General features: G+C 42.7%; 3 protein-coding genes across 4 annotated transcripts; 1 reads left to right on the top strand and 2 right to left on the bottom strand.

Annotated features, from left to right (window-relative positions):
• Positions 1-12557: 12557 nt before the first annotated feature.
• LOC133462899 (kinesin-like protein KIF3B) lies at positions 12558-26069 on the bottom strand. Its single transcript, XM_061744401.1, has 8 exons — positions 24374-26069; positions 24196-24297; positions 23931-24053; positions 23610-23728; positions 22205-22321; positions 17520-17634; positions 16366-16535; positions 12558-14697 (listed from the first exon to the last, which is right to left on the bottom strand). The coding sequence occupies exons 1-8, from the start codon at positions 25769-25771 to the stop codon at positions 14550-14552; spliced, it is 2292 nt and encodes a 763-aa protein (XP_061600385.1). The 5' UTR covers positions 25772-26069; the 3' UTR covers positions 12558-14549.
• Positions 26070-30099: 4030 nt separating this feature from the next.
• hadhab (hydroxyacyl-CoA dehydrogenase trifunctional multienzyme complex subunit alpha b) lies at positions 30100-37917 on the bottom strand. Its single transcript, XM_061744400.1, has 20 exons — positions 37763-37917; positions 36985-37026; positions 36804-36874; positions 36582-36715; positions 36272-36410; positions 36057-36176; positions 34675-34777; positions 34357-34479; positions 34156-34274; positions 33998-34054; positions 33790-33899; positions 33531-33665; positions 33235-33406; positions 33060-33146; positions 32840-32980; positions 32622-32690; positions 32319-32514; positions 32092-32206; positions 31494-31639; positions 30100-30783 (listed from the first exon to the last, which is right to left on the bottom strand). The coding sequence occupies exons 1-20, from the start codon at positions 37827-37829 to the stop codon at positions 30638-30640; spliced, it is 2292 nt and encodes a 763-aa protein (XP_061600384.1). The 5' UTR covers positions 37830-37917; the 3' UTR covers positions 30100-30637.
• A 5609-nt stretch (positions 37918-43526) lies between these two features.
• rps6ka5 (ribosomal protein S6 kinase, polypeptide 5) lies at positions 43527-70534 on the top strand. Of its 2 annotated transcripts, XM_061744108.1 has the most exons (17): positions 43527-43809; positions 49529-49600; positions 50024-50242; positions 50394-50509; positions 50598-50699; positions 51321-51404; positions 51501-51604; positions 51709-51859; positions 51974-52135; positions 53378-53503; positions 54787-54920; positions 56020-56113; positions 56906-57076; positions 57349-57540; positions 60947-61106; positions 62936-63099; positions 64023-70534. In XM_061744108.1, the coding sequence occupies exons 1-17, from the start codon at positions 43740-43742 to the stop codon at positions 64314-64316; spliced, it is 2415 nt and encodes an 804-aa protein (XP_061600092.1). In that variant the 5' UTR covers positions 43527-43739; the 3' UTR covers positions 64317-70534. The 2 variants fall into 2 exon arrangements, with proteins under 2 accessions (XP_061600092.1, XP_061600095.1); XM_061744111.1 differs by lacking the exon at positions 50598-50699.
• The last annotated feature ends 420 nt before the right edge of the window (positions 70535-70954 follow it).

The raw sequence follows: 70954 nt of genomic DNA, 5'->3' as shown, positions 1-70954 counted from the left end.
TCACAAACACCCAAAAAGGCCACTTCAGGTTACGTCCTTCATTCATCGCTCAAAGCCCAGGAGGAGGAAAGTCCCCACACTGCCTTCAGCAGTGGTGAATGAAAGGAGCGATGACCACACCTACTGCAAAAGATCAAATTTGGGTATGACACACAGTTAACAACATATCTCATTTATGTAATGCAAAGATAGATTACACTCTCAGCCTTCAGATTATTAGATACAGCATGAAAACAACAGGGGTGGGTGAATCTATGTGACAGGCAGACATGTTTATTTGTCCCCACAAGGAAATTGATTTGCAGTGGAGAGAACAAAACAAATCATTCTTCATCTATTACTAAAAAAAACTTTATGTATGTTGTTAGTCCTGGCGTGTGACAGATGATTTGTTTCACAGAGTATACAGTTTTGTTTAATTGGAGTGTAGTGTAGCCTTAAACAGGAGATGAAAGTAGTAATAATACTGTTTTGTTATTATTATTGTTATTACCTGTTACAAGGGCACAAATTCGTTCTCACAAGCTGCTTTACTCAGGACTGCCTGGAGAACACCTACTCTTGTATACGCCAGAGGAACCCTGTGCCAACACCAGCAGAGTTCCACTCTGCACTGCGAGCTGTCACTGTGGGACAGTTCCTCTCAACAGGGGACACTGGCAGTTACATAGATGGTGGATCTGACCCTTTGGCGGACTTCCTGGACACAAAGAGCAGCAGCTACAGTCCTCCTGCGGTGCTGCCAGTGGAGCAGCTGGAGGAGCAACCATCAGCACCTGACTTCACCAAAACAGAGTCCTGTCTCCTATACCACCTTGCAGGATACATTATGAAGAGGGTCATTAGCTGTTTGTGAGAATAGCCAGTGTGCACTCCTGGAAAAAGAAAACGCAAATGAGAGAGATGTTCTTCTAAGATTAAAGGAATTCAAAAGGGCTGCACTATACCGGCCATCTGATGAGGTTTTTACTCTCATTCAGAGTGTAGAGCAGCTGTTCCGTGTGAGGACAGGTGATTCCATCATGGAGCCCACCGATGCCATGGCAATGCTCGAAAAAGAGGCCATGGAAATTGACAGCAACCTTCCCTCATGCCATGAGGTGAAGAAAAAAATTCTCACCAGATGCATCTGGCTGAGGTTAAGGATTGCATCCAAGTGCATCCGGGCTGCGAAAAAGGACAGAAAAAGGAAAGGGTACTTTGGCAGCAAGAGTCAGAGTAAGAGTGCAAAAAAACCCTCCCAAAAACTCTAGACCCCTGCCAAACACCTTACTTGTTGTCATGGATGTATTTGGAGTTTCCACCCCTTGTCCATCACCAGCAGCTTCCAGTGGTTCCTTATCCCAGCACCAGCAGCAGTCGCCACAGGCAGCAGCAGGTGGTGCACCACGTGTTCAGCCAAATTCTGCCAAAAACATTATTCGTGTTAGTGGAGCAGGAAAATAAATTATATTTCCATTTGCAGGTCAAGGAGGAGGGAGAGCAGGATTTATAAACTTGTCGCATTTGTTTCATTAAATCTGACAAACCGCGTACCACAAGAGAGGTCTCTGATATGGCGAAACAGGCAAATCTTAAAAGCTTTTTTCTTATGCTGAAACAGCCATCCAAACCATCACTGATCGCTTTGGAAAAGGAATGATCAGTGAGGACGAGTCGGCTCCAGCCACAGCTCCACTCATTGATGCCACAAGTGCGCGCAGAGATGCCGTCGCTGTAATGACAGCGCTCCGCGGTTATGGAGGCTTGAACTTTTCAATGGCCTGTGAAGTTCTAATCAGGGATTTCGGTGAAATCTACCCGAGTGGGCTCAACTGGCCAAGATAGCCTGCGTGATCCCTGTCTCCAGTGTGCCAGCAGAGAGAGGTTGCTCTCTGCAGAACCGCATTAAAACAGCGCAGCGGAGTCGCCTGGGGGAGGACAAAGTAACAAGACTGATGCGCATTGCAAGCTGTGCAGAGACACTTGGAACTTTTGATTTTGATTCTGCAGCTGCTCACTTCAGTGCTGCCAAAATGCGCAAAAAGTAAACTGTTATACACCGGATCTAGGTGAAGGGATTTCCCCTGTTTGTTTTCAGTTTTTATTTCGTTTTATTTTAAACGCGCGGACGGACATTTTTTTATTTCAAGTTGGCAGCATGGCCATGTTAATAAAATGTTCTCTATCGTATCGAGACTATCTCTCCACTCCGTTACATATTCCATATGTACGGGGATTGATCCCCCTGCTGTCAAGGTATGTGGATATTTCTTTATGACACACCGGCTTGCCCGGCCACGCCCTTAGGTTTACCTATAAAGCACCTGTGCTGGCGTGTAATCAGTGATTGTTTGATCTCCACCTGAGTTCAAGGTACAACGTGAAGATGAACGATCTATGTTACAGAGAAGTGTGAGTGTGTGGGTGCAGCGTGAATCCACTTACCCACCGTAGGTGTGGTTGGGCGTCTGTCTGCGGGCAGCCTCCCTGGATTGCTGTTCCCTCCTTCTCCAGAAAACGCACAGAGACGCGGCCGTGATCCCATTCCGACGTATTGCCCATGGTCTCGTGGGTTGACGCGCCCGGTTGGATCCGTGCTGGTATTCCGGTCAGGGCGACCGTGATTCATCCTCCCGACGTATTGCTCATGCTCCGTGAGTTGACGCGTCCGGTTGGACCCGCGCTGATCTCCGGTCCCTTCCGGCGTATGGCCCATGGTCCCGTGAGTTGGCGCGTCCGGTTGGACCCGCGCTGATCTCCGGTCCCTTCCGGTGTATTGCTCATGGTCTCGTGAGTTGACGCGCCCGGTTGGATCCGTGCTGGTTACGGGCCAGTCGTGCGGCACCCGTCTGCCTCCGGTACACGTGAGGAGACGCCGGTGCGAGAGTATAGTCCTTGTTAAGCGCCGGCTGAGTCCGGGTCGGCTGACGGCGGACGTCCCCTCCTCTCTTTTTTGTTATAAGTGCAAGAAAGAGGCGAAAGGAAATAGGCTATCAGGAAAAAAGAAAAAAAAAAAAAAAGGCAAAGCCTCCCATATTGGCGCAGGCTTGTCGTGAGTACCTGAGCCGGTGTAAACAAAAGCAGTGACGCTCCAGGCGCTGTCGGCCCCGCCCCCTGCGAAGGAGCGGAGTGATTGCGCAACCATGGCAGCCCGGCAGGGACAAAGCTCTTGCATGGGCTGTGAGGTTTCCATGCCTCTGGAGGATGGTCACGATGAGTGTATTGAATGTTTGGGACCTCAGCACGCATTTTTGGCCAGAGAAAGCCCACAGTCGTGCATGAATTGTTTTACGTACCAGAGAAGCCTGTTGTAGATATTTCTCCGGGAAGCGGGCGGGTTCCCCTCTTTCTGAGATGCCCAAACGGAAAGTTGGGAAGTCGAAGGCTGAAGCCACACGAGGGCAGGGGGAGTGTTCGAGACCCTGGCAGGGCACTCTGCCTCCCCCTATGCCTACAACGGTAGGCTGGCCTTGCGTTGACCCCCTTCCCTCCCCCCCTCTGGGGTTGGAGGAGGTGGAGGACGAGGTCGACGTGGAGACAGTCTTTTCTGACGACGATGACCTGTCTTGTGGGCAAAGTGGGGTCGGCGCAGAAGATGGAAGCTCTTCGACCCCACATTTCAATGAGGTTATTGGCAGGGCGGCCAGGGCTCTGGGTGTGGCCCCCCTTGACGGCCTTACGGCGCCCACCTCTCGGTTTGAGGAGGTCGGGGAGGTCCGCCCCGTACCGGTACGGGTGCCCCTCCTACCGGACTTCGAGGAACTGGTGTGCGGTCAGTTTGCTTCACCAGCAGCCGCACACAGGTGGTCCGCATCATGTTGCAGGTTTTCGGACATGACTGACAGGGAGCGTGTTGCCCGCGGGCCGCTCCCTCAGATGGATCCGGCTCTCTCTCCTCTCGTTTCTCCCTCCGACTCCATTCTTGGCAAAGCCACCTGTCCCAGCAGGAATTGTAGACTCATGGATGACCTGCTGGGCAAGCTGCACAGAGCTATGGCTACCCAGACCCGTCTGACGAATACAGGCGCTATCATGTCCCTATACCTTCGTGACCTGTCCAAGAAAGTGCAGGAGGGTCCGGGGGGTTCTGATATTGCGGGTGAGCTTCGGACCGCTTCCTCAGTCCTCTCTTCGATCATGAAGGAGCAGGCGGTGGCTACAGGCAGAGCCTTAGCTTCCTTTTGGGTTGCTAGACGCCACTTATGGCTGTCCCAGTCTCAGCTCCAGCAAAGGGATCGGGACTGTTTGGTTAGGTTGCCGGTGGAACCTTCGGCCATGTTTGGTTCGTATGCAGCTCAGCTACTGCAGCAGGCACGGGACAATCGCCGCACCTCACAAGAGGTGTCGGGCTTCTCCAGGCGCTCCAGGGGCTCCAGGCGGCCGAGAACAGCCGTCCGTCCACTAGAGGCCCCGACATGGGGTACAGGGGACCTCAGGCCCCAGCTGGAGGCTTTTCGTCGGCGTAACTCCCGCCATCGGGGGAGGAGGGGCGGACCGGCTCAGGGGTCCTCGAAGGGCCCACCCCCCTCCTGACTATGCCAAGACCCCGGCCTGCCAGCTGCCCATGTCGACGGACCGTTACAGGGAAGCATGGGCGGCTTTGGGGGCGGACCCATGGGTGGTTTCCACCATGACCCATGGCTACCGCTTACAATTTTCACGCAGACCCCCTGCGTGAAAATTGGCGAGGTTGGCCACCTTCACTACTGTGACCAACCCTCAACATGCAAAGGTTCTGCGGGAGGAGTTGTCCTCCCTTCTGGAGAAACACGCCATAAGGGAGGTGAAGTGCGGGGACCACCAGGCTGGGTTTTTCTCCCGCTACTTCTTGGTCCCCAAGCGGGATGGGGGACTTCGCCCGATTCTGGACCTCAGGGTGCTCAACAAATATCTGCGGCCCCTGAGATGCAGGATCTTGACCATCCCCAGGGTGCGGCAGGCCATTACCATGGGGGACTGGTTTGCCACCTTGGACCTCAAAGATGCGTACTTCCAGATACCCATCTGGCCGGGGCACTGGCGGTTTCTGAGGTTTGGCTTCGAGGGCAGACGGTTCGAGTTTCGGGTCCTGCCTTTCGGCATATCCCTGGCTCCCCGGACATTTACCCGATGTATGGATGCGGTCCTCGCGCCCATGAGGCTGCAGGGGCTCCGCATCCTCAATTACCTCGACGATTGGCTGGTCTGTGCGGCCTCGGAGGAGCTCTGCCACCACCATGTGGCCCTACTCCTGGAGCACATTCAGACCCTGGGCCTGCGCTTGAACTACAGGAAGAGCAAGCTCCAGCCTTCTCAGGTGACAACCTTCCTGGGTACGGTTCTGGACTCCAGGAGGGCGGTTATCATGTTGACTCGGGAGAGGCAGCAGGCCTTCTCGGCCTGCCTCAGCCACTTTCAGCTGCGCTCTCGGGTCAGCTGGGGACTCTGCCTCCGTCTCATGGGCCTGATGGCAGCCATGGTGCAGGTTGTCCCTCTTGCCCTCCTGTATATGCGCCCTGTCCAGCGATGCCTGCTGGGCCTGGGCCTGTGCCCACAGATGTCCCGCCGGATCACGGTTGTGGTTTCTCGGAGGCTCCACAGGGCCCTCTCCTGGTGGAGGGATCCGGCCAATCTGGCGAACGGGAGTGCTCTGGGACCGGTGGTGTATCGCCAACTGGTATTCACAGACGCATCCCAAATAGGCTGGGGCGCTGTCCACGAAGGCTGCGGGGTCAACAACCGCTGGAGCGGTCGCTGGATGTCACAGCACATAAACGTCCTGGAGCTGAAAGCTGTCCTCTTGGCACTCAGACAGTTCCTGCCAAGACTGAGGGGTCACCATGTCATTGTCAGGACCGACAGCACAGTAGCGGCGGCCTACATCAACAGACAGGGGGGTCTGTGCTCCCCTGTCATATGCAAGCTGGCAACCACACTGTGGCAGTGGGCTCACCCCCTCTTCTCTTCGCTCAGGGCTGTGCACGTGCCGGGACCGTTGAACACAGCAGCGGACCTCATGTCGAGAGGAGGGCCGACACCGGGGGAGTGGAGACTCCATCCTCAGGTGGTCGAGGAAATCTGGCGTCGTTTCGGCAGGGCGGACGTCGACCTGTTTGCTTCCAGGGAGTTGACGCATTGTCGCCTCTTCTTTTCCCTAAAGAACGACGATCCTCCCCTGGGGTGGGATGCGCTGGCGCACCCGTGGCCTCGGGGCCTCCTCTATGCCTTCCCTCCGTTCACTCTCCTCCAGCCTCTCCTTTACAGGATTCAGGTGGAGGGGGCGAAGCTGATTCTGGTGGCTCCTCTTTGGCCCCACATGCTGTGGTTCTCTGCAATCCCTCCTCTCCTGGACGGCACGCCATGGGTTCTCCCGCTTCGGCGAGACCTGCTGTCCCAAGCGAGCGGAGCCCTGTTCCACCCCTTCCCAGTGGGGCTCAGACTGGTGGCCTGGCCCCTCAGAGGGACGGGCTCCTGGCTTTAGGCTTGCCAGAGTCTGTGGTAAAGACTGTGCAAGCGGCCCGGGCACCTTCCACTAGGGCTGCCTACTCATACCGATGGGGGGTATTTACCACTTGGTGTGGGGTTCACCAGATGGATCCCTATTCGGCCAACGCCCGGGGCATCCTGTCGTTTTTACAGTCTCAATTGGAGGCTGGGAAGTCTGCTTCCACCCTACGAGGTATGGTGGCAGCTGTCAAGGCAGTTTGTGTCGGTGAGCATGCTTTGTCTCCCGATGACTGCTCCCTGATTTCCCAATTCCTTAAGGGTGCCCAGAGGCTTGCGGTTCGTAGGACTGGACCTTCTGTCCCTCCTTGGGACTTGGATATCGTCCTTGGTGCACTTCAGCATTCCGCCTTTGAGCCCCTTGGGGTTGCTGATTTGCAATGGCTCTCGTTTAAGACCGCCTTTCTGCTGGCTGTGACTTCTGCCAGGAGGGTGAGCGAGCTCCATGCACTGTCTGTTCACAGTGACTGCTGCAGGTTCCTGCCGGAGGGCTCGGGGGTTGTCCTCTGCCCCAATCCAGCTTTTCTGCCTAAGGTTCTGTCTGAGTTTCATCTGTCCCAGACAATCGAGCTGCGGTCACTGTCCTCTTCTGAGGTGGGACAGTCGAATGAGCAGCTCCTGCCCGTACTATGCCCTGTCAGGGCCTTGACAGAGTACATACGGCGCACGCAGGCCATCAGGAAGACCGATCAGCTTTTTGTTTGCTTTAACTCGAGCTGTCTTGGCGGGCCCTTATCGAAGTCTCGACTATCCCACTGGATTGTGGACACTATTCAGAAGGCTTATGTGCTCTCGGGTGTGCCTGTCCCGTCCGGGGTTCGGGCGCACTCGACACGTGGCGTGGCCACCTCATGGGCCTTGTGGCGAGGGGCCTCTCCTGCTACCATCTGTGCAGCAGCCACATGGTCATCTCGGTCCACGTTTTCACGGTTTTACCATCTGAATGTTGCAGCCAGCCCCTCCTTTGGTAAGCGGGTGCTGGGTGTGACTCAACGGTAGCCGGCTAACCTTTTGTTTTGGTTTCTTTTGGTCGGATCCTTTGTTGTCTCCTTCGGTCAGCTTGGCGCCTTGCGGGCTGATCTGAGCGGTCGCTCCGTTCTTGACTTTTTGTTTGGGTTCTTTGGTCAGTCTTGCGACTTGCAGACTGTCCTGAGCAGCCCTTCCGCCTCTCAGGCTTGGCCTTTGCGTCTTGCGGGGCCTTGTCCTGACTGGTATGTAGTGTGGAAGAGTAGGAGATGTCACTTTGGTGTACTGGGCAGTGAGTTGCACCGTCTCCTCACGGGGTGTCGTAAAGAGTTCACCGTACATATGGAATATGTAACGGAGTGGAGAGATAGTCTCGATACGATAGAGAACGTTTGGTTACTTTGTAACCTTGGTTCTCTGAGTGAGAGGCTATCTCTCCAGCTCTTCAGGCCGCTCTGAGACATGTTTCGATCAAACTATCACTGATTACACGCCAGCACAGGTGCTTTATAGGTAAACCTAAGGGCGTGGCCGGGCAAGCCGGTGTGTCTTAAAGAAATATCCACATACCTTGACAGCAGGAGGATCAATCCCCGTACATATGGAATATGTAACGGAGTGGAGAGATAGTCTCTCACTCAGAGAACCAAGGTTACAACGTAACCAAACGTTATTTGCCACTCCAGATGTGTTTTTTATTTGTTTACAAATTGTTTTATTTTAGAGTATGTAGGCCTTCCTCTTTATGTTCATTCATCATTCATGTGTCAGAAGAGCGCAAGCTTCTGCAATATTTATTTATTTTAAGTTACGCTCGCGAGTCAATTGACTTATTTTATTTTAAATACCCTGTTTTTCAATAAAAATACTATTAAATGACTTGCATTGATATCGTACTACTGCATATGATTTATTTTTAACCTCAATAAATTCATATAGCCTATGTGACCGGAATTTCAAACATTTGTCCGGTAAATTGAAACCCTGCCGGTCACATTGTCCGGTGCCAATTTTTTCTAGCGGAAACACTGATTCCCATCCCTGATGATGATGATGATGATGATGATGAAGACACAGTGTCTGCCGCCACGGAGAGGAATTCGGAGAGACTCAGTTTACAAAGAGCAAGTGTAGTTTACTAGCTTAAGGTTTCTTGTGGCAATAATTAGTGTGTACAACAGAACATGTGCAGTGCACCAACACAGACAACAGTAGACATGTCACTCTCTTAGGTTTAATCTAAATCAAACTAGTTAGTGATTTACGAATATAACAGTTAAAGGAGCTGTATGTAAGAGCAATAATAAAACGAATCATAAAATGACCCCGATATGTCAACAGACATTTAAAAATCATGTTCATTTCAAATACTTATGTCACTGACAACAGCACTCAAGCCAGGATATTCCAGTTTAAAAAGAGGAGTTGCAGCCCTCAACTGATGTTTATGTTGTCATTTTTTGTTTTGGCCTGAAGCTCCACCCTCCACCTATCTCCCAATCACGAAGTCAGTATTGTTTCGGCATCCGGGTTGCCAGCTCGGCTCTAATTATCGCAGCCATGGCAGCCTACGTTCCTGCTGCATTCTGCAGCCTACCTGGCAACCTCTGGTCGGGGGGAGGAGGGGGAGGGTACACGCGGCTCAACAATATTTTGAAAGTGACTGCAGTACCAGTTTTGGCCATTTCTTACAGACGGCTCCTTTAAGTAAGCAGTGACACACTGTTGGCTGTTTAGGACAAATAAACAAGAAAGGTAAGCACAATAAATGATTCCCTGTGCAGTATTTTTTGGCGAGCCTTTACCAATTTATGGCATGGTATGAGTTGCATATTGGCAAAAAAATTAAAATTAAAATCACGTTGGTGTCCCCCCCAATCCTGACATCGGATCTGCACCCCTGACTACAAAAGACACTCTTAGACAGTCTTAAACAAGGTCACTGTGTCTCAAAATTCTATTCCACACTGCAAGTTGCAACAGGCAGGCTATCATTCTTACAGAAATCATGGGAGACTCAGTTGAAAACAACAATAGACAGTGAGTGATACATGGGAGGACGTTTTACTCTTACCTTCGAAAATATCCATATGTTTATATGGAAATCTTCTGCAGCTCCTACTCATGTCTCCTGGATCAAATCTATTTTACACTGTATAAAACTGGAAAAAATAAGATGCACATTGAATGGGTGTACACAGACAAATTCTAAGCTACATGGGCCCCTTTTTTCTCATATATTAAGAAGCTTGATTTCCCTTCGGTTCCATAGTAATGTTATTTCTCCTAGTGTGCAGATATTTATTTATTTTTTATTAGTATTTTATTTTTTCTTTACATATGTATATGTTTTACTTGTTTTCACTCTGGGTGGATGTGAAGATTAGACAGTCTAGTACCATGATGTGCATCTATATGGCGAATAGTCTGGTTAGGAGGATTCCATTGTATTATCCGGTCGAACTGTAAGTAACTTAGTCAAGGCGTATTGTTGATGTGTTGTTTTTTTTGTGTGCGTTTCTTTTTTTTTAGGACTGTTTTTATTAATGTCCTTTACTTAAGCATTATAATTCATATGTGCATTTATACTGTTAATGTTTGTCGTGCCAAAAATTCAATAAAAAAAGATTAAAAAAAAAAAGAAAATATCCAAATACAACAGACTCAGAGAAATGCAATATAATATTCTAGAAAATGTCTATATATCTCCATATCTGTATAGTAAATATACAGCAGGGGCCTCTCCAAACTGTATAAAATGTAAGACTACAGTACTTCAGGAACAAGATTGCCCTGTTTTTAGGAATGTGAAAAGATTCAACGTTTCTAGCAAACTGTATGTTAGGTTAGTGTGATAATCGAACAATTACAGCCAACCTATGTCTATTGGGATGTACTGTATCCCTGAATCACTAAGACGGCATAAAAACACTTTACAGTTTTTGCTTATGTTGGGCCAAAAGGCTATGATGACTAAGTGGGTGGGAGAAGAACCTCCCTCAACACATTTGTGGAAGTCATGGATAAGACTATATTTCTCTGGAAAGACTTAGATCTGGAATTAGTGGTCAAAGGTGCCTTCAAAATTTGGTGGAGTACTTGGGAACTGCCTGAAATATTGGATTCACTGAGGACCTTGGGAATCATTGCTGTGTATTTCTGGATCTGCTACATATTTCAAATTATTTGTATATATACTGCACTGGACATGTATAATTTAAAAAATGTATAATAAAAAGAATGTTAAAATAAGGGAAATTTTCTGCCGCTGTCCCACCAGTCCAACCCAGGTCCAGTATTACATTTTAAGACAACCACTTACAAACTACAATTATGTGCTCAGAATCTGACGAGCCGACCTTTATTGATACTGAAATGCTGTGGACACTCCTATGTATGTAATTCCTATAATACAGCCTAAATTTAAACACAAAGGTGAATTAAAGCACATGGATTTATTTTAAATATTTTCAGTTTGATTGATTGATCGTTGTGGCAGGGTGGAGGAGCTGCAGCCACTCAGGCTGATTAGGGCACAGGTGGGCCCAATCAGCCTCTCCACTCTGCCAGCCTTCATAAGGCATGGCTGCCCAGCAGCAAGGGCCCTGTGAAGCTGCTGTGAAGGTGCTTGTTCACGTGTTGGCGGTGTTTTGTGAGTAATAAACAGGGTCTGCACGAAACTCCGTGTCTCTCCATCCTTCGGTCGGCCCCGGTAGCACTCGCCCTGCTACACTGGCGCCCAACGTGGGGCGCGAAGGATGGAGGAGAGAGGCATGGAGCGGGCCCTGGACACGCTCGCCCGGGCCATGGCTGGCATGGCGGCCGCCTTCCGGGACCAGGGCGAGCGCTGCAGGCCGCCAAGCGACGGCTCCCGAGGCGGCGGGAGGCGCAGCCGCCTTCCCCGCCAACTCCGCCTCCGCCTTCGCCTCCGTCCCGGGAGCTGTCGCCTGGCGGCCTGCAGCCACTGCCTCACGGCCGGTCGGCTGCAGCGCCACCATCGCTGCCGCCGTGAACCTCAGACGGGGTGCAGGGATGGGTCGCTCCGCGGGTCCCGCCGCCTCGGGAGCCGTCGCTTGGCGGCCCGCAGCTTCTGCCTCCCGGCCTCTCAGCTGCCGCGCCGCCAGCTCCTCCCGCGTTGCTGCGGCGGCCCTCAGACGGGGTGCAGGGGTGGGTCGCCCCGCAGCCACCAGGGCTTCTATGGCGGCCAGCTGCCGCTCGCCCTGGTCCCGGAAGGCGGCCGCCATGCCAGCCATGGCCCGGGCGAGCGTGTCCAGGGCCCGCTCCATGCCTCTCTCCTCCATCCTTCGCGCCCCACGTTGGGCGCCAGTGTAGCAGGGCGAGTGCTACCGGGGCCGACCGAAGGATGGAGAGACACGGAGTTTCGTGCAGACCCTGTTTATTACTCACAAAATCACCACACAGTGCACAAGCATGGCACAGCAGCAGCTTCTCAGTCTCCCACCTCCCCAGCTGCAGTCTCCCAGTCCTTATCAAGGCTGGCAGGGTGGATAGGCTGACGGGACACACCTGTGTCCCGTCAGCCTGAGTGGCTGCAGCTACTCCACCCTGCCACAATCGTCTTCAAGTGAAACATTTTCCTTTTTTTTTTTAAACATTTACATTTTCTTATTTGTCATTTTCATCTATGTGGCTCTGTGCTGCTGACGGACATCGGTCCTTCCCCTGTGAGAGACACTTTTGGAAAGTAAATTTAATATCCCATTTTTGGAGATATTTACACGAAGTCTTCTCTTTTTGGGCAGAAATGCCTTCACTCTTGTTACATCCATCCATCTCTGATTTGTTGTTCAGAGTTTGCTCCCGTTGTCCACAATAACCTCGCAAGAACTGCCACCCAGGCTACAGCAGGTGGCAGTTCTCACGAGGCTAGTGACAATTCAGTTTGGAGAGGCACAATAATGCCTTTTAAAAGTTATTATATTATAAAAGGGGACATTTATGGGAAAATACTAATACAGAAGGATGGCGGGAAAGAGGGGTAAAATACGGTAGTTTCCCGGCCAAAACGGGAGACTTGACAGGTATGTTTCACACACGTATTTTAACAAGCAAGAATCAGACTGTTTTTCATTTTATTTTATTTTATTTATTTTTTTACATGTAAATGAGTGAAATTCTGCACGGTTATGAAAAATAAGGCAGCTAATCAAGGGAACACTGCAAGCTTTCCTCACATTTTTGGCTCACAATTACATTGGCTGGAAATTGAAGCAACAAATTAATAAGCATACAGACTGCACCAGAATGTGTCAGGACCCCGCCCCACTCCCATCAACTTCTGAAAAAAAACGAATCAGTGCCGTTTCTAGCCGTTTATGGGGCACTATGCAAGATCCAGTTAACTCGGTGGTCACCAAGCCCGGTCCTCAAGTTCGACTGTCCCGCATGTTTTGGATGTTTCCCGCCTCAACACACCTGATACTATTTAACTGTCGTCATTAGCCTGTTATCAAGGTCTGGACAGTTCTGTTGTTGACACAGCTCCTTGTATCACGGTGTGCTGAAGCAGGGTAGCATCTAAAACATGCAGGACAGTAGATGTTGAGGACAGGGGTTGGTGACCACTGAGTTAAAGGGCCCCTATATTGTAAAACTACAGTGCAATGAGAGCAACCCCTTACACTTTGAGAATGATAGCAGCTAGATTTGTGAATTGAAAATCTAACTATGCTCATAAAGCAGAGTCACATTCACGCATGACTGGACATGCTTCTGACATGCCTTTGTCATACTTTAAACAACCAATCAAATGTAATCATTTTTGCTACACACACACACACGCCATATACTTTGAAAATGTCCCACCCAAATCTACAGTTCAGCAATGCTTGACATCAACCCGTTTATAGTGAACGGACAGAGAGGCTCAGGACGCTCTCATCATGTACATGTAAGCATACATAACAGTCTCAAGTTGAACTTGCAAAACAAACCTAGCAAGCTTACTGATAGATTTTGCTTTAGCTAGCTGAACTAGCCAACAGCATAAATGTTACAAGGGTGCTCAAAAATTCCCTTTCTCCTCTACAGATCCCCATAAAACCCCTCAAGTTAAGGCCCTTTTATGTTCAACATTTGAAATAGACACACGGAATCCTCTTTGCACTTTGTGTAGGTGCTTACGAATAAAGACAAAACTGAGAAATACCACTACAAGTTATGGGGGCAGTATCGAGTCGATTGTGGAACTAAACACAAGAAAGTAACAAGAAGAAATTGGAGGAGAATTTCACGTGTGGGTTAATATGAAGAGAAAAATTCTCAATTTATATAGTGACTATCATTTAGTGGTCTGTTCGCACCACTGTTTTTATTTACTCCGGCTCTGAATTAGTGCAATTCAACAATCTTCTCAACAGTCGCCATCTTCTTTTGGTACCAGTAGTTAACTCATCACTGCCCCCTGGTGGATGTGTTGCTCCACAACCGTATGGACACGATTAACGTGTGTGGGGAAGTGACAGAAACATTTGGAAACGGTTGTACGAATGTACGAAAATGGAGTATAAACTAGGGTTTAATCTACACCGTTGAAAAATGCTATCTGTCCTGATACCATCCCTGTATCACTGCTGTTAGCATCCCATCAGAGCGAAGGTTGCATTAAACACAAATGGGGTAATAAGGCTTGAGATGAAGATGGGTCATTTTAATTTTCCCCAAATGTATTCTGAGGCAGCTTTGTGGGCCCCCCTCGAGGTTGTGGGGGCCCCGTGCAACTGCATAGGCCACACATAGCAAGAAACGGCTCTGGGAGATGTGTTTTTGTCTACAGGAGAAAACATACATAAATGGTGGCATCTGAAAAATAAATACTTGACAAAATGAAGTGTAAAAAAAAAAAAAAAAATTCCATGTGAAGTCATTATGTTTTTACTGTGCTTTTTGTACATGACAATGCAAAAAAAACAAGTATGTTTGGGCAATGTGAATTTGTGTATTTTTTTCAAAACTGAATGAAGAGATGTTTTCCAACGTGACCAAAATAAATGAAAATAAAATAAGATGGCTATATTCCCTCCGCCCTCGCTTGGTTTAAACTGGTGCCACACTGAACTAAGGCCAGCCTTGCGTAGTTACAGGTGTATTGATACAAATCAGGGGCTGGTCTGCGGAGGACCTCCCAGTGAAAGACAGGCAGCGGAGGATGGTCTCCGTCTCTGAGAGGAGGAGCAACTCTGAGCCGATGACAAAGCAGTGGAGGATGAGGAGGATGGGACGGATGCTGTCTGGGGCATCTGATACCTGCAGGTCCAAGGAAACAAATGTGTTTGTTAAAATCTAACCAACACAAAGGAAGTTTAGCATGTTTTAGTGACCCTCTATTGGAGAGAGAGGTTAGGTAGCTTTTACAGCACCGACCAAGAGCTAGTTTTATTGTATTATTACCAATGTTTTCTGGCAAGATACATAGACAAAATCCCTGAGGTTATAACAGTGAGGAGAACCTGCAACGTGTGATGTTTGGTTGTAAATAGCCATCTATCTTTCTATTAAGAGGGAGGGAAATAACGCAACCGAGCGAAGCAATCCCATCCAGTATCCACGGCAACGGAGCAAACTAAAGGCTATCTTGTGAGAATCATACAGAGGTGTTAATAAGCTTTTCCACAACAGAGCTGATAACAGTAATCTTCACTGATATTGCAGCAGTCCATCTTTTTACCCAACAAAGGAGACGCAGTAGCAGGAGAGGTGAAGTAGGAAGTACAACGCTACCGAGCAGACCGACACCGACCTGACATGCTGTGACATTTCTGTGAAGGTGCACGTCATCCGTTCAACATATAAGACTACACTTTAGTCTGCAACTCTCTTTGGTGCTTAACATATGACGGGAAAGGAGGTGGTTTTGAACGAAAGAAAATACTGATGAAAGTTAAAAGTCAGCGTCCCATCCAGCACTAGCTCCACCCCAAGGTCAAAAAGACAGAACCCCTTTAACCAACATTCAGAGGTGGACAGAGTACTCGACCCCAGTACTTGAGTAAGAGTACAAATACTACTGGTCAAAATTTACTCCGTTACAAGTAAAAGTAGCTCAGTCAAAATATTACTCGAGTAAGAGTAGAAAAGTACTTGCTTTTAAAGGTACTTAAGTATCCAAAAGTAAATGCTTTTAAATTTACTTTAAGTAAAAGTAAGAGTAAGAGTAAGAGTACATTTCTTATTTTCCACATCAGTAAATTACTATATTTTTTCTAAATTAATTTAAGGATCTTTTAACTCTTGTTTCTGAGAATTAACTCTTTGAAACCAGCTGCACTGATGTGCTGCTTTTAGAACCACAATGTTATATAAAACCTGCAGAAACACCAAAAACAAATCAAATGAATGGGATCATAAGAGGACAGCAGATGATGCAGAGTTTATTAACAATCATGAACTGAAACCAAATGAACCTGCACCATCCAACTAAGTCTGGATCCCCCACAAAGACCACTGCTTTACAAAAAACTACATCTCTGCTTTCAATAACTCAATGTTGAAGTCACTTAACTTTACAGGAAGGACATGTACCAGTACAATATAGCAATATAGAGCATAACAAACTGTCTCCCCATGTCTGTCTCTGTGCCTGTCTCCCAATATCCGTCTAAAAATAGGATTTTAGGGAAGAAGAAAAAAGAGCAGACCTGAAAGTAACAAGTACTTTTCAGCTTTCCTAGAAATTTACTCGAGTAAAAGTAAAAATATTTGTCTTGGAAATGTATTCAAGTAAGAGTAATAAGTACCAAAGAAATCTAATACTCAAGTAAAGTACAAATCCTCTGGATATGTACTCAAGTACAGTACTCAAGTAAATGTACTCCGTTACTGTCCACCACTGCCAACATTATCAAACTCATAAAACTCAAAGTAAAAATGGACTGAACAAGAGTTACTTCACCTATAAGAGGGTTATTCTCTTACCAGGATTGGGATTTCTTGACCCGTGACGACCTCTCTCGGACAGGCACACTTATAATGAGATCCTGCATCAGCCTGGGAGAGAAAGCCCTCTCCAGGTGAGCCCCGTTAAGGTTTAAAGTGAACATGGTCGGCGGAGACATGTCTAACTCCAGCAGCATGATATTCTCTCCCTGTGAACATAAATGGCAGTTGTGGGGATGAAAGCAGAATTACAAAACCTGTGTTGTATCATGACACTGATCGTTCATGTGGGAGAGATGTGACAGTTAAATCGGTGAACAGTTTCTATCGCCTGAACCATCTTCACACTGAACATTAGGGGTGGGTATTGGGAAGGACCTCACGATACGATACGCATCACGATACCTGAGCCACGATACGATACACATTGCGATATCCCGATTATGCGATATCCCGATTATTATATTCTACATAGTTCACCGAAAAATTTAAAAATGCATTACACATCTTAAAATCCAAGTTGTATGTACATCAGATGATAGTGATGGATCTTAAAATCCAAGTTGCACGTTCATCAGATTATAGTGACAATTCATGGGCCAAACTGAGTCAAAACAGTGTTTTATTATAACTATACAAGCTAAAGTTACAACATATTTGTATATGTTTTTCATATTATTTACATCATATGAAATTAAGATTAAATTTAGTATGAGGTTGCTTTAATTATGTGGCAAATGATAATAAACACAAGAAAGATGGGTACTAAAACCAAGGACAGGCACAGTGATCAGTCAGTATAGATATAAATCCATAAATAAATAAACCTCTGTCCATTATATTTCATTTTTTAAGGACAGGCAATTGTGTTATATAAAAAATAAATTATAAAATGAAATAAAACGTGAAATAAAACCTGAGGGCCCTCCCAGGGTTGGTAGAGAGTGGCAATGCCCAGGACTGTCACTTAGGTAGGAGCACTGGGTGATATAATGGGAAAAAGATCGGGGATAAAAAAAAAAAAAAAATCGATATTCAAATTTTGAATATCGATATTGAATCGGCTGGAAAAGTATCGCGATATATTGCCATATCGATATTTTTGCCCACCCCTACTGAACATGGATATAAAAATGTGATCAGCAACTCCTTCCTTTGCTGCCAACGGCCCTCATAAATGTACGAGCACTAACCTGGTATCTAAACGGGGCCGCAGTAGCCGTGGCAACGGCAGTCTGTGCATATTGGCTGATTGGCCTCTTGTATCCCGCAGCAGAGAGAGGCCTTCTCCTGACCTGAGTGGGTGCACTGGGAAAGAGGCATGGGTTTAGTTTCACTTAAATACTTGATATGCCACTTCAGATGCAACTCTGCAGAAACACCTCAGGAACAGATATAATCAGCAGAATAGATGAAACAACTTTGCTCCTGCTCTGTTTTACTACTTTACTACTTTTACTACAATTTTCTTAAAAAGGCACAAATCAATCTCCTTTGTTTTTCTGTCCTTTTAAAAAGGCCTCACTCATGAATTGTTGATATTTTTGAGTTTTTAAAATCACATACTGATTTTAAATGAATATTCAACTCTTTAAGATATAAGAATGACCTTTTTACCTCTTCCTTCAAGCTTATAATCAAGGGTTGGACGACTTTTTCTTTCTTTCAAGAGGAATATTAACTTAATTAAAGATACAGTGAAGTACTACATGATGATAAGCGACAAAAATGTATCATAGACGAGAGACCACTGTGGGTTAAAGTGAGGATATTAAACAGATAAAACAATCAATTTGGAGTCTTGTAAGTTAACTATATGCTAAACACATTTTTTTTCTTTACATGACGGTCATACTGAGGTAAAAAAATACAAACATGACAATAATAGTCAACATCATCATATTTTTTTTTAGTGCCCATTCTAACTTCAGAAACTCATTTTGGACAAATATAAAAAAAAGACCAGACACACTACTGAAAGCAAGTGTGACCCAGTAACTGTGAGTGTTGTTTATTCGAGAATTTGGACGAATTAAGAAAATTAAATAATTCACGTTTGTTCCAGAAGAGACAAGAGGTTGTGAAGCATCAGATTCTCGTGAGTGGAGCTTCGTGGATAGGACTTGTTTATCCAACACGCCTGACAGACGCTACGTCAGATGGATCGATGGGAGATTTCGGGGTCGAGGTCAAGCTGTCGAACCTGTGAGGACCCAAGTTTCCCGACTCAGCGGGTGTCAGCAGGATACAAGTTCGAGAGCAGGGATTAAAACTTTAAAGGCCAACAAACTGCTTCCAGTTTACAATAACTGTTGATAGTCTTTCAGCTTGTGACTCCAAAAATGTTGGCATGTGTGGGCATCTGTAGGACTGAAGCTTCTGGTAGACCCAGGATAACCCCACCATGGTTCGGCTCAGGATTGGTTTGAGATCTGAAAGTTTGAGGCTGAGAAGGTGCTGATTTTAGTTAGTTTTTTTTCACCACGTTTGTGCTTGGCATCTGCTCCCCGCTGACAGTTTAAAGGAGCATGAGGCTCCTTTTAAGAAATGAGACTCATTAGCGCCACCCTTCGCCACGACGGCCGTTGGGGGTACTGCAGCCAACAGTGAAGCCGGCACGGGAGAACGGGTAGAACGCGCATGCAGCGTCATTTGACGTCACATCCGCAGGACAGCGCGGGAAATTCGGAGGCCGAATTGCAGCACATTTTGCAGCACACAGCCTGTTCAAGGCAACGGAGAGATACGCTAGAGCAGTGATTCTTAACCATAGGGCCGCGGCCCACACTTGGGCCGCGAGCGCCATCTAGTGGGCCGCCAAAAAAATTCAGTTTTGTACGTGTGGGCCGCGAGGGCCGCGGGACTGCATAGCAACTCCCAACCAAATGAGGAGAAGACACTCAGCTAGCTGTACGTGTAATAGCAAGAGAAATGGTGTGTCTTTACCACAGAGAAAATCCTTCATTTTGCACAGAGTAGGTTTAGATCCGCCAGGATTAGGGATCGATTAATTGGGTCTGCGCCCAGAGCGAGCGAGCGCGGCGTGATCATTTATCCTGGCGCGTCCCCGCGGCCGGGGAGGTCGGCTGAGGCTGCCGCTCGGGCGGTGGGCTCCGTCGTTACTGCTGAAGGATGGTAGATGTAGATGCGTGGGCTGTCGTGTCTGCTGGACTGGACTGTTTGGGCTTTCGAAAAAGCATCGGAAAGTAACTGCTGCAGCGCGACCAGAGAGCTGCGGTGCGGGCTGTGCCCGTCGCAGCTGATCAGGCTCGGATGAACCCGACACACTCCTGACTCCTGAGTCCTGACAACTTATTAATGTAAATAACTTAAAGTAAAATCAAACTAAATTTTGTCCTCGCTGTATTTTTAAATATGCAACCCGGAATGGACAAATTCATCCTGTTCAGTCTTCCCACTGGGACAAAACCAGTGTCTCATACGTTCAGAGACCGTGGCGTTCAAAGTGCGAAAGTGAAACGCCACTGAAACAAAACACAAAGTTTTTCATCAAACATATCCACTCAAGTCCTGGCAGGAGAAATTAGAGCTCAGTTCTCTCACTGAACGACAGAAAGTGGGGGCATAAGATTATAAGAGGGGAAGAAAGAAAAACTGCAAAACTGTTAAATTGTTAAGATGTGTTTATATTAATTTAGTATAAAAATGTGTTGAGACAATTAACAAAGAAAAGGGGAAATTCAAACTGCTGGTAGAGAAATAAAATAAGATAGCATTTGAAAAATAAAATAAAATCTACTTTATTTTTAAGAGAAAAAAATATGTTTAATTCAAGTTAAACATGTTAATTGGCAAATATGTACTTTTTTTAATATAACAGTCAGATGCAGATGTTGATACAACTATGAGGCTACTTGAATATATATATATATATATATATATATATATATATATATATATATATATATATATATATATATATATATATATATATATATATATATATTATGATGTTCTGGACCTTCGCTTGAGTAAATTTTCTCTAAATGGACCTCTTAAAGTTTTAGTTGAATACCCCTGCTATACAGTGTTTATATTTAATGGGCCCCGGGCCACTCTGTACTGAAAAAATTGGGCCCCAAGGTCAGAAAGGTTAAGAACCCCTGCGCTAGAGGGCTCATTCTTTTTGGTTTGGAACGCTTCATCTGACATTATTACTAGAAAACTTAAAACGTATACGAATTTTTTTCATAAATCCTGCCTCAATCCTGCCTCATGCTCCTTTAAGTCGGAGAGGCAGGTTAAGCTGTCACTCCACAGCAACGCTGTACGTTGTGTTAGAACAGGTGGGCTTTCCTGTAAGTCTTTTGTTAGTTTGCATGTCCATGTTTTGCTTTTGCAGAGTAACAACATGCCTGGAGGCCTGAGTGGATATACGGTGGAGGGGGTCCAATGACTGGGGGACATGGGTGTCGAGGCGGATCGGCAGCGTGGTGAGAGAGCACTGGGACTTACGTGTGTGGCTTTAGACTAGATTTTATGAAGAAGTCCCCTTAATTAATAATTTTATGTTCATTTTTCAGGTTTTTATTGTAAAGACATTTTTTATATTTACTGTAAAACTGAGATCTTGCTCCAGTCTCTGTCTTTGGGTCTCATTTCCTGCCTCGACCTTGTTTTTGAACCTCTTTATGGCGAGTGCTTAGACTCTTAACACTTGAACACGATGACTGGTCAGCAGGACGCTCTAACATTACACCCTCCAATCACAGCGGGCATCAATGCGTCTTCACAATATCTGGTACAGGTCAGTTCAATAAACGAGACAGCCCACTACGGTTCGGTTTCCTGTATCTGTGTCACGTGGGTTTCCCCACTGCCCCGCCCCCTTAGGAGACTAACAGCAGGTCCTGAGTCTATTGAGTCCTATGGGAAAAGTGAACGTGAGCACAGATTATTACCAATTCCTTCGCCCCATAGTAACCTAAGTAAATATGGGACCCATTTTTCAAAAGCCACAAACCTTCTGAACATTCTGACACCAAAATGGCAATTTTCAGACCGACAAATAGGAGAAAATGAACTTTGTTTGAGACCTGTCTCTTTCTGAGCAACACACTCTCGCGAGATTTGGCTCTCATAGCTCTCCTCTCTGGTGGTGCTGATCGGTCACTGCAGAACTGCCAAAGTCGTTTTCCCATCGGATAAAATGAAGTTTAAAACTAAAATAAAACTTGCTTCTTTGCTTAATAATACTGTTATTGTTATTATTGAAGTCTTTTTGGAAGGGAAAAAAGAATATTAGACTGATCCGATGATCTTGTACTGGGTTGATATCAGATAAAGTAGAGCAGATAGAAGGCGGCAGATAAAAGGTAGCAGATAAAAAAAAAACGAGCGGCAAAATAAGGCGCAAATATTTAAGTTGTACTGTATCTAGTGTTGTATGTTCCTAAACGATGTGGGGAGAGGGGCGACCACGCCCACTTAGGAGACAGGAAGTGTATACCATTTCATACCATTGGCAGTAATGGTAATGCGCTATCTTCTGTATAGAGGATCTTTGTACAGGTCCCTCTCTTTGGGACCATGTCGTGATGTCGCCACACTTTTGTTATGTACCTCTCGCAGAGTTACAGAGAACATCCAAATATACCTTTGTTTTGGATATCCCTTCACCTAGACATCCTTGTCAAAGCTTCTCAGATCTTCAGATGTCCCCTTGTCCCAACAGTTGTTGTAGAGAACTACAGTTACAAACGTACAACCTCACATCCGTGAGGATTTCCCACATTGCACCTGATCGACATGATGCTAACGGATAGTCAGTGAGGCAACTGCTTCAGCGTTGGTTTTCCCTGAAAACTCACACGACCAACATGATTCACTTATTCAGGAGGGAACTTGGCGTACTGACCTCTCTGACGGGATCACCGGGTGGAGCTTCCACTGATCCTCCTCACTGTCGAAGTGCAGCCTGTTCATGATCTTGTTTTTTTCCTCAGGTGGTATAAAATTCTCAATCAGGAGATACCTGAAAAAAGAGCAGCAGAGAATTTCATTAAAAAGCATGAGAAAGAAAAAATATTTAAAACACATTCATATATTATTTTTATTAAATATGCAATAATATAAAACACTAATAAATGTCAGCAGGCATAGATTTTAAGATGTTACCGTTGAGGTGCACCAATTGCAATTATCTTTAAAGAATGATCAACCAATTACAATAACGCGATCAACAGCTTCATTGTGGTTGTTGCTTCTCCAATGACGGCTTACAGCATAAAAAAAGTTCAACACTGAATTATTTTCAAATCCCTGTTATATTGACTGATCTCTGACAGAAAAAAAGCGAGAATCTGTTTTTCTTAGCGCTATACAGATGATGCATTTACTGAACATTTCCAGTTATTACCTGTTCAAATACTATATATCTCTATTATAGAGATACGAACAGTCGTCCATTAGCTGCTCTGCTGTCCTAAGTCTGTACAATCCAATTACCGATATCACAAACCACTGTCAACAGACGCAAAAGGACAAGACTTCATGTCCTTAGTTTCCAAATAAGTGGATCAGAGCTTCTAGATTTATAACAAAATATGCAAGTCTGCATTTACAGACAGTAATTTACACAAAAATTGATAGCCGACTTGTACAGACTCACAACTGGATGGAGATTCCTGTGCAAATAGCTCATTTGATGCACCTTTTGTCCATGTGAAGAGGTCAAATTGAGTCTTTTATCACACTATTACTGAGGTGGAATGACAGTTTTGAGTTTTGTCAAAATCTTAAAATAGCCATTTAGTTGAACGTCCCCTGTGTGAACTTTAATGGCCTTTCTGCTGCAAAAAAAATGGCTTCAATCCACGTTGTATTGATTTCCCAACAAAATGAATATTTAATAACAGACCTAGATCAATGTCAACTCTATAAGTTTCCTTTTAAAGGATATTTCTCAATGTTTGCCACATTTTATTTCTATAACTGAATGACAATCTACAATGAACAGAAGTTGTTCATGAACAACAGTCTTTATCTTTTTTTAAGAGCTCTATAAATAAAATCTATTATTATTTTTTTAATATTATTATCTGTGACACAGTATCTTCCCATGTCATCGCTGCTCGGATAAAAATCACAGATTTTTGACAATTTCCTGGTTGTTTGCTTGTTTTTTTCTTTTTTTAAAGATAAAATGTGGAAAAATAACAAGAATAAATGCAAGATACTGAAGTTTATCTCTCTCGTCTCCCCCTGCATTCATTTCCTGACTTGAAGACGAAAACAAAAGGACTCATCTGTGGACGACTCACTTGTACTTGAGCTCTCTGGTGAGTTCATTCTGTGTCTCCTCGAGCTCCTGTCTGTTAGTGATGTATTCATCCATTAAGTCCGTCAGCGCTCCCTTCAGCTGCTGTAGTTTACCGTACAGCTACACACCAGGGGTTTAATAAAGACAGGAGAATAATGACGATAAAAGAGATGATCTATGTTTAGACATGCACAAAGGAAGATAATTACGTCATTAATATTCAAACTTTACCAACTGAGATGTCTAGTGTTGCAATTATTCCTCGTTGTAAATAAGACTATTCAACCATAATTGCACCAATGGGACACATTAGTAATCTCACCCTCTTCAGTTTATGCGTCTTGTGTTCCACCTCCTGCTGCAGGGACGTGAACGTCTCTTTAATTTCTAGCGTTTCCTCGTCCTGCAGCATCATCTGCTGCTGAATCTCTCTCTCGCTCCTTATCTGCAAATCCAGGCATCAGGGTGGAATATCAGTAACATACAGTGAATATGTCAAGGCCGCTTTCAGTCCGAGCAACCCACAAAAGGTGACAAAATGACGGTTTAAAGGGATTAAGAACATTCTTGTTATTATATTACATTACCTGCTCTGCAATTTCTTGTCTCTTCATCTCCAACATTTTCTGTTGTTCATTGGTGTGATCAGTTATCGTCTTTCCTCCAACCAGCAATTTGCTCTCCATAGCCTGTGATCAATATATATTATTCATGTGCATTTCTTTTGTCCCTCACATTAAAATACCACCCTTCCCATGACAGTACCTTATATTTCTCTATAATCTTCTCCACAGCATCTTGATCCCACTGAAGGTCCTCCACACTTTTCCTGTTCAGGTGCTTCGGCTCCTCACCCCTCCCCAGGTAGGTCAGGACCTTCGGCCGAACACTCCCCTCATTCAGGCAAGGCTTCCAGTTGTCTTCCTCCTCGGCGGCCTTCCACATTTCCTCATCCCTCTCTCGGAGCATTTCTTCCTCCATGCCAGACATGTTTTTGCTAAATCTTTTGCTATTCCTCTTCCTCCTCCTCTCCTTTGCGAGCATCCCCCGCTCCTCCAGCTGGGCCTTCAAGCGCGCAATCTCCTCCTGAAACTCCCTCAGCAGGGCATCTTTGGGATCCTCATTAATCCGAGGTTTGTTCTTAATCTTCTTGGCCCTGCTGGCGTACCTCAGCGTGACCAGGGACTCCTCAAAGTTCTTGTGCGAGGGCCCAACTGTTGCAATCATGACAGTCTTTGCATTGCCCCCCAGTGAGTCCTGGAGCAGGCGGGTCAGTTTGGAGTCCCTGTACGGGATGTGGGTGCACTTGCCGGCCACCAGAGCCGAGATGACGTTCCCCAGCGCCGAGAGGGACAGGTTGATCTTGGCTGCCTCCTTCAAACGCTTCCCTTTGGCCCCGGTCTTGGTCTGGCGCTCGCTGCCGGCCAGGTCAACCATGTTCAGCTTCCCGACTCGGATGTGGTCCTCGCCGTCCAGGCCCACCTCGCTGCACTCCACGGTGATGACGAAGATGGCATGGGACCGAGAGCTGCGTTCGTTCATGTTGGTGAAGCCCACAGACCTGGACTGGTCGCCCAGGTTCATCACATGCTCAATCTCTGCAGTGTTCTTCGTCACCACTGAAGACAGGTCTTTCACGTACACACCACAGTCCGGGCTCTCTTTAAGCTCCAGCTTCTTGTTGTTATCTTTGCACAGGAGATCCCTGATCTCCTCCTGGTAGATTTCAAGATATGAAGACCTTACCAGGTATTTCTGATTCTGACTCCTGGATATTTGTGTGAAGATGTGCTGAAATGAATTTGGTATAACGCCTTTCCTCTCCGGGTCATTGGGCACCCCCAACATGGTGTGTGTTTTACCCGTCCCAGTTTGTCCATATGCAAATATGGTGCCATTGAAGCCATGGAGCACAGATTCCACCAGAGGTCTCACCGCATCATCGTAAATATCGCCCTGTTTTGAGTTCCAGCCATAAACGGCATCAAAAGTGAAGACTTTCATTGGCTCATCAGGTGGAGCCCTGGGCTTCCTGATGGTGATCTGCCCGAGCCTGTCATCAATCTCAAAGATGTTTTCACACTCTCCCATCTCTTCTCTCCTGCTGAACGGCCGACAGCGGACCACCACCCTCACCGACTCCGACTGTTTGCTTTTAGACATTTTTTTTTTTATTTCCCCACCCTTTTTTGGTTCAAGAATAAAAATCAAAACAATCCTCACAACGTCACACAGGCATCATCATCGGGAGCGGTCGCAGCAGTTTCTGTCCTCCATCCAGGTGCGGCCGCTCCGGGTTCATGTGATGCTGACAGCCGCAGCAGGGAGTCAGACGCGCCTGATCCGAGCCGCTCGCATCCCGCCCAGACTCCGCAGCCTCCCCGCAGCCCTGCGCATCCCTCCAGCAGCCCCGGCGACGTGTCAGCAGACACTGACGGATGCTGGAGCCTGAACACACCCAGCCCACGCTGCGTCCCCCGCGGAACACACCCTGCTCTGCGGACAATGGGAGGCAGTCACGTGACCCGGCCGACCAATGAGCTGCGAGCTGAACTCGGTGATGATGAAACATACTCCCCAATCAGCACCTAAACGCCTGGTAAATAAGTTGAGATAAATAGTAGAAGGAAAAACAGATTGGATCAAATAATTAGAAATCTGTTAAACGCTTTACGGTCTGAATCCTGAATGTACAAAAGGGAAATTACACATTTAAGCCGGTGTGTTTATGTTTTACCATGTATGATGAGTTAAGATAGCACTAATATAAAAGGTGTAATTGTGACACATCAGCTGGTAAAGAGGTAATATGAACAAAATGATGGACAACTGTTATAAACAGTTAAATAAGTGAGCGTGTATCTACTTCATCGAGGCCATCGGCCTTGTTGGATTCTGAAGATCAATCTTCCAACTTCAAACTCATTTATTTATTTATTTATTATTTATTGCATCCCCATTAGTCCTCATAAATATGAAGACTATTCTTCCTGGGGTCCACATTAAATCAAACAATTAATCAACAATACAGCATTTATACAAAGAATTACATGGATCAATTAACCTGAAAATATTAACATGAATTTCTCAGTGCATATGAACATTAAATAATACTACTAATAATAATATGAACATTGAATAATACAATGCAAATTAATGTAAATTACAGAGTAGAATGTAATGTACCGAGTACAATGTAAATTAATAAGTAACCTGATTGATATAAATATTAACATGAATGGATTCCCTTAACGTAGTTTTCTAATAGACTATTGTAACATAATATTATGTCGAAACACAGCTTCTCTCAGTTTAATTTTGAAACTAGCCATTCCTGTGGTTGAAATCAAGTGTGGGGGAGACTGTTCCAGTGAGCTACAGCCCTGTACATAACAGACCTTTTGAGTGCGTTGGTTCTCGGTAAAGGCAAGGTGAAGTTGTTTGCTGAGGCCTGTCTAGTTCTAACTCATAAATTCTGGCAGCCAAATATAACACAATATTAACCCCCGCTCTTCTTTTTTTTTTCTTTTTTTTTTTTTTTTTAAAGTTGACACATCCACACATCAAAAATACAAAAATGAACATTTCAACCAGGTCTTCATACAGGTTCCACTTGTCCTTCCTCAATCCAGATGTTCCCTGGTGTTCAACAAAAGTTCTTTATGGGTTGACTTGTTGCTAAACCACAGACTGTGACAAGAACTGGACAGATCCTCCAGGATGCCACCCGGAGAGTGTTCTTGAAGCCGCTTTTTCCTGGTTTTGAGCTTCGACATAGAACCGGGCTTTGCCCATGTTCACCCGTGATGTTAATTAATGCAACTCCATATTCATTCTGATCAAATCTGTTCAAACTTCCATTCCATCCATTATCTATATACCCACTTTATACTACGGGCAATTCAGAATCATCAATTAGCCACCGTGCTGCCCTCTGTTCAAACTTCCTTGTTTCAAATCACCAAGACGTCATCCGAAACAAGTGAGTTGAAACCAGGCCTTGTGGAGCCCCAAAGGGACCAGCAGCAGCTCATCCTGCCCTCCCCTCAAATTTTTGGCCCTTCCAGGCCAACCCACAGTCAGTCACAGTGGTCAGTTAGTAGGATTAATGGTACAATAAAACATATTCTGTTATAAATATAAATGTATACGCTCTATTTGGTCTTTTGACGCAGATAAACAGCTTTACTTCTATGTTGGTTTCAGCCCAGAAGCTATAAGGTTGGTAACTGACACCAGCTCATTTCTGCCAAAGGGCAGAGAAACCACATTTTCTAATAAACATCCTACATTTGGCTAATGACGCACCCCAAAAAGAAAAGAAAGCCACAATGTTCACAATGCATTTTGAATCACCTATGAGTTCTGCACTGTGAAATCATACTGTTCATCTAAGTTGTTTTTCTTTCTGTCACTCTAGTACCGGATCCTCATAGTTTAATGTGTGGCACATTTCCCCTGCTTACATTGTAGAAACAACAAGAGCAGATTGCGGGTATATATTATTTACCAGCAGACAGCTAAGCCTGTGGCCATGCAACAGCAAAATAAAAGCGGCATGCACAAGCGGGAAGAACAAAACCAGCAGAAACAGAAACAATAATATGCATGTGTCTGAACGCTCAGACGGTGCATTTAGAAAAATATAGTATTAATATTTTAATACATTTCATTAGGAAAGAAGGAACTTGCTGCATGTAGGACATTACAATTTTAAAGGAAAGTGAGTCATCTTCACAAACAGCGAGTGCAGATTCTAGTGAGAGGAGTCAGACGGTTTGAGAGAGGAGTGAAAGAAGCCATCGGCCGTATATTAAACGTGAGCCAAGGCTGTGGCCTGCAGGATTCAGGATTTGTGCTGCAAACCTGTCACACAAATCAGTTGGAGCTCAAGGAGCCTTTTGGATGAGTCATAAACATCCAGAGGATGGGTCAATTCCCCTCCTCTATAAACACTTGGCAGTATGCAAAATAATCAGCAAACAAGTGTACGACAGTGGAGTGCTGGGAACATTAATATTGATGTGGTTTTTAAAGCCAACAACATTCAAGGCATCGGATGGGCCACAATCATCAGAAAATCAATCTCATAATGGGAGATGATGATGACGGAGAAAGAAAACATCAGCTTGGTTTGTAGATTTTCACATGCTCCAAAGCAGAAGAAATACAATAGCTAGAGATCACGGTTATAGGTATCCTAACACTATAAAGCTCTATGAGGTGACCCGGTGACCCCATACAGCTCACAAATGACCAAAACCTCCCTGGACCAACAAAGTCAAGACAGCCTTTTCGGAGTCTCTTGATTGGTTGCCTTTGAGCGTCAGGGAAAGTTGCTTCACAGGTACATTTTCACAGTTGAAATGTGTGATTTCTGTCATCAGAGGAAACCAGTACGGATTTAAACATGATCAGGTGATTTTTACACAAGCAGAAACACATTTTAACAGAGGTTAGGGTGTGAAATGATGCAAATCTGAAGCAAAAAAACTCACAGTTCAGTTTAACAAACGTATGACGACTTTGTTGTCGCTAGGAGACGTGGCTGGGGAGAGGGAGCTGTTTGGATCCCTGTTTAGACTGTTCTGATTAAACCACAGAAGATGGATGGATGGATGGTGAAAGATGTAATCAACAGGTGAGTTTCTGTGTCCCTTGCAGATGTCCAGCGACTGGTAAGACGGTCAGTGAGGAAGGAGCTCCAGTCTGGATCAGCAGGCCTCACAGCCTGCTCAAATGGGGGAGGAGCCAACAGGAACTGTGTGAGCGGCTTAATACCCGTAAAAGTTTTGCTGCATGTGGCTTCTTTGACAATCAAAGGTGATGGGAGAGAAACCTCATGCTTCTTCGTGTTAGAACCTGTTCAGATATACAGAAGGTCCAACCAAATGGAGACAGAAACTGATGTAGAGGAACTTGGTGGACTCAAATGCAGGTTCAAAATACTAATTTACAACCAAATAGTGACTTGAGAGGCGTCTTTACAACATGTGGCTTTGTTTAGGATTTCAACACCGGATCAAATGTGAACAAAAACAAGCCTGACACACGTCATCACTAGTATCCAGGGACTGGCTTCGTCACCCGTGATCCGTCACAGAGGCATCGCAGGTCCTTCCTCCCCGCTGCCATCAGACTCCACAACCAGGCTTTCTCACAGTAAGATATGCAATATCTTTATACCTCATACACACCCTACCTTTTTTTTTGCACTCCTTTTATTTTCATTCCAATGTATATACTGTTTATATTCGTAATTATATACTGTATTTTTTTTACCCTTTCTCTGCCCGTGTGTTGAGTGTACTGGTACTGCAAAGATAATTTCCCCATTGAGGGAGGAATAAAGGACAATCTAATCTATTAGCTTTATTAGCTCTGATAAAACTCGTGGAGCACAGCTCCACATCTGTAACCGGTAGAAACTCTCCTCCAAACCAACAGATGAACAAAACTAAACAAAAAAATAAATTAAAACACAGAATGGATTTGATAATAAATGTTTTATTGTAGCTTTCACATTTACATCATTCTCCATACCGATCAAGAAAGCCTTTAATGTACAAAAAACAAAAAAGACATTCGATGAGCTATACCCCTGGACATTCAGCGGTATATAAGAATTAAGTTGGAACTGTATAATTCTTTTGCATCAATGTCTTTACAGATGCAATGTGTAAATAATTAGTTTGGACATTCCCCGTAATCTATACATCAAGTGAATATTTTTGTAAAAAAGAAAACATAAGAAAATGCACTTTTACAGCCAGTTGTCTGTTTATGAGGCACACCCGGGTAAAGTGAAGGGAGTCTGCTGCTGAACCACTTCTGATACGTCGGTATTACAACTGTCATTAAAGTAGGACTCCTCTTTTCAAAGAGGATTCATTTAGTTTGGGTGCACCCAATAAACATAATCAAAAGTGCATCTTCAGCACATTTGTCTTCACACTTGATATTAATGTTAGGCACATTTTTAGTGGTTGACTGGAGTTTTATTCTGAGCTACTGCCACTCGCAGCCCGACTACTTGTGAAACCTCTTCTTGGAGTCCTTGGCGTGATCCAGCAGGAGTTGGCACGGCGTGAACTGATTCCCGTAGACTTCTTCGTACCGCCTCATCTTCTCGACCAGCTTGTCGGCGCCAAAGGTGTCCACGAACCGGAAGGGACCTGGAAGCAGTCAGGGCGTGGAGTTAGAAATACCAGCAGGACAAGTTACAGGCAACAATGACAGGAATATGGGACAAAGGCGGTGTTCAAATGTGTGAGGAGATACGGTCAAGATAGGAAAAACAAAAAAACGAGCGTTGCTAAGGATCAATTAATCAGATACATTTGACTATCAGCATGCGTATACTACAGGTCTTATCCAACGTGCAACTCTTCAGCACTGCTCTCATTTTAAAATACGTCATGATACTCAGAAGCTTGGAATATAAAAAGGGTGCACCTTTTTCCACAGGGCTGTAATCTGCAAACAACAGTAGACTAAAATCTTTTTGCGTAACAAGCTCAACCGCGACGCTGTCATACTTTTTTGTTACTTCTGTTCTTTCCTGTTACAAAGAAATGGAAAAGTCCAAAACCGTTACTGGGGCTCAGATGCCAGCGTCACATCAGCGCTCGATGACGAGCGCTCGTCAGATCAGCCAATCAACGTCTCTGTGCTCGCTGCACAAGCGTACCGTGAGCTTTGACCCTGGCAATTTGATTGGCTGATGCTGGCGGTGAAGCAACCCTGTCTTTCAGTTCACCAACGCTTGCCGTCGCCTCCAGCACATATGCAAAGCCCACGGTTCAGGTTGTGTTCTTTCCACCAGTGAAGCGCCACAGACACCGAAACAAGCGGCTCAGCTGCCCACGAAGCAGGTTGAACTGACCTCCGAGGCAGGGAGGGAATCCCAGCCCAAACACAGCACCGATGTCTCCTTCCAGTGGGTTGTTCAGGATGCCCTCTTGCAAACACAGAACCGCCTCGTTGACAAACCGGGATATGAGCCTGTACTGCACATCAGAGTCCGATGAACTGTTGAAGAGCACAGACGCAGTCAGCACGGTATCTCCACAAACTAGCAATGTAACTGGAGACATAACAGTATTTGAATTAGCTTTTATCCTTCATAGTGCAGAAGTCATGGCTCTGTGGATGTAGATGCACGGACAACACCAGCGTGAAGTTTGATTGACATATGGAGAACAAACGTTCACAATCTCATCCACCTGGAGGCTTTAGCCACATTAGCTTCGTGCCAACACTTCAGCTTGAGACCAACATTTTTCAGTTGTTCTGCTAATGTTTGGCAAGTCGCTGAGACAGATGTGCTCTCATCACAGAGTGTTAATAGCTTCAGGAAAAGCTGAAGGACTAATGAATGTTATGGGATGTTAATTCTGTTGCACAAGTGCAACAAAACATGAATTCTGAGCCGGCGCTCAGTTGCTGTATTCTTGTATCTGAGGTGTCCAACGTCGACTTACACAGCAGGATTTGGTGTCATCTTGAACTTCTCAAGGACATCTCCGATATCTGGGTTGACCTCTCTGGCTTTGCTTCCGGCCTGGTAGACGTAGCAACCCTTTCCTGATTTACGCCCTTTATTTAAAAAACAAGTTATTAGCTAGCTACATTTCTTTCATGTAAATCAAAATTTAGGAACAAAGTTCCTCTGAAATGGCACATGATCCTCAAACACGAGTGTCTGTACCTTTAAATCCCATATTCACCATGGTCTTCAAAACCTCCACATTTCCACCTCCGAAGCGGGAACCGAAAGCTTTGCCGAGGTCCTCTGCCACGTGGGCCGCAACATCGATACCGACTTCATCAGCCAACGTGGCTGCGCCCACGGGGAACCCAAAGCTGGTGGTAAGGGCATCCAACTTCTTGGGGTCAATCCCTTCCTGCACGTATTCAACGATACATCGGTTATCCCAACAGAATCGACGCTGACGCCGAGCATCGCGCCCAACCCACACGGCATTCAAGAAACACAGCATTTATCACTAACCTGAAGTACTCGTACTGCTTCAGCCAACATGGGAGCCAGACACCTCGTCGTATAGAAGCCAGGTCCATCCTACAAAGAGTTTAGAGTCATATTTCTATCAATGAGCACTACAGTTATTAATATGCGTTATATATTCACCCTAAAACTCTGCACAACCTTGCTGGTGCTCATTTTTATTACATAAGGAAGAAAGAATCAGACGAGGCAATAAGTCTCACCCCGACAACAATGATGACTTTGCCCTGCTTCAGGCCAACGGCCACCGCAGCGGCTGTAGTCTCCTTTGAAGTCTTATCGGTGGTAATAATCTCCAGAAGCTGCATCTTGTCCACTGGGGAGAAGTAGTGCATTCCAACCACCTGTAGACAGAAGAGGCATCGATTAGGAAGGTTTGGGTTAAATAAGCAGCACGACTTCAACATTCTCCAAGTTTTAAACCTTGTCTGGTCTTTTGCTGGCAGCAGCGATGTCCTTGATGGGCAGGGCAGATGTGTTGCTGGCAAATATGCAGTGAGGGGGGACAACCTGCAAGCAAACATTTGTCACATCTGGATTTAATCCAATAGATACAAACCAAAGAAGTTAAATTGAGCGACGTTGAAATCCCACTTACAGCCTCCACCTCCTTCAGAACTTTATGCTTGATGTTGATGTCTTCAAACACTGCTTCAATCACCATGTCGGCCTTCTCAAAGCCCTTGTAATCCACCTGCCCCGTCAGGTTGGATAGTATGGAATCTCTCTGAAAGGATGTGATGTTCTTCTTTTTGGTCTTGTCGTTAAGCCTAGATCAAAATAAAAGTCAAAGTAACAACGTGAACAGGTACTCTCAAATATCAGGTGGTCTCAAAGTTGGAGGCTGCTTTGTGTTGGCTCCCAGGATACCATCCGATGGGAAAATCCACCCACCCTTTGAAAACCTGCTGCTCTCCTCTGGCCAGCCCATCCACAGTGGTGTCCTTGAGGACGGTATGAAAACCTTTGTCTACGGTCACCTGGGCGACTCCTGCTCCCATCAGACCTGCTCCCAAGATGGCAACAGTTCTGTAAACAGCAAAGACAGACAAGTCACCCATGGATCAAATCAGACGCAGCGCTGTCTTCACCCAGAAGGATCTGACTGATCAGTGAGGAAATGCATGCCGAGGAGGGTACAATCATTACTCACTTCACTTCTCTCGCAGGAGTTCCGAAGCGATTCTTCTTGCACGCAACTTGGCCATGGTATAGACCGATCAGGGCTGCCGATTCGGTGGTTTTTGCCAACTGACCGAAATTCTGTGATTAAAAAAAAATTAAATAAAAGTCAGAAAGTTTGTTCAGTTTTCCAGCATTGATCCCCAACTGTCCCAATGATGGAAGCAAACCAGCTATACCTGAGACTCTGCCAAGTATCCAGCATCAGACCCTTGTTCAACTCCAGTTTTCACACACTGAAGGGAGAGAAACAAAAAAAAAGATTAACAAAAACAAAGAGTCACATCTATCAGCTCATTAAAGTTGTAAGCTATGGGAAGACGGGGTCTTCACTTACGTCGATGATTTTCAGGGGTGCTGGATAAAGTCCTTTGCTCTGCTTCATAACTTTATCGTGCACCGTTTTGTAAATTTGATTCCGCACAAACGGAAAGCTCATCACATAGTCTGTAATTTCTGTGGAGGTGGGAAATAGATTTGAGCCATAATGGAGAAAAGAAGAGTAAATAACCTGCCACGTTAAGGCAATACGACTTACTCTGTGTCATGTTTTTCTGTTTTCGAAGAGAAATCTTCTTGTTGACGATCCCTCTGGCATATTCAACAGCCACCTCCTCCAAGTACTCCATTGTCCTTTCCTCTGGACTCTTTAGCCCAGGTCCTGAAATATTACATTAATTAATTAATTCAATTACATTTTTATTTATATAGCATCTATTACAACACAAGTCGTTTCCAGGCGCTTTCCAGAGACCCAGAACATGATATTTAATAAACAACTAAACCAGTAATACCGTAAAGAATTATTAAAAGCAGTGAAATGGTGTTACATGTGTAGCTCAAGTTAACGTTTCACCTAGTGGGTCTACGAGTTGGTCAACAAGCCCCATCTTCTTGGCTTTATCGGCTCTGATGTTTCTTCCTGTCAGCATCATGTCAAACGCATTGGGGAGACCAACCTGCAGGTGTGACAAACAGACAAATGCAAACTGATCAATGCTGTTGTTGACTTTTTAAAATAATGATCAACTAAATCCCCTTTGGAGGCGTTGCCACAGGGGATCATAATCCGCACGTCAGTTTTGGCCCACTTGTACGCCGGATGCTCTTCCTTTCACAACCCCACAAGCATGGGGAGACACTTTTTTTTATTAATAATTATTATTATAAAAATCTTTTATAATCCAAGTAATCAACTGAACAATGTAATAGTCTTAGTATTTTTTTATTATTTTACTTTTTAAAGAAGTGTATCTGCAGCACGCTTTTAATACTTGAAAAACTAATCAGCTAGTAATAAAACAACTGACTAATAAAAAGTTCAAGAATCCGAAATATTGCAGTGTAAATCCCCCATGATGCATCACATTTTACTCAGCTAGGGGAAAAATAAAAAATAAATATGTTTTATAGCACAGCAAACATTGAAATAGAGCTGCATATCTTTACTTGCATCAAAAGATTAAAATAAATTGACTAATTTTAAAATGTGTACAGCTAAACATGACCCACAATAAACAACCACCACAGGTTGAATGACGGTGTGCAATGGCCAGCCTTGATAAAGATTAATTTGGCCTTCATTGTGCACCACATTAACCACGATGAAGACAGAATCACTAACTCAAAACAGAGCTGATGAAAAATAAGTGCTTTTCTATTAGTGCGGGTCAGTGGATCTTAGCCTGATATTTCACTATTGACGACAAAGAAAACTGCTAATATACAATGAATTAATACAATTTTAGCCTTCTATCATTACCCCTCCCCCTATGGAAACCCATCTTATTTGATGGTCTTGTTAACGAGATCACAGTATAGTTGAATAACTAAATGTTATTACTTATAACTGCATTTGATGCTGACAAAGAAGGACAAACAACAGGAAGTTTTAGTTTTTTTTTAAATGAAAAAAAAAAAGATCCCTTGTTTTTAGATTTTTGAGATCATAAACTTATGTTTCAGATGAGCCATAACATTAGATTTGGACACTGTGCACTAATGTCATTTTTATACCATCTCTAAGGTGGAGAAGTCCCTTTGAAGAACAGGGTTCAAAAGTAAACATGATAGAAAATGTGATATTATTATTATTATTATTATTTTTTAAGATCCCAAAGTTGCACAATGACTTCTTAAACCATATAATAAAACCATATTTCACTTATAAAAAGTGAAATAAAGCAACCAAGGAATCACATTTGGAACAATTTTAGGGCATATAATTTCAACACAAACCATTTTGGGGAGTCTCTGCGTACCACCAGCTCCAGGTAAAAGACCCAGCATTACTTCAGGAGTACCGAGAACTGTCTTTTTGCTCTTGGTAGCAACTCTGTACTGACAGGAAATGGCAAACTAAAAGACAAAAAAGTAAAATGAAAAAAATTAAACATGTTACAGAAGAATGAATTATCCATATCAGTTTGTTTCAGAAAAAGTATTTGATTTACCTCCAACCCCCCTCCTAAGCAAGAACCATTGATGGCTGCAACAACAGGCTTTGGAGACTTTTCAATCTGCTCAAATATCTTCTGCCCCGCCTGAGAAAGTTTAGTAACTTCTTCCACACTCCCGCAAGCTGCAATCATACTGTTTCAGATGGAGAGTGTTTTGATTAGACTTTACAACTTTCAAAACATCACAAACCATTTCACACTTGCACATACCCAAGTCAGTAACATAATAGTAAATGGTTAATGACACTTTAAAAACAACAGAGAGAGCTGAATTTCACTCAAGTCTCATGGAAGTTTTGCTTACTTAATATCAGCCCCTGCAATGAAGCACCCCGGTTTTGTGGAGATGAGGACGGCACTTTTAATGTCCTCGTTGTTCAACACCTCATTCATCACCTCCGTCATTTCTTGTTGCATTTGCACTGACAGCGTGTTCACCTGGAGGGAGGCAGTACAGTTCAGCTTACATTTCTTTTGCATGGCCCAGAAGAGTGCAGTTTTGATTTGCTTTGCAATGGCCTCACACCTTGGAGTTTGGGTCATTAATTCGAACAACGCCAACATCGCCCTTGACTTCATAGTTCACATGTGTCCGGGCTAAAAATAGAGAAAGAAGAGTGAAATCATGTCAATGGGACGGTGTCACCCATTTTTTTTTCTATATATACACATCTCTCATATACTATATGTGGGGAATTTGACTTTACCCATCAAGGCAGGAGCTACTGACAAGCAGCGGAAACTATGCTCTGAGAAGGGGGAAAAAAAGAAAGAGAGAAAGGCACATTATTACAGTTTTATATGATACAGGCTACAGTGAACTCAACCTGCTTCTCATTGTTAAGCTGAATTATTCGTAAAAGGTTAAAAACTTTATATGAAACGTTTGCAAACGTTCTCTTGACATGAACAATTAAACATATCAGGTGTATAGGAGTTGTCACGTGACTGCCTGACCTCGGCTGTGCTGCTCTGGAAAATGACCCTTCACCTACATTCTCCTGACAGCCATCACAATGCCACAGGAATGGCAGAGGACTTTTAAACAATCCCCTATTTACCAGTCCAAACACATAATTCAGCCTTTCGAGTTAGAATCGGAACTTTACGCGTATTACTCATCGGGTTTTATCTGCATCACATCCCCGCTAAAGCCTGAATTATGGTTCCGCGTTGAATCGACGCAGAGCTACGCCGTAGGGTACGGCGTAGTCTCTGCGTCGGTGTAACGCGGGACCATAAATCAGCCTTGACTTCACTGATTCCTTAGCATGGAGCTAGTTAGCACACGTAGCCAGGGGGCGTATCGGTTAACTCTACGTAAAAACAAAGTTAACAACAAATACCCGATGGGGAATGTGGTTTTAACTGAGACTGTTGCAATACCAAACCCACCGTGTGGTAGTTTTGGGGCTATAGTTGGTCTAACTACGACTAACTACGACCGTAGCCTGACACTGCACCGACACTCTCCCTCAGTCCTACCTGACACCAGGGCGTACCGCCGGGCCGCCCGTCTGGACAGGACTCCAAGGGCTAGTAAGGCAGCCATGTGAGCAGCGGAGGTCAGTGTGTGCCGGGGAGCGGAGTGGGGCTGACTGTCTGGGACACCGTCAAAGTGACAGTGACGGACAGGAGAGCAGCTTCCGCAGTGTAGCGGTCACACGACACGCTGATTGGCTGTCAGGACACAAGCTCGCATCTGATTGGACGATTCCGAGCCACATCACGGCAGATTTAAGGATATTGACTTGTTTGTCTTAATTTGTATTATATCCAGCAGATGTTAAAAGTGTTCACATTCATTACTCAGGTAGAAGTATAGATACTAGAGTTTAAAAATACTCCTGTAGAAGTTGAAGTATCAACTCAGGTTTTTTACTCGAGTAAAAGTATAAAAGTACTGGTTTCAAAACTACTTAAGTATAAAAGTAAAAGTAATGTAAGGGGGAAAAAAGGCATTAAGGACAAAAGCCATAGAAAATGAATGCATCTTAGTATAATGCAAATATATTAAAGAACCATATATGTGTACTATTGAGCATTAACATGTGTTTCAGAGAGCAGGAGATATGATGACTTGTTGCCTATAAGTATTGTAATGGTGCAAAAAATTCAAACTTCAGAGGCATGTTATCATTTATCCTAACCTTTATTGGAATGTACATCCAAGTTTAGTTGCAGGAATCTGAGGGAACGGATGTAAGAACAAAACTGGACAAGAACATCTGAAACAACCACAACCAAATTCATAGTTTTTTTTTAAAGGGCGAAATGAAATAGAGTAACGAGGCTGTTTTTAAAATGTAAGGAGTAAAAAGTACAGATAATTGCGTGAAAATGTAAGGAGTAAAAGTAAAAAGTCGTCTGAAAAATAATTACTCCAGTGAAGTATAGATAACCAAAATTTCTACTTTTCTACTAAAAAGAATAAGTATAAAACTAGGGTGAAAATATCTGGAAAAAAAAGTCCATAAATAAATAGAAAAGAGTTGCTCATAGCCTTCTGATCTGCATCTTATTGATGAGGGTTAGTAGGTAACGAAGTATTTGTACTTTGTTACTTGACACCTCTGCTTAATTTGTATTATATCTTACAATTTAAAAAAAATCTATTGGGTGTTTTGAAAAGATTGTGTATTCTACATTTTGAAATATTTTTTGTTCACAATAATATACATATCTTAATAGCATCAAATTAAAAAAATGCTGAAGAAAATATAAGATAGAATCAGGGGCGCCTCCACAAATGTTTCCTAGGGGGGGCCAGATGGGGCCACTTAAATTCTTGGGGTGGACAACAAAACTAAAAGCCATCATTACAGGAGTTTATTATACTGTTGTAATATACAGGCTCAGAAATACTTAGGTTTATTGTTTTACATGTAATGTTACTAATGGTCTAATGTGCATAGATTAATAGTACTACTGTGAGTGATGGCAGATCAAGAGTGGCTTCCTGGGCCTGGCTGGCTGTGCATTTGGCCCATTTGGCCCAGTCACATAGAATCTATGTGACTGGCAAGTGTTTTTTTTTTGTTTTTTTTAATGAGACAAGTGGGGTGGCCAGTGGGGCGGCCAGTGGGGCGGCCAGCAAATTTGTAGAGGGAGCCGTGGCCACCCCTGGCCACCCCCTGGTGGCGCCACTGGATAGAATTACAATAAATGTTTAATATATTCATCAGCTACTTTTTCTGGTACAACTGTTTAATTGCTTTTTAACACAAAAAGCTAATCAGCCAAACACATGGCAGTAACTCAATGCATCAAGTTGTCATGGATGTGATATGTAACTATAGAGACCACATTTTATCCTTGAAAAAGGCTGTAAATGTGTTTATTTCTGTTTTAAAGTTGAATATTTTAACATGGGGTCATGGAAATGGACTGGCTTTTGGAGCCAACCTCAAATCTGCTACTCATGGTGTTGCTTCAATCTGGAAGTTAGGAAGAATGTACATGATTAGGATTACTTGCTGAAGTTCAAACCGAGCATCAGATAAGTCAAGTGAGGGTATCGATGCTTATTACTCATTAAACTAATGAAAGCTTTCACAAGCAAGTGAATTAAAGAACTGTCAATAAATCAAATACATAGAGGAATAGAGGAATAGAGGAATAGATTATTGATCACTTTTGAAGAGCTCACATTTCACTGGAAACTGCACCACAACAAAGAAAATATAATTTTAATTCATATTTCGATCTATTGATTATTTTATTGATTAATTTTTATGTCTTATAGTTATTTATCATTCACTCAACTGAAAGAAGCATTTTACAAGCAGGTCTACCGAAGAACAACATCTTCAAAAAAACAAAAGCAAAACAAAAAACAAATAAGAGAACATATTAAAAGATTGTTTGTTTATTGATTTTATACATTTGTGATAAATAAATAAAACAAAAGTTTTTCTTCTTTGCTCTTCTTCTCCTATGGATTGAGGAAACAGTCTGGAAAAATGAGAATCAAACGGAATATATCGGTGATGACTCTCCTCAAAGGCTTGAATCCAGGCATTTGATTCTTTATTCTTGAATATGTTTGATCTTTCACTCAGAAGATCTGTGATTTATTTTTAAAGTTTTAATAGAAACATTTTTTGACATTATTAGTAAACGCTTTTCCACCTGTTCCAGAAGCTCTTATGAAGTTACAGTATCAACATTTGACCACAAGGTGGCAGCATGACTCAGTTTATTTGCTCAGTTTTACTTGTCTTGTCTAGGTATTTTGATTTCAACTAACACTAAAGCTTTGGAAATCAATTATTAGATTGCAATACCTTTAACTAAAGGTCAACGATTACTTCTACTTTATAGATCAACACATAAGAGGGGGATTCCACAAATATACGAGCAGCTAGTACGTCATATCGCTCACATCAGCAATTTTCACCAGTCAGTGAAGTAGCTTTGCTTATTCTACACTTCACTTTATGGGGTGACTAGTGACTTTTGTTGAAATTCAAATTAAATTTTCTTATTCAGCTGGATTTCCACAATACTAAGTACAAGTATTCCAAATTAAGTTACAGTTACATTTCATTAATTTCTTTTTTTATCTTTGTAGCTTAAAGCTGGCATTTACACATTTTTCATAACATGTTTTTTCCATATCTTATATATTTTATTTTATTTTATATTTCTTTTTCTCTAGTGTGTTTTCTTTCTTGGTGAGCTGACATAAGGAGTGTATTTCCCTGGGGCGGGATAATTAAACCTTCTGAATCTTTATATTTAGCTCCCATTGTGTGATTTAAGATTTTAAGTGAGTCAAAGTAAGTGTTTTTCTTTTTTCCCCTCACTGCTGAAAAATATCCATTGCAGAAATTGTGTTTATCACACACAGGAATTACAACCCCTGTACAATTAAACAATCTACATTATGCTGATAGTTGTAGACAATGAGACAATAGTTAATCGAATCCGTCTGGGTATGATTAATATTGTCTTGCAGACGAACAATAAATAATGAAGATTATAATGTTTAGTTTTTATTTAAATACTCCTAGAGAGCTATTCATTTCACTCTTTCATTGCAGGCTGAGGAACTAGCTTTTTTCTTCTTGTTTTTAGCCAACTAACAGGAACTGGTCACTTTCATGATATAGTGCCTTTATTGCTTAATAATCACAATGTTTGGTGTGGTGTAACAATGGAGAGGACCTGAAAACGTATTATGAAAGTTAATGACGTGAGTTTAGCCAAGCTTCCTCCCAGCCAACATTTGTATCTGTATTATCCAACATTATTTGCTGGAGTGAAAAGTGGTGTAAATAAAAGTAACAGACAAGGGATTACGAGAGTAAAACAACAACGTATTTCTTATCATTTTAGGTGAATATTCCTTAAAAAAAATAATGAAGAAAAGTCAGGATCTACCTACACAAGTTTTTATCAATCAATCAATCATTTATTTTAACTCACGACCATGATCACATGGTATGGAGCACAAAAACACAAACATTTGTACATTTGTAGCAAGTGGCAGGCTGTACATGTTCAACTAAAATACTCAATTTGGCAAAGAAAAAAAAATCATTTAAACAGAGGAAGGACATTCTTCAAAAAGGTGCCTAATTTATAAGTAACATTTAACTTATTAGGTTTGTATAATACTTTTTTTTAAGTATTTTTGTCTGAGATTTATTATATTTACATTTTTACATTCAAACAAAATATGAAACTTATCTCCAATACGGTTGGCGTTACAGAGGTTACAGAATTTCTGACTTCTATCCAGACCTTTATACCTTCCAGTGACTTTGGTTATTATGCTGTTATTCATCCTAAGACTACAAATGGCCTGTCTATACTTTTGATTTTGACATAATAAATACTGTTCTAGGTTAAACTCTTGCTTAATCTCTACATACATATCACATGATGTCATCCTATAGAGTTCACTTCGCCATTTTTGCAGGAATTGATCTTTCAACCTTTGCTCAACAATTAGTTTCAACCATTCAATGTTATTACATGTTTGAGAGAGCCGAGGTAAGATAAACCAGTCACCCAGTATCCGCTTTACTAGCAGAATCCATGGTGACTGAAATACATCTGCTTTGTACAGTCTAATTAAACAATCATACATTATTCTACTTAATTTAGAGAGTCCTTACAAACATCAGGAAACTGGACCATATTACACCGGTCATGAAATCACTACACTGGCTTCCAGTGAGTCAAAGGATAGAGTTTAAAATCTTACTGCTGGTCTACAAAGCACTGAATGGTCTTGGACCAAAATACATGCTTGATCTGTTAGTTCCTATGAAGCTCCCAGACCCCTGAGGTTCATCTGGTTTGTTGTGGTTCCAGAACCAGAACCAAGCAAGGTGAGGCAGCGTTCAGTTATTCTGCTCCTCACCGGTGGAACAAACTTCCTGTAGACCTGAGGTCTGCTCCAACTGTCAACTCCTTTAAATCAGGCCTAAAAACAATACTGTTTACTGAAGCGTACTCTTAAATTAAATACTTACCTGCTGTACTCTACTGCCCTTATTTTTAACAGCTTGTGCTTTTTATTTTACTTCTTTTCTTATCATCTTATTCATAATTTTATTCAATCTTATTTGTTATTTACTGTCTAATCATGTCTTGCCGCTTTTAGTGTCAATGTAAAGCACTTGGAATTACCTTGTGTTGAATTGTGCTATATAAATAAACTTGCCTTGCCTTGCCTATAAGCACCTTGTAAGTTCTTATAATGTACAGTGATATGTGTTTATAAATGTACAGTGTGCACAGTATCTAATTTATAAAAGAAAAAAAAGTCAAATTAAAATATTTAGCTTTAAATAACTGCAATTTAACATAACTTTAAGGATGTTTATAGAATATTACTACAGAGTTGCTGTTAAGCAGCTCAATTGTGTTATTAACATTGACAGCTCGGGGGATGCATGCTTCAGTGACTTGCATTGCCTTGCCTTGCCTTAATTTACTTTCTTTACCTTCTACCAGCCTCCCCCAAAAACCAATTACTCTCTTTTTGACACCCGGTTCAAATGCTAAGCCGCTGCTTTTTGACCGCAACTTTTTCCCCTGTATATTTTACAGCACGACTTCGCGTTCAGAATTACGAGGTGGTCCTGAAGGCAACATCAGTCCTTATGAGGGAGGCGGGATTTAGTGTTGCTACCACTCAGGGAACCAATCAGAAGCCAGGATTCTCCATAGCAACACCAATCAGCGGAGAGGTGCTGCCTGGTTGCGAAGGTAGTGGTAGTGGCTGAGACAGAGCAAGACGGAGCAAGTGCTTCCCCTGCTTCAGTAACAACGCTGTTCTCACTGATCTGTCAAGTTTACCCCCCAACTAGTGGGCGTTTTAGTCCGTAATTGTTATTTTATTTTATTTTTTGGCACGGTGGAAGTGCACGCTGACATGAAGGGTTAACCTAATCTCTTCCAGAAAGGCATATTTGAACATAACAGGGGCCAGGGCAAGACATAAACGATGCCATCCCCGATGGAGGGATCTTCCAGGGAAGGTGACCTGTTTACTGTGAAACACGAGCTGAAAAACGGTAAGGCTGCTGTGCAAAAACACACACACACTCGACGCAGTTTTATCTCACACCTTTGGTCTCATGTTTCCCGCTAGCAGCAGGAGTCCTGTGCTCGGAGCACCAACTAATGTTCATATTTATGTTACTCACAAGCAGCAGAGGCGGTCTAACGCTGTCATTATGATGTTATAATGTATAATGTTACTACGAGCTGAAGCAAATGAAGGTTATTGAAACGCCTTACTAAAAATAGTCAACTGCTAGTGTTACTTATTCAACTAATAACATTAGCTTAAACTGGTTACTTGACAGCGTGTTTAAATCAGACCACCCATTACGATTTAACTAACTTTATTCGCTGTCTGAACCTTGGAATTGAACTTGTCTTGTTACATTTTTCTGCAGTTTCCTGGATTTATTAGCAGAGGCAGCTAACTTGTCTGTAGTTAGCTTGGTTTTACTCACGTCTTAGGTCTTTAAAGCAAATGTAGCCTTACAATCTTGTGTTTTATGTGACAGTTTAAAGGCAAATACATAAATGAATACATGTCCCCTTTGTCGTGCATTGTCAGCTTTAGCCGGGGTCATCCTCGGTCTTGGTATGGTTTTATTGAATATGTTTACAAAGCAGCTGTTTGCTCTGGAGGACATGTACACATCCCATCCTGCAGCCTGAAAACACTCACCCCCTCCTCTTATCAGCTGTTTTAAAGTCTCCCGTCAGACAATTAACGCCACAGGTCGATCCAAGCACTCAAAATACAGATTAAAATCCCAAATCCATCACCACGCTGAACTCTGCCCTGAGGTCACACACTTTAATCTATACATGTCAAAACTTTTGCACCATCTTTCATGTAAATTATGTCACACTCAAATGTGTATAGAAGTGCAAATTGCATTTAACTTTTTTCTTTTAAAGCATACATTTGATTGTGTTTCATTTTTAATGATATGGCTGCACAATACTGAAAACAACAAAGTTCACAATATCATTTGCTTTAATTTAACAAATACTTTTGGACAAGGAGTCAGGGTCTGATTGTAGGTAATGTAGACCCATGACAGCAAAGAACCCATTCAGACACATTTCTGTTACAGCAGAAGTCTTCACATGCATTTTCCTCACTTCTCTCTTTGCCTTCTGTTGTCACGACGCTCTCTGTGTAATTTAGCCTCATAACTTGAATAGTGAGGTTCTGAATCTTTTTGCCCAAATATATGACCAACATTAAGTGTCAATACTAAAAAATGACAGCCTAACATTTATTGCAGTAACTTTTTTTTGTGTGCTTTCGATACTGATATTGTGCATGCTGATATAATGATTATACATTTTTGATAACGTGTGCAGCCTTAGTTCATGACTGATTTACTTTATGTATCCATTAGTCTTAGGCACACATAGTTTTGGTGTTTTAACAAAGTTGAAATGACAATCCACTTTTATTTTTCTAGTGTCTTTAAGATTCCCAATTATCACAGAAAATTCGGTGATAATCGTTGAAGACTGATTGATCAGTTGGCCACTCATTTTTATAGTTCTCCGGATACCCAGCATCACAAATACTCACTTATTCTGCCAAAAGTAAGAATATTAGGGTGTGTGAGTATTTACCAACTGATATCACATAATTTGTGTGAACAGACTCCCAATTCTGCTTTGCTGCTCCAAAAGCCAACACAGGAAGTTATGCAATACTACCTTGCAGCTTTCTGTTTTATGATTTTTATTTTTTTCGTAGTACACCAGGTAAAATTATAAAAAAGCAACAAACTTATGTATAATTAGGGGCGTGGTCTTTCAATTGTCAGCCTGTGCAGCCTGTGGCTAGGTGGCATCACTTTTACTACTTGAGTCTTAGCATTGTACTGACTTCTGAGTTGTGAATGTAGACCTAATAGAGCATCATCGTTCATCGTTCATGTCTTAGAATACATTTTGGGGGCTTTTTTTTCAAATCCGACCCAGACCACTTTCATATCTGGTTCTAAAGCGGATAAATATCTGATCTGTGTCAAAGCAACCGCAGTCAGGATGGTTGTGTCGCATTTCATCCAACTTGGACGTCACAGAAGATGAGTGTTTTGTCTTGAAAGTCTAGAGGAGAGGCGCTGACAGATGTATTCAAAAGTCTTCCTCGACATCCTGAAATTATGTATGAACTGTGTGTCAGGGAAGACCCTCAATTCGCGATCCCACTACTCCTGGTCCAGACTCCACATCCACACGTACTTCTGTACGGATGTAGAAGCCACTGCTGCACAAAAGGCCACCGTTAATATTTATGCTCTCCTTTTTCTCAATCTCCATCTTTCCTTCTTCTGTTGGACATAATTGCAAGTACGTCCAAATTGCAAGACAAACGTGTGAAGCGTCCATACTTATTCTGTAAACGCTACACACACACCACATAACATTTTTGCCACCAAAATGACATTTGAAATGTGAGCTCCCTTTTCAAATGTTCGTAGACAGCTTATCAGCTCAGACGTGGATCATTTTAAAGAGCAAGGAGCCATGGCGGATTATTTGATAACAATGAATGTAAAGTAATATTAAGGTGTTCCAGCTGGTTTCCTCTGTCTGTTTGTTCCATCCCTTTTCACCATGGCGCTGTGCTGTACGAAGAAAAATAGCCTTCAAAAGCACTCGTCATAAAACCTATGGGTGATGTCACATCGGGTTTTTCCAGTTCTTCTTATACCGTCCATGTGAAACAACCTCAGGAAGCATTTAAGGAGCCATCAGGTGAAAGGGCACAAGAAGGAGAAGACAGATGAACCTTAGCACCAAAAAAAGCTGGAAAAGAAAGACAAATGTGTAGAGTTCTTTGTCCTGGATGACCAGCCCATTGGGGCTGTTGGAGCTGCAGCATAGCTGAATGAAGAGCTGCCGTCACAGAGTAGTGAGTGATGCTCTTGTGACGATCATCAAAAATAGTATCAGAACATTTCTATGAAGTATTATTAATTTCTTTAAGTAATAATCCTCTGCCATAGAAAAACAACAGTCATAGCGGTTGACCTCAAGATGACACTAATAAGAATAAAAACAAGCAATGCTCAGATCAAAATTACTTTGAGAACTTAGCACAGATTTAGCTCTTTTTAAGGCGACTGTCTCAGACAGATGTTGACATCAATTAGGATTACAGTTTATTTAGATTTAACAGACCAACAGCAACAAACAAGTACCTGAAACTTTTGCATGGCTCTGTATATCAGAGTTTGATTTGTTGGCAGTGGACTGAATTGTCTTATTTATACAATGACACTAAACTCAAACTTGAATCATGATTTTTTTTTTTTTTTTATACCATTGTTCAACCTGTTAAGCAGGACTTTTGAGACTTACGAGTTTCTTCTGCAAGAGTGTCTTTGACAAGGCGGGAAGCCAAATCTGTATAGCAACAATACACACACACACACACACACACACACACACACACACACACACACACACACACACACACACACACACACACACACACACACACACACACACACACACACTGATGTGTAGCAGAGCATGATCAGCAATAGTGGTTGTGCGGTTGTGTAAAGCATGCTTAACCTGGGGCGTGCCATATGTTTGTGTGTGTGTGTGTGTGTGTGTGTGTGTGTGTGTGTGTGTGTGTGTGTGTGGGGGGGGGTTGCATAAAAGATGATGTTTGCACATCTTTTATTTCAGATCTCCTGTATGACTGAAATAATTAGCATTACCATTGATTTTATTTGGTTTGTTTATGAGTGTCAAAGTGCTCAGATGTCTGATAGGATGTCGGTGGTTGACGACCAGCCCCTTCTTTATTGTGGGGGGGGGGGTTACTTTACATTGAACGTTTTAGAAGCGGTGGTGTAAAGTAGACTGATTCAGTGACCCTTCAGTTACAACTGTTTTATAATAACAGTGTTGCTGTTCATGCTGCAACATGACTGTGCTTCACCCCGATTTACTGCCCTGCCCTAAAAATGCAGTCTGGCGAGTTGTCAGTGGGGCCTCTTCTTTTCTTTTTTGTTGTATTCAGTTTTCCTCAGCAGTAACTGTAAAAGCTTAAGCTTTCTTCATACTTGCTCACACGCTGTACCTCTGTGGAGACGACAAATGTAAATAAACATCCCACCCTCCTCTGCAAATGAACTCAGTCAGATGAGGGAAAACTTCTTAGTAAACCTGTTTCCTCAATCTTATTGTTTATCATTATTATAATGATGGTTTCAGTCTGAAAAAGAGTACATATCCATTTTTTTCTAACAGGCATTGGTGTGTTGAAATTAATTCATCACATGTTGGGAATTTCAGGTTGATCCGGCAGGAAACGAGTCAAATACACAACTTGAAAAACAAAACAAGAAAACTTCTCTTAAAGAACCTTTTCCACCTTTAAACCGAAGTGGTTCCTCTTGTCTAGCAGTAAAGTATCATCTGCTTGGACACCTCTGTTGTTCTATTAATAAACACCAAAATCAAACTTGGCCTTGGCAGAGTGAGCTTGACAAGGGGGTGTTATGCAACCAGAATTCTTGACCTCAAATTTGAAGGACAGCTTTGTTGTTTTGAAACTATCCGGTATGATTTTTGCACTTGAATTGCTTCATAGCTGCAGCTCTTCTTCTTGTGTGTAACAGTGGAAAAGATGAAATCAGCTGCATTAATTGCTCAGAGTGTGAGACAGAAGGAATGCGTTCACTGCAGCAGACATGCATTTGTAAAAGCATGCTCAGTCATCTGCACTGGGAGGCTCTGACGGGACAGGACGTGTGGAGGAACGAGGCTGTATGCTGACTGGGGATGTTTTATGGAAGATAATGACCTTTTGCTGGTTATTAGTGCATTTGCCTGCATTTGCATCCTAAGTTGTCTTGCAGGGAGAGGGTGAAGAAGATCAACTCAGTTTCAACCGCAAATACACATCTAATTTTTAAAGATTCATTTATTTAGATTGACCATTAATGTCTGTTTTCTGTTGTTTTTTGTTATTTGCTGCTTTCATTTGACAGATTATTTCCACATCACTATATACTCATCTAATCTACTTTGTCTCATTTTTTAAAATTATGATTTATTTAGTTTTAAAGAACTTTGCAGGTTTTAACGTGGCTTTTATCAAAGCAACTTTAACAAGTGACAGCAGTACAGAAGTGAAAAAGTGAGTTAACTGTCAGTAGTTTAACAACTTGGCTTTATAAATAGTATTGAGAGGATGGATAACAATTATATTACTCAAATATTTATTTATAAGTCATGTGGTTAACTAACCGTCATGTAGTTGTTGTTTAGAATAAAGTGATATTATGGAGAACTATAGAAAATATAGAAAAGTAATTTTTTGTAAATATCTGTTCGTCCATCATCAGATGGGAAATAGTCTCCAGTCCACCACAATGAGTCCTGAAGTCTTTTAAATTTCTAACTGCATCTACAACGTTTACTTTAAATGTTTAATTTTTGAGTGCTTCATTTTTTTTCCAAGGTTTTGGTGTTATTCAAAAGTTTTTTTCTTAAATAGGGTTAGTCAAACAACTACAAGCAGACGGATAGCAGCTTATCAGTCTTGGAGAAGAAAGATTTTTGTTGACTTAGAACAAAAATGTATTTGATCATGTACCAAAAAATATTTAATATCATTTAATTTAGTCAGGGAATTAGTAAGTTTTTTTTTTAATTCAACCTTATTTTGGAATGTGAACCACTTAATAACAGGCATGTTTTCTGTTTCTGCTTTTACTTCAGCCAACCTGACAGGCCACGTGGAGAAAGTGGGAATTGAAAACTTTGAGCTCCTAAAGGTGCTGGGCACCGGAGGTGAGTACCGTTGCCGTAGCGTCTAACCTTTCTAACCACGCAGAGATTGCATCGCACCGGAGAGTCCCTTCTCATGAAGCCGTTGACAGCGCTTGCACGCTGGCCAGACAGAGGAGGAGTGGCTCCCTCCCAGCATGTGCTTTCACATGCCGGGGCTGTTGAGTCAGAGGTAACAATAGTGACAGCGTGAAGTGCAGCATGATTTCCTCTGCTGTCAACGAAGAGCTTCAATAGCTGTATTACACCGTGCACACAAAATTCAGAGCCTCTGACTGGAAACACAAAATGAGAAAATAGTTAACCCAGCAGTCTGCAGTGCACATCTGGTAATGCATGTTTTTTGGGGAACGATAACCACGTGGTACCAGTCATTTCTGCTGAAGCTTATGTACTGAAATGTCCCGTCTGTCTTTTAACCATCAGCTTACGGCAAGGTGTTCCTTGTGAGGAAGATAAGTGGCCACGATGCCGGGAAGCTGTATGCCATGAAGGTCTTGAAGAAGGCCACGATCGTACAGAAGGCAAAGACAGCCGAACACACGCGGACGGAGCGGCAGGTGCTGGAGCACATCCGGCAGTCTCCGTTCCTCGTGACGCTTCACTACGCCTTCCAGACGGATACCAAGCTGCACCTCATTCTCGGTTAGGGAACGTGGTCGTGATCTCACTTTCTATGTTGTGTTGCATAAAACAGATTTAAAGCTGATGATTATTTTTGGAGTTAAAAGTATTTTCCCTATTCTTGGTGGAAGGTCAACCCGGAACATGATATTCAGGCTCTCTTCCGTTGTAGATTACGTAAACGGCGGAGAGCTCTTCACACACCTGGTGCAGAGGGTGCGGTTTAAGGAGCAAGAAGTCGCCCTCTACAGTGGGGAGATTGTTTTGGCGCTAGAACATCTCCACAAGGTAACCCCCGGATGACGTGTCTGCAGAGCTCCGTGGCTGGTTGCACTGTGCCTCACGATTAACCCGTGTCTTCACTGCTCTGCTGCAGCTTGGGATTGTCTATCGGGATCTAAAACTTGAGAATATTCTTATGGATTCTAATGGTCACGTGGTTCTGACAGACTTTGGCCTCAGTAAAGAATTTGATCAGGTACGGTTGGTCCCATTGATTTGTTTTTGTTTTTTTTGTACCCATCGGTTCTGTATCCTCCTTAGGAAGCTGGTGGAAACATTTACTTTCCAAATAAAGGCAGGACTTTTGCAGTGAACTGTGGGTTTTCATACATCTGCACACTTTGATTTCCATCAGGCTTCTCAGATTTGTTCTGAGCTCTCTGTGCTAGTTTAGTGAGAACCTCGCTCAGACGAGGACAATACCACATACTTTTTTAAAATATTTATATAAATTGTGATGTTAATGTTGTCAGGCAGCTGTCAATCACCTCAGTCCAAGAGGCTTCTTTAATCTTAAAAAGAAGAGCTGAAGACAGCTGACAAGATGACTGACAATTCAAAAAACTGTATTAAACACTTCATTTTCTTGTTTTCTTTCTTCTTTTTTTCTAGCAGTGCAGTTGTGTTTTGAGATCAGAAAAGGAAGACCTCCCTGTGTTCATGCATTTACCTGTGTGTGTGTGTGTGTGTGTGTGTGTGTGTGTGTGTGTGTGTGTGTGTGTGTGTGTGTGTGTGTGTGTGTGTGTGTGTGTGTGTGTGTGTGTGTGTGTGTGTGTGTGTGTGTGTGTGTGTGTGTTTGTGTTTTTGTGTTAAACAGGTTGAAAGGGCGTTCTCCGTCTGTGGCACGATTGAATATATGGCTCCAGAAATAGTTGAGGGGGGAGAGTCTGGACACAACAAGGTAAATGGTGTTAATGTTAATGTTTAACCCCTTATCTTTCAAACTAAGCATGTGTGCGAACATTCCTGCACAATTTGACTTCTTCATCCATTCCAGTCAGTGGACTGGTGGAGTCTAGGTGTGTTGATGTATGAGCTTCTGACCGGCGGGTCGCCCTTCACTGTCGATGGAGACGAGAACTCGCACACGGACATTGCCAAGTATGGACTCCTCCAGCCTGTCATCAAATGAGATCCAGGTTTCCGGTTATAATCTCCCACAGTTCCAGTTGTAATACCGAGCGTATCTGTGTCGCACATCGCAGGAGGATTGTCAAAAAGGATCCACCGTTCCCCAAAGACATGGGACCGCTGGCCAAAGACGTAATCCAGCGACTACTCGTCAAAGATCCAAAGAAGAGGTTAGGCTCAGGTCCTAGTGGAGCTGAGAATGTGAAGAAACACCCTTTTTACCAGGTGGATCTCACAGCTTGACATGAATATTTCTCAGTATTTATTTAAATGTAGAGGGTCTGTGTAAAGTAAGCGACAAAGGGAACCTAAATAGCTTTCTTTTTTAACTGACTGCAGAAAATCAACTGGGAGGACTTGGCAGCGAAAAAGGTCCCTGCGCCGTTCAAGCCAGTGATTCGTGATGAGCTCGACGTCAGCAACTTCGCAGATGAGTTCACAGAGATGGACCCCACCTACTCCCCTGCAGCTTTGCCTCAGAACTGTGACCGCATCTTCCAGGTGGGTGGGCGGGGTGAGGTGGGAGACGATCGGACAGTGCTTTGTTGTGACTCATAGCTTTGTTGTTTCCACACAAGAATCCTCCTCGTCCCTTTCAGGTCCCGGCTCAGGGGGCGTTCATGTCTGCGTCTCTTTCTTGTGCCTCTGTTTGCCTGGGCTTTAGTTTCAGGCAGTGTGAAATGTTGACACGGATGACAAATTGCATTATACATTATCTCCTTTTTGTCTGCGACTATATTTGTCATACTCCACTGCAATTGGAGTAATCAAGTGAAGTTTTGAATGTCCTCAAAAGGTTGCTGTAAGTCAACATGAGTCTGTCTGTGTGCATTGGTATTCAGATTGACTAAAGGGGCTTTTATTGGAGTAATTGCTGCCATATGCAGCTCTTATTGAAGTAACAGATGTGAATGACTATTTTTGATGTAGCTTTGAACCATAATATGGCCCACAACTTCATGCCAGCTGATAGCTGTCTGATGTATTGCATGAGATTTCAACTCTGATTGCCTTCTGGATCCTTGAGCTCGGTAGATCAATAGATCCATTAACGGGCTTCTCTCGTGGAATAAAAGGTTACACTTTGAGAGCATCACCACGTCTATCTCGGTTACGCCTTCAGTCTTTGATTGCCAACTTCATCTGGCTTTTTTTTCCCCCCTCTCAGCTGCCACTCACATAGTCTGAAATCTTGCGGTCTTTATAATTTGCAAGCCTTGCAATCTCTGCGATAACGACGGCAGTTTAAACCGTGCACTTGCTCTCCCGTGGAGCCTCACAAAACAAAATTAAAATTGCATTAAGAGCGCCAAGATGTAATTTCACAGCAGGGCAATCAAATATTCAAGCCCGGCAATTTGGGGGAATTTCATTCATTCATCATCCATGCTTCCGTCCATCCATCCAGGGCTGTCACTACATACCACACAGCTGTGTGTGTCGGTGTAAAAAGAGAGGGAGATTAATGCCAGCTCCAAGCTCTGGGCTTCCCACAGCTGGATGGAAGGGGGCAGAGCTCCAGGATGACAGGTTAGACAATAGCAACAGCTGGGTGGCCGCCGTCACTCGCAAGTGTGTGGAAGATGCTTTATTGTGGTGCTGACAGGACGACTTGACGTGGTTACGTTTGATGAAAACTGCTTCAGAGGAACTTTGCTTTCCCTCACTCGACATAGCTCATCCCACGTTCTGTGTCTTAGTCAAATGTAAACACTGAGTGCTCTGGTGTTCTTGTGTGCGCAGGGATACTCTTTCATGGCCCCCTCCATCCTTTTCAAGAGGAATGTTGTGATGGACGACCACGTCCAGCTGTGTGGGGGCTCTGAGAGGCCCGGCTCTGCCGCGGTGGCCCGCAGCGCCATGATGAAGGTAAGATGAATGGACTTGGACCTCACAGCACAAACACACTTAAGCTAATGGCTGCTGTCAAAGACGAATGGGAGGTTTTTTTTTTGTGTTCCTTTTCTCAACTTTCAGCTGGAACTCATTTTTTCTAACTCTGCTTGTTTTACTGCACTTCAGTTTTCAGGCAGGAGCCTCTTTAATGGTGTTTGCTCATGAATTTGCTCGTGTTTTGAGCTCTTATCAAGATCCCGGGCACCTGCTCTTATCTATTGATCTAAATGAGATTAAATTCAGCAGTTTTAGAGAATAATCTTCTTACAAAGTTGTTGCATTTCAGTTTATTTCAGAAATTAAGTATTTTTACCTGCATGCAAACTTGGTAGCAGTGCACTTGTATACAGTTTAATGAGGTTGTATCTGAACTAGGGCTGGGCGATATGGACCAAAAGTCATATCTCGATAATTTCTAGCTGAATGGCGATACTCGATATATATCGATATTTTTTCAGTTAGTTTTCAGTATAATATCAGTTTTAATACAATGCCTCATGCCAAATGTCACACAGGTACCTTTATTAACAGAGGTCTGCACAATATCAAAATGTATAAAACAATTGAAATAAAAATAAACTGCATATATAGAATAAAAATGCTTCTTGAATAAAGTAAAACAAATATCCCTTTCCTGCATAACAATTAAATTAAAATACACTGTGCAATTAATGCAATGTAGACAGTAGCAGGCAGACTTTTCAACTGAGGTTGACAGTTGTGCAAATAACAAAACATTTGTGCAAATCTCAAATAAAACATTCAAGTCAAAAAACATTCAAGACAAAATAAGCTATATCAAAATTATAAAAAAAAGAAAAACATTTTTTTTTAAATCGATATAAACGATATTGTCTCGTACCATATTGCGTTTGAAAATATATCGATATATATTAAAATCTCGATATATCGCCCAGCCCTAATCTGAACAGTGCAGCAATACTTGAATACTCTGATAAAATCATAAACCCTCCAGTGCTGTTGGTTATCTTACTATCTACATGCTTTTTTTCCACATGTTGCATAACCGTTTTACATTCATGGATGCAGTATTTTGTGAGAAGTAATTTAATTGCATTGTGTGTTTTAATGTCAGCTACTAAAAGTACAGAAAAAGTATTTAAAGGAAAAAGTAAATGCAGCCATAGGGTTGAGATCATATTCAAATGAATGGCAGCTTCCTTAAATTGTATTTTAATGAGGGTTTTCCGTTAGAGTTCACATGTGACTGGATGATCTGCTGTTCCTGTGTGCAGGACTCACCTTTCTACATGAGTTATGAGATTGATCTGAAGGACAGTGCTCTGGGAGAAGGTAGTTTCTCCATCTGTAGACGCTGCACACACAAGAAGACCGGACAGCGGTACGCAGTCAAGATCGTCAGCAAGAGGTACAAGCTCAGTGACTCATGTTACATTTAAAGATGGTTGGGATACGTCAGGCACACCCCCCCCCCCCCCCCTCAAATGTGGGGCTTCGCCAGCCCATTCTGATCAAGGTCTCATGAAACTACATTATATATTTTTAGCCAGTTACAGCAGGCAGATCAGTGCACAATCACAACCTGAGAGTTTTACTTGTTGGGTTAAACTGTTGACACGTTGAGAACGAGAGAGATCACATCTCTCCCATCACACTCTCTCTGCGCTTGCTACCTGTTCAGTTTAGAATCAATTACAAAATTCACCTAATGACATAGAAACACCTGAATCCCCATTGTTCCCTTTCAACGTGTAGGAACACTTTGGCATCTCGACTTTTAGGAACCAGGTTCTGGTCATGTAACCTCTCAGCTCTTAAGGCAACATTTAAAATCTTTAAAGGCTTATTTTATTCTGCTAAGCACTTTGAGTGGCTGCTGTGTTTGAAAGGTGCCATATAGGAGAAGTTGAAGCGGACAATTTCAGAACCATTCAGCAACTTTTATTAAGCAGCAAAGAAAGTAGGAAGTATTCAAAGAAAGGAAGTCATAATTACTTTCTGTGCCTCTTCTCGTACGGATGTGGAACTATAATAATGTTATTACGGTCACTTTCTAAATGAATTTGCAGCAAATGTGACGATCCTGTCAAACACATTATGCACCTTTCTGGACAGGACAAGTCTTAATGAAATGTTGCTCTTAATGAACAGATATTGGTCAACACTGTCTTTAATACACGTGTTGATAGCCTCCTTGAGTGATTGCTCCTGCCACATTGACCCATAATCGACTTTATAGGATGTATTCTTTATTTATATTGGTGGTTTAGTTTTATCAAGCAAATCTAGATTTACACACAATAATGGTCAAGTCAGGAAACCAGAGCTCATTCAGCAAAGTGGCCTCACACTACTGTACAACAAATTGATAAGTAATTACACTGTTAGTCTACTTACATGTAAGTCAGACAGTTGTGTGATGCCAAAGTACCAACTGAAACCTGGCAAAGAAGTGCACCGACCATCCCACAATGTTCTTTTACTGTAACTGCTTATGTTTGCTGTAGGATGGAGGCCCAGACTCAGCGAGAAATAGCGGCCCTGAAGCTCTGTGACGGCCATCCCAACATCGTCAAGCTGCACGAAATTTACCACGATCAGGTAAAGCCGGTCCTGGACGTAGACCGTGTTTGCTGTGCTTTGCCGGTGGAGCCCGTGGCTACCGCGGCCTTGTTAAATCCCAGAACTGGAACAGGGCAGATTAATGGGGATGCTGGGAGCCCTCCGGGCCTTAATCTATCTCTTCACATATTGTGACATAAATATCTGTGTGTGCTTGATTTTTTTCTTTTTCCTTTTTTTAAGCTGTAGTTGTACAAACAGCCTTTTTTGTAGAACTGAATAGAAACGAGCTGGATTCACTCGCGTCGCTAATGAAGCTGCATACTCCAACCGGGAGTTCATACGCCCTGAACGCAGCCCGCCTCTGTTATTAGAAAGGTGTTTCCGTGTGTTTGACTGCATGCAGGTTCATTAGCTGGAGTCCTTCATGCCCAGGAGCACCACTTTAGTCCTGATGAGCTCAGTGGGGTTATTACTGTACCTCATAGGCCTGTGACCCAGATCAAAGCAGCGTTGCCTCGCTCCGTCTCAACTGAGCCTCGTCTTTGTTCCCCAGATCCAGCGCTAATGAGAACCTCTACCCCGCTGTCCAGGCATATTATTCTCTTCCCACTTTATTTGGATCCTTTTCATTTCATTGAATATTCTCACGGTTTGATCTTGCCATCAGGAGTTCGAGGATGGTCTTTTTTTTTTTTTTTTTTAACGTGTTTAATTTGCAGCAGAAATTAGAAAAATGTCCATTTCACACGCCAGTATTCAGCTGGTCTCCAAGCTGTGAATATGTAAGTGCCGAATATGTAAGTTATGTTGCGTTTGTGTTTGCTGCAGCTCCACACATACCTGGTTCTGGAGCTGCTCGGCGGAGGAGAGTTGCTGGAAAGAATCCGCAGGAAGCAGCACTTCAGTGAAACGGAGGCCAGCCGTATCATGCGCAAGCTGGTGTCCGCCGTGAGTCACATGCATGACGTCGGAGTGGTGCACAGGGACCTCAAACCGGAGGTATTGGACACCAACTCAAACATTCATTTTGTGTCTCTGTGGTGAATACAGACCGACAGGATCATAGGCTTTTGAGACAGAATCACTGTGTTTGTCTGAACTACATATGACTCTGCAATCTTCGTCAGCACAGGAGTCAAATTATTCAACCTTAACACCGGTCAGAAGGACCTGGCCGGTCTCGATGTACAATTTCATGAGCTCTTGTTGCTGAGCAAAACAGAGAAAAAAGAAAAAAAAGATTGCCGTCTGTGTCTTGAATTGCTTTGTAGAACCTGCTCTTCACCGACGAGGGCGAGAACTCCGAGATAAAAATCATAGACTTCGGCTTCGCTCGCCTCAAACCACCAGACAATCAGCTGCTGAAGACCCCCTGCTTCACGCTGCAATACGCCGCTCCAGAGATACTCAAATACGACGGCTACGACGAGTCCTGCGACCTGTGGAGTCTGGGGGTCATTCTGGTGAGCAGTTCTGCAGTTAAAACGCCACACTGGTCATTTACTGGATATGAGATCACTTAACAAGCAACAGCCAAGGCGAAGAAACATCAGCAGGCTATTATCTTACCTTTTAAAATGTTTTATTGTAAATAAAGGACACAATAATCCCACATTTTTTCCTTTTAAAAAAGAAATGTAAAGCATTGATGGGACAACAAACGTTTTTGGGCTAAAACAATAAGCCTTAAACAAATTACAGACAAAATCTTGATTCGTTGAAACAAACAGTATTATATGTGATTTTTGATTTTAGTGACGTTTTCCATCCGTAAAGCCGAAGGATGAGTTGAGATGAGCTGGAAGGTTAATTTAGTGGCAACTTTAATGGATTACTTCGTATATAGTTTTGGCTATCAAGTTAAAAGGGCTTCATTTGAATAAAGTCAATGATATTTTAGTTTTAAGTACTGACGTGGTGATTATTTGCATTCAGCAACATGACTGAATAATCTCCAATAGCAGGGAGCGATTTATGCATTTCTGAGTGAAATTCTTATTTGAATATTAATGTTGCAAGAATGAAAGAATCGGTTTGCTCGTTGTTGGGTTAATTCGCTGCTCAGACTGTCGGTGTCCGGCCCAGATGATCAGGTCTGGCCACAAATACATGGGTCGTTGTTAGGAGGACATCAGGCTAGGGCTGTTCGATTTTGCCCAAAAATAAAATCTCGATTTTTTTCTCTCAAAATCCGATTTTCGATTACGATTATTTTGTGAATTGACAAAAGGCAAAGAAATGATTTCAAATATGCAGTTTTTTTATTGAACATTTGCCCCATTGGGCTTTAAGTGCAAACTTTGCTCTTATTAAACCAAAAATGAATGAATAAAGTGCAAAGCTCTGAGTTGAAAAAAAGTTTAAAAAAATATAATAAAATATAAAGTTTTATCTCTGGAAAAAGAAATCAGCAAATCAGCACTTGCAAACATACAGTAAGTTATATTTCCAATTAAATAAAACAAGACATTTTCTAATTAAACTAAATTGGGTCTTTGCATGCTAAATAATAATGCAACCCATGAAGGAGGTAGAGGTGTGTAATGTCAGTCATTACATTTGCTATTCACACTTGCAAGTTTTTTGCAAGGAACACGAGCCGGTCTACCGCATCTGGCTTGAGGGATGCCCGGTGGCATGTTACAACGCCCCCTCCTACACTAAAGAGCCTCTCCGATGGGGCACTTGTCGCAGGTATTGAGAGGTATTTCCATCAATCATTAATATGGTATCAATCATCAATATGTGTGCAGACAAGGTTTAAAAAAAAAAAAGTGAAAAATCGATTTTACGATGTTCACGTTTTAACATCGTTCTAATTACAAAATCGCGATTACGATTTAAAATCGATTAATCGAACAGCCCTACATCAGGCTTTCAATTTTGTTATCAATTTCTCCTTTTTTCATGCCTTATGCAAACCGTCAACGGCTCTCTCTCACTGAATGTCAACCGTATTAAACGCTTCAGTTGATTTCAGCTGTTAAAGAGATACGCCTTCATTTAAAACTGAGTAATGACAAGCTGGCAAATTTGATATTCCTTCTCTCTCACATTTATTCTTAGAATGGAAGTTTTTTTGTTTTCACAGCCATTACTTTCCATCTAGCACTTTTCTCTTCACACTCCCCGGTGCCGCTCACGTGCACACGTTGGCTCTCACGCACCTCTACTGTTCAGTCTCAGTCGTGTGCGCTATACTTGTTAGATCATGTATGCACACCTCTCTAAAAGAGAACCAAGCCCTGAATATTTGGGATCTGCTGCTGGAGCTCCAGAGCTCGTAACCTGGGTTTTCCAGGCCAACGCTGGTAAAGCTTCTCTATGTAGGAGTGAATATCTGCATAGCTGTGGTCCCGGCCCGGCCGAGCAAGCGCTGAAAACCAACATTAAAATTCCTAGCTCCAGTTGTCAGTGCAGCCTTTTATTCTTGTTTTTCTTATCCAGAGTAATTCAATCTTTTCCTTTTGTTTTTGTCTGACTGCAAATAGTTGCTAATATTCCAGAAGATCACATGACCCCTGCACTCCTCTCTCTGTCCCATTAATCTGAACAATATCCCGGGTTCTATTAGTTCCAAATCATGTAGTATTTGCATTACTTTCATTAAAGAGAAGGTTATCTGGAGTTTTTCTGTGTGCTTTCAACATCAGTGAGAATTTAGTATAAGTGGTGATAAAAAAAGAAGATGTAAATTAAAACTATGAGAACATAATAGCCCCGTTGTTCAGCCCCAACTTAAGAGCATCCCTCTCTGCTGCTGCAGAGACTCGGGGAGTATTGGCCTACTTTACCCCGTCACGATTCCTTGTGCTTCTAAAAAGTGACCTGATTATGCAGTATCATAATTGATATTATTATTTTCAAACTCCACAGCTTCGGGCTCAAGTTGAAGCTGTCCTCTATTTTCAAATGGCTGGTAACTGATTAGATGAATATTTAATCTGATTTCTTTGATACAGTTTATGGTTTTAAACTTGCTGCAGGCCAGTGTGATGAAACAATCGTTCAGCGTTTTCAAGGTTTCAGTGTGCTCGTCCATGCATACGTGTGTGAGCACATTATTCCCTTGCTTTTTGACAATATTAGCACCATTTTCTTCATCCCTCGGCAGCCTGCAGTGAGCTGACACAGTTAAAACGTTCACCACAGCCAAACCGGCTCTGGCTGTGCTCTCGTATGATGTTGCTTTCCGCTAACGGAAATGTCATCCTCGCTCAGGCTTTTCCTGCAGGGAGAAGGTGAATTAAAAAGGAGAGGTATTGAGGTTAAAGGGAGGCTACATAAGTACTTAGTCAGTCATCCATACACAGCGAGGGCTTTATATGCAAGTGCTGTTTTGCACCATTGCTGCTCTCCTCCCCCTGGGAGGGATAGGGTAGTAGTGCTTCATGAAGCTTTGATGAAATGGTTACCGACATGCTATGTGCACAATACCCTGAAAGCAAAGTGAGCTAAGACAGACAGAGAGAGTGAGCGAGGGAAAGAGAGAGGGGAACAACAGCTCTGTTATTGCCGAAAGCGCCGCCCCCCCTCCACGGCTGTTAATGAAAAATCTGCAGGCGCTTGTAAGCAGGCCAAGGTGAGAGCATCCTGTTCATTCAGCTGAACACTTTTAGTGCTGGTACGACCGCGGTCAGCGGCCGTGCACCAACATGACGATGGAAAAATGCAGACAGTCGTGATCGGTGTCTGCTAACGATCCTGGCTCACTGTCGGACGCATGTTTTAGCCAAAACAAGCACGTACAGTAACTGTTTCTGTGCCAGCAACATGCAAAGTGTTACAAGTGTTTTTGACACAGCAGATAATGAAGTCTGGAAGCCATATCAAGGTTGTTTTTATAACGTACTTTGTGTTCTTTCCCAGTACACCATGCTGTCTGGACAGGTGCCTTTTCAGTGTCAGGAGAAGAGCCTGAGCCACACCAGCGCCGAGGAGATCATGAAGAAAATCAAGCAGGGAGACTTCTCTTTTGTAGGAGAAGCCTGGAGAAATGTGTCCAAGCAGGCTAAAGACCTGATTCAAGGTGAGGATGCCTCGGCTTTGGCTCGTCTCGGCGGGTTTGCAGCTTGCAGTCTTTAGTTGCTTCCAAAGTTAAGGTTGTTCATCCAACCATTGAAGTTGATTGTTTTATTCCTTTCTCCCTGGCAGCACGCCGCACAGAACAGGCTCGTCTCGTCACACACTAACCAGTCGAGAAATTCACAGTTGTCGGACACGCCCCGCTTTCTCTTCCTGTTTTAACTCCTGTAATATAACCCCCTACATCGATTTTTATATTGAGATGCAGACAAAAAGGGGAGGCTCTTTAAGTTTGGCTGCATCAATATGTTGCCATGGTGACCCTGGTGGCCTAACTTGTTGTGTCTCATGCAATATATCTATATTATTAGTTTTATGTAGTCGGCGCAGTAGCTGCTAGGCCGATTAATGTCCTGCGGCGACAGAAAGTAACCTCCATGTGGCGACTGCCAGGTCTTAAATACTCAGTGGGGTCATTCATGCCCATGGGAACCTTGTATTCTATAACAGGTGTGTGACAGTCCATCCTTACATTTATTTATTTATTTTTTTTCAATCTGGACTTTGCCTCAAATAGGTTTTTAAAAATGTCTGCTGCTTTATTCTTTAACTTAATAAAACAGCAAAAAACAAACATGCAGACAAATAAATACCTTAACAATCAGACTGAACAAAACACTTTAAAGTCCTATTGAACTGAGCAGCATCGTAATGATGGAGGCTGCGTAATGTGCTTGCGTAGCGGTTCATACATCTGTCAGCGATCTCGCAACGCTGACTGTTTACATTGGCAGCTATTCCGTGCTCATGTTTTATAAAACCAGAACGGAAAACAGCTAAAATTAGCTGCAGGGTTAGTTATTCTATTAAATTAAAAACCTAAGCATTATTAACTTTTTGCCAACGGAAGACAGATTAAAGTTTCTTTTCTTTTCTCTGCCCCGTCTTTATCCATCCTGCATTGGGAGTTCATCTGTTTCGATCCAGCATCTATAAAAGGCTTTATTTTTCTTTGAGGAAATGTTGTGCAACTGTTGTCATCCAGACAGATTCAAAGGTAACTCTGGTTTTATATCACTGAGCTTATGTAACTAGTTCCAGCTACTTGGGTAGTTCCAGTGATGAAGCTGTCGTCGTCTCCGCCGCAGCTCTTGCACCTCACTTATCCGTCACGTCTCCTGGATCGCCGTTGATCGCCGCCTCTGCATTATATTTTCATAGATGCAATAAACCCGCTAGTTTAAAGCCACTTAAACTGCAGATTAAATCGATTTCATGCTCTTTTAAAATGATTCAGACTAACAGAGCAAATGCTGCTAGAGCTGCAAAAACATCCCTCTAAAATGTTTTGGTCCAGAAACGCTAGATCGACGTCAGTCCCTACTTGGGAATCACCGGTGGACTCTGTGCTCGAAGTGCACGTGTCTTTCAGAATATATGGCAAGAATATTGTTTTATTCTTCTATTTTTTTTGTGCGATCATTGGGAGCCAAAAATAAAATCCGGATTAGAATTAAATTAATTGCACAGCCCCTTGGACACTTGCAGCGTTGTGGCTTATCTTTCCCATTGAGCCCAACCCTAATCCGCACCCCACTTTATCATCTATATTACTTTAAACAGGGCCATCGTTTTATTGTTGATAAAATCTTAAACTATAAGTCATTAAATGTAGAATAATGTTACCCTGATACTGTCCAAGCGCGTGAGTCGAGGTGAACAGAAGGCTTATGCAGCTGCACGGAGAGGAAGTCACTCCCGTTCTCTGCTCACCTTTCCTCTAATTTACTGAGAGCGCTTAACATGAATGAACCTGTTTGTTCTTCCTGTCAGAGCTGCTGACGGTGGACCCGGACAAGAGGATTAAGATGTGTGGTCTCCGTTACAACGCCTGGCTGCAGGATGACAGCCAGCTGTCCTCCAACCCACTCATGACCCCGGACATCCTCGGATCCTCCACTGCCTCCGTCCACACTTGTGTCAAAGCTACCTTTAATGTAAGAAACAAGAGACCACTGCACTGTCTGTCCAAAGTAGGCCAGAATAATTAGCTCTCTTGCAATATTTGTCTAGTATTGATTGATAATCTGCTCCTGCACTAATTGATTACCTGATTAAAAATGTGTCAAGTCACTGCTGATGTTATACGTAACTGGCTTGTTGATTTTGAATGAAAGAAATTAGCAATTTGATGTGTTTTTTAGCTATTTATAGTAGGGCTGGGCGATATGGACCAAAAGTCATATCTCGATATTTTCTAGCTAAATGGCGATACTCGATATATATCGATATTTTTTCTGTGCCATAATTGGGGTTTCCCCCAAAGCATTATAGCATAGCATCTCTATTAGCTTCATTTTTTTCAGTTTTAATACAAAGCCTCGTGCAAAATGTCACACAGGTACCTTTATTAACAGAGGTCTGCACAATATCAAAATGTATAAAACAAATGAAATAAAAATAAACTGCCTGCATATATAGAATAAAAACGCTTCTTGAATAAAATAAAACAGATATCCCTTTCCTGCATAACAATTAAATTAAAATACACTGTGCAATTAATACAATGTAGACAGTAACAGGCAGACTTTTCCACTGAGGTTGACAGTTGTGCAAATAACAAAACATTTGTGCAAATCTCAAATAAAACATTCAAGTCAATTTGTCACAAAATAAGCTATATCAAAATCATAAAAAAAAAAAATTTAAATCGATATAGACGATATTGTCTCGTACCATATCGCGTTTGAAAATATATCGACATATATTAAAATGTTGATATATCTCCCAGCCCTAATTTATAGCATGAATCCCCAAAATGACTCAATGATGAGTCTATCTATGTGATGACAAGATGTTTTAATTCACAGAAGTATGTGTAAGTGGCTCTTCCCTCTTTTTTCCTCCCTTTTTGTCCCAGGCATTTAACAAATGTAAGCGGGAAGGTTTTCGGCTTCAAACGGTGGACAAGGCACCGCTAGCCAAAAGAAGGAAAATGAAAAAGACGAGCACCAGCACAGAGACCCGCAGCAGTTCCAGCGAGAGCACCCACTCCTCGTCCTCCTCCTCCCAGTCTCAGGAGAAGACCTTTCCGGAGGGCGAGGCCAATCCCCCGCCCCCCAACAGCACCCCCGTCAGCACACCGGTGGCCCTGGGGACGGACTCCGGCCGGCAGCCAGAACCTCCGGCCTTCCACTTTTCAGAAGGACAGTGAAGGCGGCGAGAGAGGAATCCAAACTGGCTCCGGCCGGCGTAGAGACGGCAGCCGTCTTCTTTCCTGTCCCTGGCAGCGCTCTGCCTCCGGCTCCATTGCATGGACGTCTGCATGTCTCCAAAACCAAGCATGCAGCAAGGAGCCGCAACGGTCACTTCAGTATCAGTAATCATCACTAGCAATAGCCTATCCTTTTCTTTCTCTCTGACTCTCACACACTGTGTCAATCAGGGACTGGACCAGGAAGACGTCGCCATCGTTGGGAGTGAAAAGGGCTGCTCTACTGTCCCCGGTCCAGGCAGGCGACGGAGAGGCCCCTGTCTCGTCACAACGTCTCCGTCCTCTCCGTTTGCTGTCTTCGGCCGCGTCCACAGGGCTTTTAAAGGGAAACGTGTTTACACCATGGAGGTTTTATATTTTTCATCAAAGGAAATTAAGAAATGCAACGGAACCCGGGTTCACTTCTCCTTTCCGAGAAGTCTCTGAGAGATGGGGCTGGTTATTTATATATGAATTTTACAGACTGAAATTAATTTATGATAAGCTACATTGTTAACTTATTTATGGTTCTAAACAATCTGAGATGAAAAAAGTGGAAACAGTGAATCTTAAAAAAGAAAGAGCATATTTTTTGTGTAGGTTTGATTCCCTACAAATCAAGAGAGTGTTTTTACGTAGTCTCTGTTCTGTCCCGCTTCTTTATATTTGTCAGACGTTAATGGGAAGTTGTAGGTTATTGACACAATTATGTAGACATTGTAAGAGTATCATAGACAAAAAAAAGAGATTAAAATCATTAACTAAGGGTTAATGGTTTGTCAAATTCATAAAGTCAAAGTCAAGTCTTTTGAATTTTTAATGTTTATGTATAATGGTAAATATTAGGAATTGAATTCCAGCCCTGTGGTCTGTGTTTAAAAAACAAAACAAACAAAGACGTACATGTCCGTATGGATTAGATATGTTGGTGTAGTACATTCTGCCAAATCCGTGGTTTTATTGTAGTACAGGAAGTACTGGTGCCTGCAGAGATGGTACTGGGATGGGGTTGTTATCTCTGTCGGAGGATACTGCTGTGGGATTCTGCGTGGCGAGTCCTCGCGGCTCTGTCTCCGGGTTTCATATCTAGTCCAGCAGTGGATTATCTTTGTGTTAAAGGCAGGACACGCTGTCAACGGCCTTTGCCGCTGAGGTTGCGGTGCAGTGTGGGGGAAAAGGGCAAACCGGCTCAAATTGAGCCCATCTAGGGCGCCAGTTGCTAGGCGACCAAAAAGCTTTCCAGGAAGTGGGTAGCAGATATTTACTAGTGTTTCAAGTCGTTGAGACTTCTGCTTGTCACAGAAGTATAAGGGAGACGAGGTTGTGTGGATGGACGATGTCCTCAAACACAGTGGGCAGTTTGGAGCGTTTTAGGCTCCTCCAGGGGTTCCAGATGTCACTTCAGGCTGATCGGGAGCAGTTTGGCCATCTGCTGGGGTCAGAAGCGTTGATTTAAGGTTGCTGGGGCAGATCATCACTTCAAAAGAAAAAAAAGAAATATCCAGATGTTAAAGTCAAGTTGTTGCAGAGTTCTTTCCACACCAGATATTTCCTCTTTATGTCACAGTATGTCTTCAATCTCACATTGTAGAGCACAGAAAGTGGTAACATCACCCAAACCAGCTTCCATTTCACCACTTTCATCTCTCTTTTGCTCACATTACCTGTAATTGAACGCGTCGAGGTGTGATCCCAGCACGACACCGTTGAATGGCTTCTAAAGTGGAGCAAAGCGCCTGCCGTTTTTTATCTGAAAGACCCATTCAAGTTTAAGTCGGGGGGCTTGAACGTGGTCCTGCGACCGCTCTCGGACGGTGTCAGGAATATGAGGTCGTGCCGGAAATGTTGGTTATTATAAAGGACAAGAATCTGCTCCATGGTGCTGTAAAATGGATTTAATTGTTAATTGTTTTAGATGTTTCCTTCGCTTTGCGATCTTACTGGTCTGCACCTGCACTGAAGCTGAATTTGACCCAGTCAGTATTGGACCAATATAAAGTCAAATAATCAATAGTTGTACTTAACAAAAATAAAAAACAAAAATTCCCTCTTGTAAAATAGTTTTGGTACCCCTCTTATTCACAACTGTTTCCCCGGAATAAAACACACCAAACCGAGCAGGGGGCGGGCTTTAAGCCTTTACTTCCTGGAGCGACTATTCAAAACAAGTAATGAATTGGATTAACTTGTGATCCTACTTCTCTCCACAGCATTTTTGCACGTCTTATGTTGATATTAGTTTGTTTTATCTCTGCTTGGATGTATTCCTACCCACTGGTACTCTGTTGGTGCTGCCCGCTGGAAATCACGGTCAAATCCGCTTTAAATAGAAGAGGAAAAGACTTGAGATGGCAGGATGAGTAGTCTTCTCCACAAAATGCGCACAGTTAACTTTTTGGAGGGATGCACTGGAGCTCCTCCCTGTTGATCGTTTACCTAAGATTCCTCTCCCTGCGTGGGTTGAGAGTGATGCAGACTGGTACCATACTGGACCTCGTGGTCTCATTCTCATTCCAAACGATTGGATTTGGCAGAATGTCTGAAAACGGAAGATCAAGGTTTGCATTGATGTGAAGTTGAGCTTTCTTTGATCCAAGATGCACATGGTCTTTTTTTTTTTTTTTAAGGGATGGTTTTTGTGCCAAAATGGAAAGTGACTCAAGAAATATCCAGGTTTCCATCTATGAGGGGAACAAAAGACGGAAAGGAAAGGAAAAAGTCCCGTGTTTCACTATCTGAAGTCTTAAAACTTTTCCTGAAACATTCTGAGTGACGAACCTCAAGCAGACTTTAGCTTTGACGCCTCCCTCGTTCTATTTACGGAGCTGCACCGCATGACTGAGATGTAGGTCTTTTTATTTTAATGTGTGAGAGCTAAAAATGTGTGTCAGATATCTGGTTCGCGTTAGGTCCCCAAGTGCGCAATGTGAACTCAAACCTTTGTTTTTCTTGTTTTTATGAGCTTTAATGTAGACTCTTACTTGAGTTAAAGTGACTTAGTTTACTTGCAAACGGGGAAGGTATTTGAAGTTTAACTGTTTTGAATTGAGATAGATTTAACGAAATCCTTTTTTTTTTCTTTTACAACAGCACAAATATTGTAAAATCTTACTGTTACGATACTGGTACTGGTAATTTTTTTATTTTCATGTGTCTCGGTCTGTTTCCATGCTGATATATAGTTTCATGGTTCATGTAAGTCCAGTAGTTCTTGTGAGGAGAACGTGAAACAGCTCGACCATCTTCTTCCATTTCAGTGCATCTGAATCAGAACCAAAGCATTAACTTTAAAGTAGCTGCTTTAAGCTGCATGAACTGACTCCTTTCATGCAAATATGCAAAGAACTGCTCCATTTATCAAAGTTTCAGTCCGTGCCATAGTCTTACAGAAGATGACAGCTCTGATTATTTTATTACAGCCCAGACATTTATGTTTCCTTCCTCCCCGAGATTCTTCATAGTATCTGTGTCGTCCACATCCACCACATTATCACACTTTAAAACTATGCACCTCTTTCTCCTTGCGTTGTATCTTTTTGGCATTTAAACAAAATAGATTCAAACATGGAGTTTCAAAGGACGTAACATGATGTTCAAATACTCCACTGTGTTTTTACTTTTATTGTGTTTGCTGTAAAAGGAATAGCGAAGTAGGATTCAATTGGCCTCACAAAAGAGCTGGAATCCTTGTAACTAAACACTACAAAGCTCTTGTCTGACTCGGTTCGCATGAGTTCCCCGTTGCTGCCTCATTAGGCCTCTTTCCTTTTGTTTGGGTGTATTAATAGCTCCAGTGTAAGACGAGGAAGGAGCGTCCTATATTGAGCTCTCCACTGGGAGCAAGGCTCTATTAGCTGATGTGCTGCTCTGCTGTTTGCTCCAAAGAAAATACACATCACGCGGTGTCTCTGTGGGACCAAGCTCACTTTCTCTGTAGGAACCTCAACAGCGCGTCCCAGGATGGAGCCAGCTTCGTGGCGGCGTCTCTCGGGGCTGGTTCTCAAGCAAAACCCCCCTTTGATGAGCAGCTTGTCTGCTGTGCCACTCTGAGGAAGAGATGGAGGGTGGTTTTGATTAAAGGCTCTGTTGTCTTTGATTCCCTTTATTTTTGTTGTTCTTCTCCTGGAATTTTAATGAAAGCTCTTTCCTGCCTCCAGTGCTTCCTCTTTTTTAAGATTGAAAACATAACACCCTAATGGGCTAAACCTTTGGACGAAACGTCGAAACGTTAATTAGAAGCCTGGCTGTTGGAATTGTTCTGTGTGAAGCTGTAACTGGTGCCGTTTGTTTTACCGTCAAAGAAATTGGCTTTTGATCGTTTTCTGTGCGCTTCTGCACACTTTAGTGCCATCAATGTTTGAGATTAAAGAGACACTTAAAGTGGCATTGATTGAAATCGTGCAGTTTTGTTTTTGTATGTATATTTGGATATTTTGTCGTGTTGGTCCCGGTTTTTTAGATGAATGTAACATTTGACGTGCTTCTGTTTTGGCAGCATTTAGGGTCAGTATTCATGGAGCTGTCCGTGGTGCTGAGGTTCCCAAAGTTTGGCACCGTAGAAACTAATAATTCTTGTCACACTGTAAAAATATGATCCTTTAACAATTCCTGGAAAGACGAAACTGTGAAGTAGCTCAAATGTTTGTGCCAAACAGTTAAAAAAAGAAGAAAAAAAGACAAACAAATTGAAATAAGACGGATCCTGTCCCCTCACAATTTTTAATAACCGTGAATAAAAACTGCTTTGAATAAGAGAAAGCAAAGCCTTATAAATAAATGGTTGTCAAGCTGTTACTGACTTACTGAAAAAGTCATCGGATTTAGGGATTATTTTGTCCATGAGCCACATAAATTGGAGTATCAGTTATAAATAGAGGTGCACTGATTACAATTTTCTTTGCCGATTCCAAATTTACAAAAAGGTCTGACTTACTGATTTTAGCTGATTTTCTTTCTTCTAACAGTAATCCTGATGTGATGTGTTCATGATGACATGTTCAGTAGAGGATTGCTTGTTTTAAGTGTTGGATTAAGTTTGTTGTCTCAAATATTTTGGTTGCGGTTAATCCATGAGTTACTGTCTAATGTTTGGCATATGAAAAAACAGCAGCATGATGATGCCTTTACTGCCCCATCCCAATAAAATCAATCAATAAGTCAAATAATGAGATTTAAAAGCTGTGCATATGACACAACTAATGAATTGGGAGAAAAAAATGAAATAAAATAAAAATCATCCAGTATTGGCTGATATCAGCAGCTTTTTCTAATAGCTAAATGTTGCCAACTTCAAATATCTGCCAAGTGACTGGAGCATCTCAAGTTATAAAAGTTTGGGATAGCTGCTTTAAAGGGTCACTAATTCTTTTTTTGAGGAAAAAAAAGTTAGTTTTGATGATCTTTTTTTGTTATTGACTAAGAGCCATTTCAGAAGCGTTAAATAGAGAAATATCTGTGCTCGACTGTGTGTGGCTACAGAGTTGTATTCTTGCTGAACAGGATGGATATCTTCCAGGATATTATTTTGTGAAATGTCTTTTCACAGGCGGAGGGACATGTTGGTGCTTTTGTCTAAGAAGATGGAGAGGGTTTACAGCCTTGTCGTCATGCATGTTCCCCTGCTTCTTCTCCATCTTTGTTACTGAATAGTGTCAAAAAAGTACTGTAGCAGCATCCCTTTGAGATTCAATGATACTTAATAACTGCTTAAGAAAAAGAAAAGAAAAAAAACAAGTGCAATCAAGCTTTAAGGGCCAAACTTTGCACTTATATTTTGTTGTAATCAAATGGTTTCCTCCTTGGTTTATATGTCTGATTTGCTCATCTGTCTGTGCCGATGGATGTTGACTAATGTTTTTAAGATAAAAAAAAAAAGCCTCAACCAGGTCGTTCTTTTATTTCTGACAGGGACACCTGCTTCGTAGGGCACTGTGAAAATCATCTTTCAGGTCTTGAGGCAAACTATTGATAGTTGAGAAAAATCTTGTTTTCGACCTAATAAATGCTTGTCTTGCGTGTTGATGACATCTGTACATTCAATTTCCTGATAACAGTCCTGAGGAGTGTTTTACTTGATCTCTGACTTCGTTTTCAAATGTATTAACTTCATCAGGACATTTTGTGATACCAGAGTTTGTGTTTGAGGTGTCTGAAGGATAATAAATTTACCTTATCCTCTTTATTGTTTGATTTTGACTAATAAATGAACGAAAGTTTTCCTACTGAAAAAGATATTCTGGTATTTAGACGTCATGTCAGTGAGTGGCCACTAGATGGCAGTGTTTGATTAAATATCTGAGCGTCACCAGAGAACAGTTGACTGCCTTTTTGTGAATTTAGGTTAACCATAAATAAATAAGATTATTTCACTTTTTAAAGGGATTATATACCAATTTTAAGCATAATACCTTCACTTTCAGTTGCTCGAAAGTATTTGGACAAAGTAACGTAATTAAAAAAATTGCTTTATTGCTTTTTTGGGGGCCTTCGGTTTTGTCTTCACCGGCCGAAAAGATGCTCTACTGACTTAAGTAGAGGCGACTGACTTGTTCATTGAAGAATCCTTTTTAAAAATTTAAAATTTAAATTTTTTTGCCTTC

The sequence above is a fragment of the Cololabis saira genome, chromosome 16, assembly GCF_033807715.1.
Source record: "Cololabis saira isolate AMF1-May2022 chromosome 16, fColSai1.1, whole genome shotgun sequence".
NCBI lineage: Eukaryota > Metazoa > Chordata > Actinopteri > Beloniformes > Belonidae > Cololabis > Cololabis saira.
The sequence above is the reverse complement of the archived record's forward strand: the minus strand, read 5'-3'. Positions and strand labels throughout refer to the sequence as shown.

Coding starts and splice junctions, on each gene's coding strand:
- LOC133462899 (XM_061744401.1), bottom strand. CDS start 25,771: ATGTCTAAAAGCAAACAGTCGGAGTCGGTGAGGGTGGTGGTCCGCTGT. Junction 24,298..24,373: donor AGATTATAGAGAAATATAAG/GTACTGTCATGG, acceptor TATTGATCACAG/GCTATGGAGAGCAAATTGCT. Junction 22,322..23,609: donor ACCAGAGAGCTCAAGTACAA/GTGAGTCGTCCA, acceptor CTCTTTTTTCAG/GTATCTCCTGATTGAGAATT.
- hadhab (XM_061744400.1), bottom strand. CDS start 37,829: ATGGCTGCCTTACTAGCCCTTGGAGTCCTGTCCAGACGGGCGGCCCGG. Junction 34,275..34,356: donor ACAGAAAAACATGACACAGA/GTAAGTCGTATT, acceptor CCACCTCCACAG/AAATTACAGACTATGTGATG. Junction 33,666..33,789: donor ACTCCTGCGAGAGAAGTGAA/GTGAGTAATGAT, acceptor TGCTGTTTACAG/AACTGTTGCCATCTTGGGAG.
- rps6ka5 (XM_061744108.1), top strand. CDS start 43,740: ATGCCATCCCCGATGGAGGGATCTTCCAGGGAAGGTGACCTGTTTACT. Junction 43,810..49,528: donor GAAACACGAGCTGAAAAACG/GTAAGGCTGCTG, acceptor CTTTTACTTCAG/CCAACCTGACAGGCCACGTG. Junction 57,077..57,348: donor ACAGGGACCTCAAACCGGAG/GTATTGGACACC, acceptor ATTGCTTTGTAG/AACCTGCTCTTCACCGACGA.